A 72,089-nucleotide genomic window follows, 5' to 3' on the forward strand; every position below is an offset into this window, starting at 1 on the left:
CAACAGGTGTCAATGAGTTTATTCTCTACAAAAACTGACAAATATCTGAAGTTAAAAAAACAAAACCCACCAAAGATGCCAGCATGGCCTAGGGGGTCGGTCACTTTGCCTATTACCATAGGCACTGAGTATTTCTGCCTGATGCTATCAGAGCCATCCTTTCTAACAACTATATTGGACTCAAACCTTTTCCTTTTGCAGCAAAGGAATCATTTAGTTTCTGAAATCTGTTTCAGGCTTTTATTTCGGATGAATCAGGAAATGATACAGGCTTTATTCAAGAAATGAACTCATTATTCAAGGCCCAGAATCTTTTCACAGGGCAATGAAATAGTCAATGTGAACACAGTTGCAACAATGCTCAGTAGCTATGGCAAACCACACCACAGTTGACAAGTTTCTATTGGACTAGACAAATACACTACTAAAATTTTAATTGTACCAACATTTTTATATATGCAAAGAGCAAGAAATATACTTGTTATCTCAGCCATGCTTAAAAACAGTCACTTTTGTACCTGCCTGGGTACGGAATTTCATCTCTCCTGAAATTAAAATCGAAGCATTTGCAGCTCATTTCAGTGGGCCAAGCTGGCCCCCAAATCAATCTGTCAATTGCTTTGAGTCCAATTTCTTAAACAGCTCCACTGTGTGCATAAGCAAACACTCCCTGATGTACAAATACATATCAGACATTTGCCGGTTCACGAGTTTCATCTTCTTGTTTTTGTCTGCTTAATCAGCCCTCTTCCCAAAGGTGCAAAAATAAAGGATGGCAGAAAATTTAAAAGGAAGGTAGCATTTGTTCCTTCTCACTAAGAAGAAATGGCTTTGCAAGGCTGTTATTTGTTTTTCTTAAATGACAGCGTTTTCTAAGAGAAACTCCTAGGACATTTCCACAAGTCCTCTGAGGGAAAATTAAGGGAGTATGAATACCAAAAACCAATTACTCTATGGCCACTTGGGCAAATTCGAACGAAGGTGAAACCCCAATGGTCCTTCAATAATCCTTTCCAAGAGGGAAGTGTTGTGTCACACACTCAGAGGGGAACAGTGTGAAAGCAGTTGGTCAGATGGGCCCCTCAGACTCTACTCCAAAGGAAAATCCAACATCTCCAGTCTACTCTTCTCCCTCTCCCAGAGTTTGGAAGGGCTCTTCTATCCCAGTTCCCTTTTTGCCCCAGGTGCTGGTATAAAGTAAAACCTTCCATGGGGTGACATTGGAATAGCGAGCTTCCCTCCTCTCCTTCCATAAGTTGGGATGTAGATTTGCCCAACTAAAAAGTGATGAGTTCATGAAATAGGTGTCAGTGGCCCCTCTCCCCCAGAGGTAAGAACCAGCTCAGTGGGAATTGACATTTAACGGAATTCTAACAATTCAGAAACCGAACTCAGCCACATGACAGCATAAAAAAGTGGCAGATCTTTATTGAATATCCTTTCGAAACACGTATAATAGTATGGGGAAGCGATACAGCACCTCAAAACACACAATGACAAAATCTTTGACTACACGAAGAAGCAAACATCAGAGAAATGAGTATGTCACAGAATTCCTGCATGGCAGGAAGGTCACTAGCACTATGGTACCAATGGCTACATCAAAAGCTAAAACTGCCATAACTAAGTGCAAACCTCTACTACATACACAAAAGAGCAGGGGGCAAGAATACAGCCTGCTTGGAACAAACTCGCATAGGGACTCTAGAACACGAAGAGATCAGTTCTAGCCAGGAGGAAAACAATTTAAGGCAATGTTACTCAGATCCAAGGAAACAAAAGAAAACAAAAAAACATTGAATTGTTTTTCCGAAACATAAGTAGTCAGTGTTTGCATTTGAAAAAGAGTAAAAACAAAAAAAAGAGTTCTCAGTCTTCATTGCAAATAATTTCCATCATCATAAACTGAATTCGAAATTGTAAATTTTGTTCTATGCTCCTCCAAGGAAAAAACAAAAACTTTCAAATACATATGGCAGCTCAAGTATTTCATATTAAAAAGGAATAGAGAAATAAAGACAACTAGACACAAAGCATGCTAAGGAGTTCTCAAAGTGCAATGATTTTTAACTACTGAAAAGGCAACATTCTTCTCCCTTTCAGTCTGCAATCAGTTTTGGAAACGTGACTTGGAGATGAAGCCAAGTTCCAGTTTACCCAACAGCAGTTGGGTCCCATTTCCACTGGATGCTGGGAGTGGGCACAAGTGCGATAATAGAGCTATAAATTAATTTTCATTCTCAACTACAGTATTACACAAATGACACTTGGACATGGTCAACTTGAGGGTGCTACGTCTAACTGCTTACAGCGAGAAAAGCGGCTTAAATAATGCCTGAAAGAGAAAGGGCTCAACCACAAAGCTTGCTTTATGCATCACATACATGACCAAAACTTAAGCAGCAATTTAGCATCTAAAGGTATATATCTGAGGCAGAATATTTATATGTTTCAGGAGAGGCCTATTCTATTATTCTATTATGCCCACCCTCCCACAGAATGTGCTTGCTATGTAGATCTTTCACTACGGTTAAAGAGCTGGGTTCAATACCCTCCAAGGTCCTTACTGACCAGGAGGAATTTTTAAATATTGTTTCAAAGTCACTTTCCTCTATCCTTTACAAAGGGCATGGACTGTGCCCATCAGTCTGGCTTGTCCTGGCCCAGAGAAACATGTGACCTCTCCACCCCCCCCCCCCCCCCCCCCCCCGGTGAAACACAGTCAGAGCTGAAGCCAGCCAGCACAGTTCTGCAATCATGCTCTAGACCAGAAAAGGCAGGGCCCATGGAGTGTCGCTGAAATCCTATTATCTGAAATAGACTCTGCCCCCAAACTCTTCTGGGAAAAAAAGACACCACCCCCTCCCCCATCTCAAACTAAACCTATACTCCCCAAATCTGGTCTTTTGGTTAAGTGTCAAGTAATGAGAAGAATGAGTAACTGGGCCTCTTTTTGTACTGAGTTAAGGAAGGTAGCAGGACCCACACTATCACTATGCAGGGGAGCTGGAAACGATGCCACTCCACAAAGTGCAGGCAATAGGGGATTTTTTTAAAGTTGAAGAACTGCTTGTTCACAGTCTGTCCTGTACAGAATATATATATTCTTGCTATGCCATATAAACAGGATTTATACAGCTTAAACGGTCAGATACATGCATTGGACTTGGTAGGTGGTACACATTTCTTCACAATTGTGTATGCGGATTTTACAGTCAGGTTAGTGAGCAACAGACATGTTAAGCGGGCCCATGCCTCGCATTATCTAACATATTTAGTGGGGGCTCAGAATCATCCATTGGAAGAACCAGGCGGGTTCCCCGAATTACAAGTTCATGGTCCCCAAATGCAAGTTCTCGATCCAGGACATCTTCAGAGGTGTTTCCAATAAGCCTCCTGGGAGCACTGGCTGACATGGAGTCAGTGCTAACAGTAGAATCACCATACGTCAAACTAATGTCGCCATCGTTCAAGATAAGATCAGAATCATCATCTTTCAGCTGTTCCTGATTCTAAACCAAAAGATAAAACAAATGTTACTTTCAAGACAATTTTCTTATCAGAAGACCAAACTGCAAGAGTCACAGGTGAGCTAGGTCCATGAAAAATATTATTTACTTTCACATAAGCAACACCTAGAAATAAGTTATCCCTGATACACTTAATTGTGAAGACACGATAAAGAACAGCAGGCAGCCTCAGCACCAGACCATCGATCTCCCAGGTCAACAACTGAAGGTTCTAATGATAACTGTCTTTAACTGTAAACTGCTTTGCAATGAATAAGTACCTTACGGCAGAGAGAAAATGGTAAACAAACAAAAAAAATCATGGGGCTAAGAATCAGTTTGCCACCCCGTACCTTCCCCCTCACGGTTCCTGGTTCTGCCTTCTTGGGCCAAGCAGAACAAATGATTTTTCTATGTCCTAGTTGCCAGGTATCTTGCCATCCTGGCCACCATCCTCTGGATACAACATCCCTCTAAAATGTGGTAACCAGAACCAAACACAATCCTGTAGAGGCATACAATCCCTCAGGGGAGAAAGACACTTTGCAAACCCAGGTGTGAGTTATTACCATCAATATCTGACCACATCCATCTTGGCTGAGATGATACCCTCCGTTTCTTCAACAGTTGGGAATTTCTTGTCCCGAAACAGCTGAGATAAATATGCTATTCCATGGATTCTTTTTAGAGGGTAGGTCTGGGATTAGAAGGTTGGGTTTCAGATGTGAAAAATAAAACTACTTAAAAATCAGACTTCTTTCCTAAGTCTGGTCCATGCATCAGTTACCTAAGCTCTAATGCTTAGAACTGAATGCAAGGACACACAAACCCCAAACTGGAAGCTAAAGAAACAAAGAGGGGGTTCTAGAGGATGCCTTGACATGCTCATGGCTCCAACAAGAGGAAAGAGAAGTTGTGTCCAAGATCCACAAGAGTAAAAGCGCACACCACCACACATCATCTGTTACTCACAGGAGCTTCACAAACAGCAACTGAGATCCTCTGGCCACTTCGTGGATGAGGATGTAAAAAACACCTAGCCCAGGACACATACTGCAAATCTGGACACCAACCCAGGTGCCACTAGAAGACTTCAGGTGCTCCAAAGACAGTGTGTGGTACTGCTTTGTTCCTACAGCCCATTAGACTTTCAGTTGGAATCACACACAAAGGTTTCTGGCATGCTCAAATGGTCCATTGACTAAGCAAAAGGTGCTCACTTCCTTAAAGCCCATGCATGCTTTGGTGGTTTAAAGAGAAAAAAAAAAGGTCCAGGGACCAGATGAGATGAAGTTAGGTCAAGCAGAGCTATCAGATGAGAACTACTTACTTCATAAGCTTGAGGGCTGGTCAGACATCTTGCGAGGGGTCCACAGAAACTGGGGAGTGTGGAAGTAAGAGGTGGCCCGCTGTGGGTCAGGAGCGGTTTCAGATAGCTGTACTTGTTAAGGGAGAAAAAACTTCAAATGTCCTTATTAATCATGCCAAAATGCCCAGCTTATTTAATGGAAGAAATCAATAACCAGAAAGAGAGCCTGAATCATTTTCAAGTTACTCCTTAATTAACTAAGGAAGAGAAAAGGAAAGGTTCTGCTAATCAATTCATCATCTGGAGAAAGACAGTAGCTTTCATCATGTGACCTATGAATCTGATTAGCAAGTGGTGAAAGCAAGCTCTCAATCAAAACCTGAGTGGAAACCTTATAATTACTGCTCAAAAAGTTGTCAAAGGGGAACTAAGCTAATCCCAAAGACCTCTCTAAATTGTTATTGTTTAAAAATTACATACTTCCATCACTAGTTTAGCTTGAATATCATTTGTTCTCTTCAAAATGAGTATCAAATTCTCATGAGACAATGAGCAACCCAGAAGAGGAAATCACAGTACAAAGTAGGAAGAAACTGCATTCACTCAACTCTACCCCCTCTTCAAATCATTTTTCAAGGACTCAGCACTCAGAAATAACTAGATCGTTATACAAGTCTTTATCACTATTTAACCCCAAGAAACAGACTAATACCTATTAGTACTTGTATGAAATGCAACAGGTTGGGACAGCAGTCAACCTTTGAAATTCCCCTGTGAATACAGTACTGCTCCCCCCTCCCAAGGCAAGATACTGTTCAGAGCAAGAAAGTCAGGTTTTTCAAATAAAATATCAATTCCCTGGGGCAGGCAGAGTCAGTCTCATCTGCCTTGTATCCCTAGTGCCCACACAAGGCCTGGCACATGAAAGGTACTGAATAAATGCTTGTAGAATTGTCTGTTGTGAATGAGGATTTCATGACCGCTAGGTTTATAAACCTGAGGTAAAAACTGCCAAATTCTGGTTAAAAGTACCCATTTCTTCAAATATCCCCACATTCCAACAGATGTTCGTTCTCATCAGCTTGGCCATCCCCACCAGTGATGAAGATCACATGCCATCCACTGTGCCTATCCTGTGGGCCTCTTGTCCAGGTCTTCTCCTAAATTTGCCACAAGGAGGAAGGATAAGGGAGGTGCTACTAGATTTGTTTGGGGGCCATCCAATTTAAGGAGAGAAAAAAAAATAGAAGGTCAAACAAGCCGATCTGCAATTCTCACTAGTCTCACTGGAACGACTGAGGTGACTTAAGTCTTGGTGCCCAATAGAAGTATACAGAAAACCATGTTGTCCTTCTTTTAAACAGCATGTCTTTACACGAGGATGATTTCTGTCACTTCATACCACACATTAGCTAGAGTGTACACTTTGGTTAAAAAATAAGATTTACACAGAAGGTACTCATACATTTGTTCAATGAAGTAAAATGGATGAAAAACATTAAAGATCCAGAAGGGGCCTATGTCCCAAATGCTGGTAAAATTGCTGCTTCTGATTTAATTAACATTTAAGCAATTTTGCAAAGCCAGGGCTCGCTCCCTAATGGAAGCCTTAATGCACCACAACAACTTATGTGTTCTGGCTTCTTGTAGCGATTTGTTTTAGAAGCAAGAGTCCATTATGGTACGATGTACTGCAGGCCCTTGGCCAAATGGACAAGGGGAAAAGATGAGTGCTTGCTCTCTTTTCAAGGCTTTCCTTGTTTAATTCAGGGGTTCTTAACCTGGGGCCCCTCTGGAGGGAATTAAAGGGGATCCATGAACTTGGATGGGGAAAAAAATGACATCTTTATTTTTACTAACTTTGTTTCCTCTGTGGTCCTACGTGTGTTATCTTATGCATTTGCAAACCTGATTCTGAGAAGTTGTCCATAGGCTTCACCAGACTGCCCAGCGGGGTCCAAGGATCAAAAAGGGAGAACAACTTTGGTTCTAATGTAAGGATGCTAGATTTCAAGCCAGAGGAATTTAGCTCAAATCCCAGCCTTGGTTTGAATCCCAGTGTTGTTATGTGCTAACTGGGAGACCTTGGAAACTCACCTCACCTTTCTGGGCCTCAGTTTCCTCATCTGTAAGATGAAGGGGCTGGACTGGATGGCTTCTCATGCACAGAAGGGATGGGGGACATCATATGTGTTTATGTATTTCCTAGGTGTGTCTGAATGCTAGATGACACCAAGTTCTGATAAACAAGGCTTGAGAAACCCAATTATGAAAGTGAATTTTATGATCCTTCCCTCTGTTCAATTGTCAGCTTAATCTGCAGGAAATTAATTTTGATCAATATCAATAAAGGACTCACTCAAGAAACATATGGTTTAAGCAGCCCATGAAGAAGCAACACTATCAAAAGTGTGTCTAGGAAGGACTGTAGTCTGTGTTGAGGGGCACGGGTTAGAAAGCTAGGAAATAACTGAAATGGTCACTGTGGTGGCCATAACAGCTGGAAAATAAGGCTTATGTGGCCCACAGAGTTAGAGTTAGAAGGATCCTTAGAGATTATGGTATTCAGAGCACTGGCCCTAAAGTCAGGAGGACCTGAGTTCAAATCCGACCTCAGACCAAACACTTGACACTTACTAGCTGTGTGACCCTGGGCAAGTCACTTAACCCCAACTGCCTAAAAAAAAAAATTATGGCATTCAACTCCCTCATTTTACAGAAGAGAGAACAGAGGCCCAGGGAGGAAAAAGGACTGACCCAGCTTAACAAAGCTAATAATGGACAAGGGGCAAAATTCGACCCCTGGTCCTTGAACCCCAAATCCAGTGCTTTGTTACATTCCACTGCTATTTCAGAACTCTTCCTTTGAGAAAAGATCGGGAAAGGCACTTGCACTGACAAACCAAATTCTTTTTTTTTTTTGGCTAGGCAATGGGGTTAAGTGACTTGCCCAGGGTCACACAGCTAGTAAGTGTTATGTGTCTGAGGCTGGATTTGAACTCAGGTCCTCCTGAATCCAGGGCTGGTGCTCTATCCACTGCGCCGCCTAGCTGCCCTGACAAACCAAATTCTTAAAGCTTTTTTCATCATCCTCCATTTTTTAGTCCTGACCAATAAAAAGCCTCCCAAATGACATCCACAATGACAAAAGGGGATGAAAACTGCATACTGCCCAATTACAGATTATGTGTGTCTTTCTGCACACGCGTTGGACGGGCAGATGGGTCACTACACACAGGGAACTGAACAGTGCTTTCAATAATCCCAAACTGTTCAATGTCACAAAATCCCATCTCTTTTTTTACATCAGTAGTGAAACTACTTGTCTATAAATTACGATCTCCAAAGAATCAAAATCACAAACAATCCCAATAGCAATGGGGAAAGATGGCAACAAATACTAGTAGATTTGTAGTCAAACAACCTGGGAGTCCTAGCTCTGCCACTGACTATCTGCACGATGATGGGCAAGTCATTTTTCCTCAAGGAACCTCAGTTTTCTCATGGGTAAAGTGGGGAATGACAACATCTCTCAGCATTGTTGTCAGTTATCAGATGAAAACGCTTACAAGGAGAAGGGAAAATGGTCTTCCTCTTCTGTAAGAAGAACTAAAGGTAGGCCTTGCTCTCTCCTCAGAACGGGGGAGGAGCAAAGCCAAGAGTAGCCAAGTTGGAATTCTCATTGCCCACCCTCCACATCCTCCTCATTTTAAGGATACTTATGGTCAAAGTTGTACCAGATCCTGAAGAGCCAAGCGCTTTCAGCTTTTGTGTTCCTTCTTTCACTCTCTGGGAAGCCCTGTGACCAGAGGAGAAAGAATAGGCCAATGGAACAACTAGTTATTGACACCCATTCCCTCTCAAAGATTCAGGAAGAAAAAATCCCCTACTGTGTGCTATTTCGAAGGGTCATTTGGATGTGACTTGGCATTCCTCTTTGCTATTCGCACTGCCACCTGCTGGGTTGTAGCCCTGACCACCTCTCCACCCATGATAGAAGCTCTGATCTACCAATGGCCTAGCAAATGTGTCCAGCAGTGGGCCATGAGGATTGCCCAGAGAGCACACAGTCTCCTCAACAGCTGGCTATCTTAACAATTAGCAAGGTGAAGTTCATCAACTGATTTCTTTTCATGCTACCATCGAGGCAAACAAACCAAGGCTTGGTTTAGACCAGAAGAAATGTGTTTTGAAACTAAATACAACACAAACCATCCAAGCTCTTCTCATGCTGTATTAATATGAATAATTATATATAATAATATTTTGCACCTGTCATCCAGACATTCAAGTAGCCCTTAACAGAGAAGAAATATATGACTCTGTACTGGGCGATGGGGCTTGGTAGATAGGAAGCAAATGATCATGAGAAAGAAGTAAGTCTGTTAGAAAGCAGGGTTTTAACTGAATAAGACTCTACAGGTTTATTCCTATACCTCAAACAGCACTCAGAAACGTGCATGGCATCAGGACAAGGGTGGGATACAGGACCAAGAGATTCTAGTGCCCTTGAACAGACAGGCTGGAATATTTCTGGGGAATTCTGAAGGGCTGCTGCTGCTCACCCAGTTTGGAAGTGAGGGTAGCCAGACAGCCGAAGGAAGGCTTCCAGCAGAGTCCAGCCTTCATGCACAAACCCAAGTGGAAAAAGACTCCCCTTGCCAGAGCCCTGCTCTCCTCTCCAAGGGTGGTCTAGAGATAGGAGAGCCATCACCTTGGATACCATGACCCCAGCTATGCTCTGCTTTGGTTTATATCAGGCAGTAGGAAAGGCAAGGAACAGCTTTGTTTAAAAGCTAATTAAAGGAGCTGAGAAACCAAGCTTTGGTGTGATGGAGGTTTTACTCACTTTCATTACAGGTAACTTCACATCAGACAAAAACATCCATGCATACTTACCAGATGATCCTGGTCTGAATCAACTCCAACCCTAAGGGAGGAAACACAAACGTCAGATGAGAATCTGGGCTTTTAAACCTGTGGCAGCTCATTTTCTTAACATAGGCAATGTGACAGTGTACAACGGAGGGAATTCTAGGCTTGGGATGGGAAGGACTAGGCTAGAGCCCAGCTCTGCCCCCTGCTTGCCACCTGTGGCTCCTGGAAGTCACAACCTCTGTGGGCATGTTTCCTCATCTGTAAATTTTGGGTTTTGCATGGACCTAGGATCAACCTTCCCCAATTTCTCTTCTCCAGTTATTGGTGTACTTTGCCACCTTAAACTGTTTTCTATTTAGGCATCTGTCCACATGTTTTATCCCCCAGTAAAATGGTGATACCTCAAGGCCTGAGACAGGTTTTTATTTTTTCCTTTGTAACCCCATGGCACAATTTGGTGCTCAATAGAATTGATTTCATGAGTGTATGTGGAACTCTCAGGGTAGGAACCCCTTCCAATTAAGCAGATGGCAATTTTAATGAGCTTTATTATTTTGTTTTCTTTTTTGGTCTATGCCTCTGATTTGCCTGGCATAGGAAACTCCTGGTGTGGAAACACCCTCCGCTCATGAAGATCAGTAATTTAGTCTTGGAGAGTTGTGTGGGCTATTGGGAGGTTAAATGACTTTCCCAGGGTCACACAGTCAGGCTGTGTCAGAGGCAGGACATTCTTGAACCCAAGGCTTCCTGACTCCAAAGCCAAAATACCAAGAGTCATACATGCCTTACCAATTTCAAAGGGTTTTTGTGGGAGCAAAATAAAAAAATGTGAAGCTATCAATAAAAATAGCTTGGATTCCAAATTTGGCAATGATTGCCAATCTTACTAAGGGAAAGAGAGAGAGGAAAGAAAGGAGTAAGTATTTGTTAGGCACTCACCAGGCACTGTGCTAAGCACTTTACAAAGAGTATCTCATTATGCTCCTCAATCTCTTAAACTAATATCAAAATGACATTTCTTCCCTGGAAATTACATCAGAACAAGGAATGTTACTGTCTCCCCTTTAAAAGAGGGTACTTTACTGTAGATGGCAACCCATCTGAGGCAAGATTGGAATGAAGGGCTTCCTGACTCCAAGCCCAGCACTCCTATCCACTACACCACAGCTGCCTCTATTGTCACTTCAATAATTAAAAGGATTTGATGTCACCGGCAGTCATTTCCATTTCGGCAATCATTTGGTGTTCTGTGTGGTGGCTTGGGGAGGAAAAAGAAAAGACGACGGAAAAAAAACAACAAAGAAAAGTATTTAGGGAAAGGAGATTTCTTTCTAGCCTCATTTCCACCATTATTAAATGCTGCAACAGAAAAATGTCTAGCTCTCTGCCAAAAGCTAATGGACAAGCCAGCCATGGGGTATCGTGGTCATTTCTGACTGTCTAGGATGTGTTCAAAATGATGGCTAAAACCACAGAAAAATGACTGTTCCATGTGTTATTGTGGGACTAAAGCAAAGCCTGGAGGAAGAAACAGATCAGAGCTCTCCTTCAGATGGAGTGGATTCTAACGAAGGTGTGGCCAGAAGCTCACTGTTCGTGGTTTTAAAATGTCAAAAGTCTGCAAGTCCATAATCTGCATACTAATAGCAGATTCTAAGCAAATCCATGAATGTAAAGTGACATCTAGTGGTCGTGGAGAGTCATCACACAGGGTCCAATGTCTCCAAATCAATTCCATATTCGGTAAATACCTATCGCTGGCACAGTACTGGGTTCGGCACTTGGGAGAGGACAGGAGTGGTTTTAAATCTGCCCTCAATGATCTTATGTGGAGGATAAAACTCATACACATGAAATAGAAAGTACAAGATCACATAAATTCAATTGTATGCTATGGGACCCTGCAGGGGCAGGGTAGAGCCATATAAAGGCAGGCAAGAGTTGAAACTCAGTTTTTAGGGTTGTTTGCATTGACTTAACCCTTCTATCACCTTTAAAAAAAAAGACCTTGCTAAGGAATTAGCTTAAGATAATTTAGGAAACTATAATTACCCCTTTAGTGATAACAAAAGTAAGTATTAACATTTCACTCAATAGCTTTTCAAGGGAAAGAAAAGAGCTTAAGGTTGCTAATTTCTAAAAGCACCATCACCTGAAACAACATTCAGGGTACTTCCCATTTGCACAGATGTACAAATGACTGTCTCGGACACAGTAAAAAGCAGGTGTCACAGTGATTGATCTGGATTAAGAAAATAATTCACCAGGATTAGGTATGGCTAGATTGGACACTTGGTTTTTAGATCCTTTCCCAGAAAGGAAAAGAAAAAAATAAAGGAGCTAAATTGGACTTCTTTTTTTTTTAATGGACCATACTGTTTTCTCTAATCAATGTCGTAGATTTGGGGAGCTCAGTAGGTTCCTAGGGCATATGAAGTCTCAGTTAGTACACATAGTTAAAACCTATAAAGGCTTTAACAACCCAGGCTGCTGTTTCCATAGAAACAGATGTGGGACTGGGGAGAAGAGAGGGAGCTTTCAAAGTAAGTACATTTTCAAATATTAAAAACAAAAGTCTTCCAACTTTAACCTTGGAGTGGTTGGTCACAAACAATGCTGCTCTTTGGGTGAAGTCTAAAATTCTTCTACAAACTCACAGTCAAATAAAGAGTCTGAATTGTAATTTAATATTCCACCACAAAGGCATCTAGTTTTTCCTTACCGGATGTTCAGACATGACAACATGGCCGTGGTGCCCCCACCAAAGACCCACACAGTAAAAAACACAATCAGGAGCGTGGTGCTGAACATCATCTGCCTCGCATAGGTGGCAGTATCCCGAATGGCCAGGGCAAAGGCCATGGCACCACGAAGGCCTGAAAGGAAACAAGGGATTATTTTATGCCATTAACCCATAGACATTGGGAGCTACAAGAAATCCACAGAAGCAAAGGGATTTCGGGGAAATGGGAAGCGACAGAAAATAACTTTTTTTTTTATAAAGTCTAGTACACAGTACTGACCATCATTCATCTTCATCCTCCCCACCTCACCTCCCAAGTTCTCTTCTCCCACTGTCTTACCTAACAATGCCAAGTAAAACATTACAAGGGGTAGTTAGTGTCAAAGTATGGTGGAGTTTGGTTACAATAGGTCAATGATATTATTGCCAAACCACACTTGTTGAGACAAAGTTGCAAAGTTAAGTAGGGTAGAACTATATTCCCACTCCTCTATAAACCCAGTACAATAAAAGCTCTTTGTAAACAGGGACTGGTTCATTGTCTTTGTATCCAGAGCCCCTGGACCGGTGCTTTGCACAATAGGCATTTAATCCAACAAAACTAGGAACTGAGAGCTAAAATGAGGAAAAATAACAATGGTGGAGAAAGAGGCATAATTCACCACGAAATGATATCAATCTATCAACTTTTAATAAGCACCTACTGGGTACCAGGCACTGTGCTAAGCTCTGGAGATACAAAAAGAGGTAAAGGCAGTCCCTGCCCTCAAGAAGCTTACAATTTAACAGACTTTTCACTATAAACTTCTAACTTTAATACTCAAAATACATGAAGGTTCTACTCTTTCATCACCATAAGGAATTCTTCACACTGCTGCCTCCAACAACTGTAGATGGCAACCCATCTGAGGCAAGATTGGAATGCAGGGCTTCCTGACTCCAAGCCCAGCACTCCTATCCACTACACCACAGCTACCTCTATTGTCACTTCAATAATTAAAAGGATTTGATGTCACCGGCAGTCATTTCCATTTCGGCAATCATTTGGTGTTCTGTGTGGTGGCTTGGGGAGGAAAAAGAAAAGAGAATCACATACTTACCAGCAAACATCATCATGTGTTGAAAATTTGATCCGATCTTATTTCTTCTGCCCAAATTAAGTAAAAGGGACAAGGGATAAATATTGGCAGCTCTTCCCAAGAAAATGGCAAGCTAAACACATTAACACGTTAAGGATCAATTTCTTACACTTGTTTAAACTTCTTTGTTAAAATGATGCTAATGGTGATGGCAGAAAGTCTGAGGCACTGAACTCAAATTCTAAAGCAAGATAAATTATTAAAAGGGACAGTTTGTGAACACCTGGAAGCAGGTAATCACTAAACCCCAGCATGGTTACACTGAGAACAAATCACTCCAGCCTAACCTAATTTCCTTTTTTGACAGGATTATTAGACGAAGGAAAGGCTGTAGCTACAGCTGAATTTCAGCAAGGCACTGGATGAGATCTTTTACGATATCCTTGCAGAGAAGATGGATAGATGTGGCCTGGATGATAGTACAGTTAGGTGGGTTCAGAACTGGCTGACTGACCAGAACCAAGAAGTCTTTCTGATTAATGGAGCAAAGACAACTGGAGGGAAGTCTCAGTGTGAGGCTCTGTTCTGTTAAGCATTATCAATGATTTGGATTAAAGGCAAAGCGGGGAAGGATAGTTAATATACTGGGATCCCAAAAGATCGACAGGTGGAAATCATGGGCTGAATGAAGCTAAGAAGATTAATTTAAATAGTGCTTGTTGTTTTGTCCTTTTCAAAGAGGGCCAATGACACCATGGGTGATGCCTTGACTTGTGCGCAAATTGGATTTAAGTGAAGCAGAGCTGCACAAAGTCATCAGCCTCACTCTCTCTTCCTGAGTCACTGAAGTCCAGTGGCAAGACAAAACTCAAGACAACTGGTGATGGCCCAGCATGCAGTGGATGACCATGGTGTCTTCCATGTGTAACCAAGTTCTAAGCGCTCCACAGTGCCTGCTTCAGCCACATTCATGGCCATTAGAACAAATTGTTCTCATCTGCCCATTTTGCTGGAGAAGTCTTCATGTGCTTGGGGTAAACACCCCCCTCCCCCAACTTAACACTTGCATTAAAAGAAAAATCAATTGTACAAAAATAAGACAGAGGACATGTCTGGAAGGCAGTCCTCAGAAGTTCTATTGGACTGGAAGCTCAATATGAGCTAGCAATATGATACGAAGGCTAAGAGTTTATAATTTAATTAATAAGGATAATAATAGTTTACAATTATATGGTTTAAAAATGCTTTTCTCATCACCCTGTAAGGTGGCAGATAAGGAAAACGAGATTTAGAGAGTTGAAGAGTGTCTTAGCAAAGGCCACACAGCTAATACATATCAGTGCTGGGACTCCACCTTGGGTTGTCCGACTCCAAGGCTGGCCTAGCTTTCTAGAACACCACAATGTTTCTAAAAATACAGAGTTCAGAACAAGCCTGCTGCTCTGGTTGGACTACAGTTGGAATCATGTGTCCAGTTCCAGGTACCCCCACATTTGGAGTAGGACACTGATTGACAAGCTATGTATCCAAAGGAGGACAATCGGCATGAGGAGGGGATCAGATGAAAGAACTATGCATATTTGCCTGCAGAAGCTAGACTATGATGACAGCCTTCAAATAGATGAAGAAATAAAAAGAGGAAAAAAATTTTTTTTAAAAATTAGATGAAGAGCTCTGATCCTTCTTGCATTTGAGACTTGTTTTGCTTGACCCCAGAAAGCAGAACTAGGGCCAATGGATGTAAGTCACAGAAGGAGAATGTGAATCAACACAGGGAAAAACCTTACAGCTAGAACTTCTAGGGCTATATCCCAAAGAGATCAAACAAATGGGAAAAGGACCCACATGTACAAAAACATTCATAGCAGCTCTTTTTGTGGTGGCAAAGAATTGGAACTTGAGAGGATGCCCATCAATTGGGGAATGGCTGAGCAAGTTGTGGTATATGAATGTAATGGAATACTATTGTGCTACAAGAAATGATAAACAGGCTGACTTCAGAAAAACCTGGAAAGACTTGTATGGTCTGATGCTGAGTGAAGTGAGCAGAACCAAGAGAACTTTGTACACAATAACAGCCATGTTATGCGATGACTAATATTGTTAAACTGAACCCTTCTCAGCATTACGAGGATCTAAGACATCTCCAGAGGCCTCGGGATGGAAAATGCTGTTCACATCCAAAGAAAGAACTATGGAAGTCGAATCGCTATCACTTATTTTTACCTTCTGTTGAGTTTTGTTTCATCTTTCTGATGGTTCCTCCTATTGGTTTTAATTTTTACTTACAACTTCACTAATGTGAAAATATGTTTAATAGGAATGTAAATGTAAAGCCTATATCAGATTGTGTGCCATCTTGGGGAGGGTGGGGGGGAGGAAGGGGGAGAAAAATTTTCAACTGAAAAGCATATGGAAGTGACTGTTGATAAATCAAAATAAATTAATAAAATTAAAAAAATAAAAAAATAGAACATTAAAAAAAAAACCAATTACAGCTAGAAGAGGCTGCCTTGGGGGCTGGGACAGTAGCTTGCTTTCACTGAAGGCTGGATGCCCAGCTATTGAGGATACTGCACTAGAAGCTGGGCATGGGATGGCCTTTGAGGCCCCTTCTAGCGTTAAAAATTTTAACTCTACAAACTTTCTGGTTGTCAGTCACCTACCGAAAATCCACTAGAAGATGAATGAAAATCTGTTTTAAAAGAATTATACTAAAAAAAAGTCCAAGAGAATACCAAAATTGACTCATTTTATTTGATAATTTTGGCAGAATGAAAGTGTTTCCCTGCCCCATTTATTAGGCATTGACTTCTATTCCCTCTTAACTGTCCCTTCCTCAAGATTCAGAACAGGGAACTTTAATTACTTTGCCCTTTTAAGATCTGGAGTGGCCCTGATCCAAGTGTAGCCGCCTGTATGGCTGGTAAGAAAAGGCCTACCATCCGAACAGAAGAAGTTCAGCTAGAAGCGTATTTTCGTATCTTTTCTGAAGGCCCAAGGAACACAGAGCTCAAGTGAGAGGAAAAGATATTTGACAATTCCACCTTGTTTCCACAGATTAATTACAGAATTGTTTTTGTCACTCTGCTATGCAGGAAAAGAGCACAGAGAGAAGTCAAAGAGGCCAAGGGAAAAGCAAAGCTCGGGGCCTAGAGTGGCCAATGAGAAGGCCCAAGTAAACACTCTCTTAGGATGATCAAAGGACAACCTGCACCTCTGAACAGAGGGGATTATTTTCAGATTTTGTTTCCAGCTTGGTTACCTGCTTCTGCTTCATTCGGTTTTTCTCACGGACTGGAAACATATTTATTTAGTGGGCTTCTTGTCCAGTTTTTCCTCTTCCTTGGTAATTGATCACCTGTTTTATGGCTGAGTTTACAGACCAGCATTTCTGGAACAAGAGCAGTCCCTTCTTTACCTCCCTCACTACACATGGCTAGCAGGGTACACTTTTGAGTCTTGATGCTGTTGGTGAGGCCCTTCTTCATATGATCTCCCTGCTGCACACCCTGATACCTTCAGAGATCTTGCCATTGCCTGCAATGCCCCTATAGCCCTATCTCACCTAGTGCCCTATAAGGGAAGAAAAGAGGGAGAATGTGAAGGGAGAAAGCTGAGGAAAGAAGGAGGCTGGGAAGCAGTAAAGACATGTGCCAGGCACTGCGTTGGGTGGACCCCATCCTATTCCTATCTCCACAGGACGGCTGCAGTACCTCTTTGCTCGACCTATCTGGTTGCCACTATTCTCACTGGATCAACTACCCTCTTCCCAGACTCTCAGGGTGAGAGCAATGAAGAGTGAATGAAGAGTAGGGGGAGAATCTAGCTGCTCCTGATCACCATCCCTCCAGCTGCTATCCCTGATCCACATTTGTCAATGTGCATTTTTTTTTTGGTCACTTGTTGAAAGGTAGTGAATTTGTGGTTGAAGACGTGCTTTAGAAATCACTATTTCTTGGAACAAATTTGAGAACAAGGGTGAAAAATGGAAATTCCTGGTATTTTTGGTCTGAAGAAACGGTATATACATGTATTATCAATGCATTCTTGTGCCCTCCCTGATCCAAATCAGTGAAATTGCAAAATGCTTCCCCCAATCTTGTCAAACAAACAAGGATACAAAAGCACCCACCACGAAAGTAGGGTTAAAGACGTGGTTCTGGAAAGTGAAGAGTGTCAGCCCCATGTATGAGAAGATGAAATTTTCCGCCAAGAAATTGAGAAGCTCAAACAACTAAAAAAAAAAAGGTTTTAAAAATATTTCCTAGGAAAAATATAAAGTTACATTATCTTCAACCATGCTTGAATCACATAAGACAAGTGCTCATTCACATATCCTAAAAATTGACAGGAGACTGACAAGCATGTAGAACTGCCCGCTCTAAACCCCCAAAATTTCCAGGAGTCATCTCTGATGATCAAAAACCTAGCTTCCCCCTTTCCAACTTCCTGATTTCTGCCAACCAATGGCATCATTTTCCTAGTCATCTTTGGATCATCATTACAGAACTCGGCTGGGCACAGGACATGGAAGGAGAAGAGTTTTCCACTTCCTTGTTGGAAATGTTTCTTGGACCCTACCTCATAAATGTTGCTATCACCTGAGTGTAGACCAGGGTAGGGAACCTGTGGCCTTGAGGCCACATGGGGCCTTCTAAATCCTTAAGTGAAGCCTTTAGACTGAATCCAAATTTTATAGAACAAATGCTTTATGGTTGGCTTCTCACCATCCTGGGAGCCAGGCATTATAAGAGGTAGAATCCGCATTTTATGGATAAGGAATTTGAAGCTCCAAGAAATGAGGGGATTTGTCCAAGGTTTCCTACCTACTAAGTGTCAGACAGAGGTGGGATCTGAACCCAGGTTTCTCTCTTGCTTCCAAGGCTAGCACTCAAAAGGCTCTGCTATGATGCCTCAGGATCAAGGTTCAAGCTCATTATCATGTAATCATACTTGGCTAGGGGACACAGCCTATAATTGTGCCCAGTGGTATTATCACTTATGTACGCCTTGTCTCCAAGGAGATGATTATCTCCCTGAAGGGTGGGAAGGGAGGCAATCACAGCTTAAGCTACTTTATATTCTCCACAGTGGCTAATGTATATTTGTTGAGAGACTAAATTCAAGGCCTTCCATGGAGGGCTCCATCCTCTACCTTTTTCTGATAATGCTGGACTGACACTTTTTTTAATCACCACTCCCTGGCATGAGTCTTCTGTGGTCTTTCTTGCCCTGTCATTCACCACTCCCCAACTCCCACCCCCAATCTTACCATCCTTCAAGGTCCAGCTCAAGTTCTCCCCCTTCTACGAAGCATTCCTGACACATCCACACTACCACGAGCCCTGCCTTCTATAAAGGCCTATTACCACACATCATGTCATTATTGGACAATCAGGATCACACACCGTCTGTTTGATTGTATGAGTCTTTTCTCATTACCTGGGCTATTAGGGAAGGACTCCCCTCTCTCCCCCACTTCTGTCTCTCTCTCCATCTCTCCCCCATTTTTCTCTCTCTTTCTCTCTCTGTTTCTGCCTCCCTTTCTGTCTCTCCCTCCTTCCTCCATCCATCTCTTTGCTTCTCCCTGTGTCTCTCTCCCTCTCTCTCCCCCATTTCTCTCCCTCCTTCCCTTTATTTCTATCTCTTCCTCTCTGTTTCTGCCCCTCTTCTCTGTCTGTCCCCCATTTCTCTCCCTCCATCTCTCCCCCTCTCTCAGTCTCTCTCTTTCACATCTACCCACTGTGCCTAGCAAAATGCTGGCCTCACAGGTGAACTAAATTAATCTGTAAAAAGGAGGAACCCAGGTTTAAAAAACAAAACACTGATTAAAAGTACTTTGTCTCTGAGTTGAAAGGAAAACCACTGTCTCTTGGAGCTATGAACTCAATTCCTTAACAAGAAAAATGTCTTTGCTGCTGCTTCACTAATGGTCCTAATCACTTAAGCAGCCTGAGAACACTTACTCTCTCCACACGGCTGTAATCAAGTACAAATTTGTATCTGGCACATTTTTCATCCACTGTCCTCCCTCACTCATTAGCCTGCAAATTGGAGGGCCCAGGCTCTGCCTGAGCCCCACAGATACCCTGCCCGTGGGATCACTCAAGATGCCTCTGTGGAGGCTGTTCCATCACTACTGGAGCCCCTTCCTGTTCCCAAGGCCGAAGCACCCCTGGAGATGTCAGTGATGAGACAACAACGGAGAGGGGAGGCATGTTAGCCTTTCCTGGACCTCCCAGAAGCAGCCCCTTTCAACTTCTTCAAAGCTGCTACAGATGAAGAACTCCAAAGGAGCCGGGAGGCTCATGGTCCTGTCCACCCTGACCCCACCCTGACCCCACCCACCCCAGGAAGCGACAGTTAGGAGCCAGGCCAACAAGACTTAGGACCTGGAGTTGGTTTGGGCAGCCAGTCCAAAGAAGCAAGCAATTCTGAGCCAAGTTCCAAGGTCTCTCTTACCTGTTTGGTTCTATGCTGCGAATCCGGCGACAAGTTATTGTATGTGTAGTGTGCTTGTGTGATGCCACAAAACAAGACTGCTACTACACCTGCAGTGAGGACAAAGTCCAGCTTTAGCTAAGAAACCCGTATTAGCAAAGAGGAACTTCCTAACTTTTTTATGATTAGTTCCCTTAATTCTGCAACCCTCCCATATTTCATGTGAAAAGTGATTTTACTTTCTAAAGCAAAAATGGGAGGAGAGATGGGGGGGAAGGGGAGGAAAGGAGAAGGGGAGAGGGAGAGCAGTCAGCCCAGCCATTTCCTCTCAGTGTTTAAAATCACAAAGGTAACGTGACCTACCAGTGAAACCCCAGGCTTCGGCCAGAAGGAAAGTACTCCAGGACATCAAGAAGAACAGGCCTGTTTCCAGCAAGTGGAACTCTCGAAGTTTGGTGAACTTCGTCACGTAAGACTGTTAAGGTTGGTCTCAAAATGATGAAATGCACTTTAATTCCAGCACAAAAAACTGGCAAGTTCCTATACAATGCTCATATGCTTTCTCCACCCCCCCCAATGTTATTAAAACAAAGTCTAATTAATGTAATAAAAAAAGCACAAAAAAACCCCATACTGAACAAAGTCTAATTAATATAATAACAACAAAGAACAAAAAAAATGCTGGGTCTGGGTCTCAATCAAGGCTTCTTAACCTGGGAGTCAGTGAACCTAAAAAAAATCCTTTGATCACTATATTTCAATATTGGTTCCCTTGGTAATTTTTAAAAACAGGGTTCTGAGAAAAGGTCCAAAGGCTTCTCCAAAAGGTCCAGGATACCAAAGGTTAGGAAGCCCAGGGACAGTCACCACATGAAGAAGCCCTTAACCTCCTGGAGAAAGGGACCCATAGTCTCTCCTTCATAACGGAAGCTTATCCGTAGGCATACTATTTCTAGTCAATCAAAGTGCTTTTTAAGCTTCAAGTTTCTCCTTCAAATATGTGGAGAAAAGGACAGAATGAAGAGATGATAGCAGCAGATCACAATAAACTACTAGTGAGCTCGTGTGTCAAGATGGCCTCCAAGCTAAAACTTCGTATCTGTATTAGCCTTTTGGATTTTCCAAAGCATTTTCACAGCTCATTTTATCCTATAACCACCTGGTGAAGTAGTTGAAGCATTGCACACAAGGGGAAACTGAGGAACAGATTAAATGACTTGCCTCAAAAATGATTGCTTCAGGCTGGTTACCCATCCAGTGTGGTGCTCAAATGGTTCTGTTTACTTACCTTCCAAGAGACAAAGAGCACCACTTCCCCCACAAAAGCAAACTTAAAGTATATTTGGAGATCCTTGCCTTTATAAGGGAGAAATCTTAAGCAAAAGGCATGAATTATTAACAAAACTGAGATCCCAGCTACATGGACTTGAACAAGTCCCTTCCTTTCCCTGGGCCACAGTCCCATGTGTGAAGTGAGAGGTCTGGATCACTATTATCAGAGCACTGGGCCTGGAGTCAGGAAGACCTGAGTTCAAATCTGACCTCAGACACTTCCTAGTTGGGTGACCCTGGGCAAGTCATTTAACCTGTCTGCCTCAGTTTCCTTATCTGTAAAATGGGGATAATAACAGTACTTACCTCCCAGGGTTGTTGTGAGGATCAAATGAGATAATATTTGTAAAGTGCTTAGCACAGTGCCTGGCACATAGTAGGCACTTACTTAATAAATGCTTATTCCGTCCCTTTCTCTCTCTCCATCCCCTCAGTCTAACATTCTAGGAGAAGATGAAAGTATTCAGACTTCTCCTTACTCAAGCTACATACGTGGCCTACTGGCTACCACAGCCTTACATTTCCTGCTTTTCTCATTAACCAAAGTGCCAAAGAGTTACATCCTACTCTGGTGGGAAAGAACCAACAGGCATTTTAAGACTGAAAATGATTGTATATACATTCACATCAATTTGTTCTGTAACCTTAGAAAAGGGATCGGGGGTAGAAATGTACCAAATTCACCTTTTCTTTTTTCTTCTTTTTTTTTTTTCAAAATCACCTTTTGCTGTAAAAGTCACACCTACACAAGACAAAAACTACAAAACCTTTTCACTGGTGCATAATTGGTCAAAGTTGTTATGTAGTCTTTTGAAAGAAAAAAAAAGCAACTGGTAAGATTCAGCAGTCATAGGACAATGACATATGCTTGCATTTCAAACCCCCGAGAATAAGCGCTGGACACAGAAGCACCTTCCCAAAAGACCAATGATAGCCAAAAAAACCCTCAAGAAGACCAATGAAAGGATATCAAAGCCGTGACCACTCCTGTGGCAGCTCCCATGGCAAAGGAACCACTGAATATCCCCAAGAAGATTCCAATAGACTTAAACATGGCTGTCACATCAAACGTGTGGCTATTGTCTCCAGCTGGCTGGTATGCCACAATGGAACTGAGAAAGGGGGAGAGACCTCACTTATTTCTTAAGAAGTGAAGAAAGAGACTTTGCAACTCTGATGTGAAAATGAATGTTCAGGATGGGGGGCTGGCTGGCTATTTGGCTTCAAGTTATTGAAATAAAGGCAAAGACTCCCATGTGCATACAAAAAAACCTCAGCTTTTGGCTTAAATGTCAATTCCAGTTATAGATTAAAAAAACCACTGTCATATTATGTATGAAAACTGGATTAAGCCTTTAGCTCTCTCTCCTTCCAGCCTCTAGAATCAGTTATCTGAACACAGAGCAGGAAGAAAGTTCTATTTGAGCGCTCTTAGCATCTGAGTGCCTCACAACCCTACATACTAATGTGACCGAGATAATGAAAACTGGGTCCACTTATTCTGAGCAGAGGCATCAACACATCAACACTGCTCGATATGCAAACCTGGTTTGCCTGAAGTACTTTTCAGCCGTAAGAACCACCCCCAGAGCGACACAGGGGAATGAACATTTTGTAGAGAGGAGGACTCAGGGAGACTGCTCACTGAGCTCAAGCAGTTATAACAATCCACTTGTCAGCATCTCCAGCAAATCCATTTCTCCCCACCCCACTGGAATATTAACTACCCAAGTCACTCTGTAATAGGCAAGCCCCACATTTAACAGGAAGCCTTCCCTACCTCAACTTTCTAACCCAAATTGGGGCTGAACAGGACTTTGGCAGCACTCACCCTTGGAAATAGACACAGATTTGAAAAGCAAACTAGGTCCCCAGTGACAAGGCTCTCTATTCCTAAATCAGGTTTGGATCCAGTTAATTAGTTACTAGAGGTATAAAAAAAATTCCTGTCAGATCATGGTATTAAAGAAGGGACATCAGTGAAAGGTAGAAGAGGGGGTGGCCAGGGAGCCCTCCAAGCAGACAAAACACATGTTCCGTTTATCCTCCCTGTGGTTACTGCAATATGCTTCTGATTACAAGTGTAAAAACATGCTTAGTATATCGTATAGACAAGACTCTCTTTATATGCACCGGTTTAAGTCAATAAAATGTGCTTAAAAACCAAACAAAATATACGAAAATTGAGGCAAATAGCAGTCAACATTAAATTTCGTACTCGGACTTAAAACTAAAAATGTACACAAGGGGGTGAAACATAGTCTTTGATGGTGAGACATTATATTGCTCAAATAACTACATAATAACCTTTAAGGAACTAATGTATGAAGAGTTTTTTTTTTAATGGCATGGGCCACTCCACTACAAAGAGATACACTCAGGATAACAGCATAGATAATAGCTGACCAGAGATAAGAAAGGCCTGCTTCCTTTCCCGAGGGATATTCTCAGAGTAATGGCTCCAATAAAACACCTATAATTTGGCTTGAAAAGGGTGTTCTTCCTCAGCTTTCCCCTTGTCAAAGTATAGGTGATCAAAATGAATCATCCTGATCATCTATATACTCATTTCCAAGGAACCCAAAACAAAATGTCACTGGAAAATGAAGATTAACCATGGGTTAAAAGCAGAAGGAGGGCTTTCTTTCATTACAAAAACTGGCCTCCAGACTGAAGTTTTAGCTCAGGTTTTCACCATCAGGCAGCACCTTATCTGACAGAGCATAATCTGAGCCACCTGAAACTAAGTCTTTCTCAATGGCTTCCCTTACCTTTTCTTACTTGTAAAACCCAGCCCGGGGCCCTGCTCCCCTTCCTCCATTGCAGAGGATGCTGGTGATAGTGCTTGGCCCAAACTGTTTTTATTCCCAGCCATCCCAGACTCGGGATTTTGTAACTATCCAAAAAGCAAATGAAGGGTGCTGCTAAAGGCGTTAGCAAGCACTCTAGCTGGTGATGCCCTGGGGCCAATGAAACCCTGACACGGTCTGTTTCTTTCCTGCTTTGAGACAGGAATTCATTTAACCAACTGGGTTAAGACAATCATGCAGCCTCTCGAAAGGCAGTGGGGTGTGAGGCAAAGAGCACCAGCTTATGGAGGCTTGAGTTTCTATCCTTCAATGGTCAAGTGGCCACAGAATCTGCTCATCTATAAAATGGGGAGAACAGTAGCACTACCTCCAGGGAGAGGGGGAAGAGGAGGGGGTGGGGTAGATGAGGAAAGCACCTTCTCAACCTGAGTCTTAAAGAAATTTAAGCTATTATTATAGCTGGTGTTTTTCAAAGAGGGCATCTTCAGACACACCCAGCCAATGTCAAGTGAATTTTTTAAAAAAGTTATCCTTTGCAAATATTTGCATTTCTATGTCAAACCCCAAAGCTTTAGAAATAATCTTTGAAATCCAACTTTACAAAATATTATTTCTGACTTTAAATAGGAAAAAAAGCCGAGAGCACATCTGAGCCAGAACTGAAGTGTTTTTGCCACATAAAGCCCCCACCCCCCCACTCTCAAGCCCTGAGGCCAATGAGAAAGACAGACTGTTTGTCAGTGACAGACATTTTCCAGGGGCACGGACAAACAAGAAGTTAGCTCTCCCCTGTTCTCTTTGAGGTCAGCATCAGTGAGCTGAGATATACAAGTGGTCCAGAAAACAGAAATCTTAATAAGACTGCAAGCTCCATGAGGACAGTGGCTGGTTGCTTATCTAAACTCTGTATCTCCCTCAGCAACTAGTACAGTGCTTTCCACCCACAGCAAGTCCTTTAATAAACATTTGTCTGGAGGAATATGTTGTTTTTAGCAACTTAGAAAAAAACACAGCTAGAAGCCTTAGAATTCATTTTTCCTTCTTCCAATTAGTGCACAGTTTTGACTCTGCATCTAGATTCACCAAATGAATGAAATTGTTTAAATCTCTATAAAAAATTAGTCTTATGCTGTATTTCCTGAATTAACTATAGTCATTGAAATCTATTGGTCCAACTTACTGCCAAGTAAACCCAAATCTGAAATGACAAAACTTAACAGGAGGAAATGAAACCAGTATGGGAGAGCCAATGCCCAAAGAATGATTTCCCATTTGGCAGCAAAGCAAAAAAGGGTATTTAGGATGGTTAAATTAGTTCTTCTATTATATCCAGAAGATGAGACTTGAGGAAGAAAGGGAATGAAAGGAAAAAATATATGGGGCTTCTGTTCCCTCCATTCTCTCACCCCCACATATGGAAAGAACAGGTCCAGAGTACCTTGTGGAACTTAATTGGGGGACACAGAAACTCAGTGTACTGGAGGACCCCAGAATTCCTAAGCTATGGGCTATGGGAGGAAGAAGGAGACCAATCAGCACAGCCACTGTAATCTAGAAATTATAGCAATAGGAGGTAAGTTAGGTGATGCCTATGTGTTTGTATTTTATTCAAAGTAATTCTGCAGCTTACGAACATTTTGATTCAGATTATATTTGGTTTAGACAGGTGACTTTTGCCTCCTATGCCCTAATACTTCACATAAAGAACCCAAGTTTTAAGAAACAAAAACCCCACACACTTACGAAGACAGCACTATAGCAACAGCATCATTAAGGACACTCTCCCCAAAGAGAAGCGCGTAGAGTTCAACGTCAACTTGAAGTTCGTGGAATATGGCGAGAACAGTCACTGACAAAGACAAGAATTTTTTAAGTTTTAAGAATGTTCATTATTGATACTCTTGCCACAACTGCTTTTCTTTTTCATAACGAGGACTTGGTTTTTGTTCTCAGAAATTCACTCCTTACTTCACGAAAAATTCTGAGACAATTTATAGCATAAATTTAGATGCATGCCAACATTTCCTTTTATATTATTACATCAAAAACACCATTCCCTTGATTGCACACAACAATTCCTTTTTCCATCTCCAAAGCAGCTTAAAATAAAAGGCTTGTGTTTTATGAATACTCAGGAGGACTGAGTATGACCATACAAAGAACATGAGTTTCAAACATATCTCTTCTTCAGTTTCTTTTCCATCTAGATCTTATTCAAAGCTTTGTCTTACACCAAGTAATCATCTCCTTTTCTACGTTGTAGAATATTGTTTGTATAGAGACAGAAACAGAGAAAGATAGATAAATACAGAGAGAGATAGGACAAGGCAGGTTTTTGGTTGGCATCAAAATCTTCCACCAAGGATAATGGCCAGGAAAACAGGTGGGCTGTTTACTATAACAAGAAGTCAACTCTACTGATTCATCGCTGCTTTGGGGCAAGAGGGAGGGAGGCAGGAAAGAAGTAACTCATCCACATTGAAAAAACTAGTTATATGGAAACCCTAGAGAAATAAGAGGAGACTGAAGTCATATGTATTATAACCTCCGCTGCTGAGTCACGCACGGCCCACTTGCTGCATAAACTAAGGCTACCATGAAAGATTAATGTCGTCCAAAAATGCTAGTGCCTCTTCCAAAGGCAACTAAAACTGAGAAGCAGGCATTTTGAAAAGACGCAATTTCCCTTGGAAAACACTTCAACTGGAACGTACAGATATCATAACAGCAAAGCAAAAGGATACAAGAGTAACTTCCAGAATATTAAACAGTAACCTATGGCTCTCCTCTCTCAAGGTGAGCTGCTGCAACATGACAAGGCTAGCCCCATGGGCCAAGGAAACGAGTGAGGAGAATGTCTATCTAGTTCAAGGGAGATTCAAGAAAAATGGGTTTTGTGTGAACCATCCAGCTAGCTACCTTTTTACAAGCAAAGTGAAAAAACTGGAGGTTGAAACAAGGCCAAACTGATCACCCTGAATAAGTAATCTGACTGCCTTAAGATTGTGAATAGTATGGGCAATTCTCTTTCATTAAGGGAGGCCTCGAAATCTGATAGCTTGCTGGCTCCTGGAAAGAACAACCAATCAAATGGCTGGCTGCAGAAAGCCATAAGGTTTGAGCCTCCTGGGCTAAGATAACTTTGTACTGACACCTGTACATATGAACATTAAGAAGAAAGCCCTGGAGATCTTTGAGAAAATCACTGGAGCTCCATCTTTAAATGCTAAATGATACCAACTGCTGGCCTCAAAACATATCCTGCCTGATTTTAATCCAAGGTCAGCTTGTACCAGAAAAAGGACACATTTTCTTCCTTCCCCATAAAGCCCATAGAGTTTCTCGGAGGTAACCTTAGGATTTACCACATACTGAGGCTTTAAGATAGTGAGAGAGCTCATTCACAAGGTCAAAAGGCAAAGGGGAAAAGCTTCTTCCAATGGAAACCAAAAGGTACAAGTTTCTGACTGGAGGAGTCAAAGCTTCAGCCTCTGTGCTTCCTGACTCCTTTATCCCTTGATGGAATGTAGCCGTCCGCCATACTGCCGCTGGAGGAGGAGAACTACAATCCCGTTTGCTCTAATTAAACTGACCCTGCAATAGGGTGGACTGCAAAGGCACAAGGGAAGCACTCCTCTCTGTATTAAACACCTCTCAGTAAGCATGAATCCAATCTTGGAGAAGCATTTTCTACCAGGCAAACAAAAGCCTCCCAACACAATTAAACTGTCCTCAGTAGAGTTAAAACTGTACCTGGTACAAATGACTTGCAACTGTCACCTCACATCCTTTGTTATTTAGAAACTCTAAAGCCAGAAGTTGCAATTGCAAAGATTTTAGGTGACTACTCTCCTAGGAATGTGGAAGAACTGTTTAGATGTCACCAATTTAATGAACATATTTAACCCAGTTCCTACTTTCAGGCAAAAAGACACGTACCACCATGAACGGTACTAGATAAAAAAAAGATCCTTTGAGTCCTAAATAGCATCCAATTTAATGGTCAATAAGGTACAAGTAAATCAATGTGTGTGCTTAAGCCACAGAGAATCCTAGACCATGGTTTTACTGCTTGGATTGAGAAAACCTACAAGAAAAAATGAAACGCATAAGCCACACTGCAAAAAAGGAAAGCAGGCACAGAATGCTGCTCCTAGAAGGCATACCTGGATCGGTTGCAGATACGATGGCACCAAACAACAAGCAGTCAGTGAAGTAGAAGTCACCACCCAGCTGTCCTGTTACTTTCATCAGGGTTACACAGCCATACATAATTGACCTGTTCGGTAAAAATATTTACAACTCAGACACACACAAACTGCTGCTCATTTAGAGAATTGAGAGGGGAAACCTAGCTGAATATCTTCTAGGTGATCTGGACTCTGAAAACATGTTGTCGCTAGGACATGGAAGCAATGATATTCTTTTGAGGTCTTTTGAGAAGCACGAGCGAATGCATAATTTAAAACATTGCATTGCAAACATTTCTAGACATATTCAGAGATACAATGATATACAAGACATATATGCACATACACACACAAACATATGTACATGTATGCATATATTACATATAGACAGATCTTGAAATCCAGGTTTCAAGGTTAAATATCTCAGGCTACAAATACTTACCCTATCACAAAACAAGAAATGGCTGTCCCAAGAAAAGCATATGCTAGGATTGACCCAAGGTTTCGGAAAAAATGTCTCTAAAAAAAACAAGGTCTCTGGTTACTCAATTTGCCCAACATTTGTAGGATATATACCAAATGGCTGACAACAAAAACTCGGGATTCAGGTGTTAATATACCACACATTATGGCTGTTATAAAAGGGATATGTCTAAAAAAGCAACGAAAAGAAAAAGATGAGAAGGGGCTGTAGAAAAGCTAGTCATTAGAAAGATTCCCAAGCACACATGCACAGGAAAGTCAACTGAATTCAAAACGCACTTCTTAGTAAGCACCTACTATGTACCATGCAAGTACAGAAGCACCTACCCGTTTCAGACTGTATCCCGCATAAAATATAATTGGAGGAAGTAATATATTGAAAAATACTTCAGGATCAAAAGTTACCTGTTTAAAAAGGGGGAAAAAAAGGTTTTGAGTTCTTCAAAATGAAAATATTTTGTAAGATCTCACACTAAGCACTCTGTAAATTATTAGAGCGATAAATTAAAAGCTTCTACTATTAAATGGTAAGAATGTCACTGTATTGCCACTTCCTCATTGAAACAAATAAAATTCTACAGAAAGAAACTAAGGAGCACAACATTGGCTGGTCTCCAACAGAGAAAACTTGAGAAGACATTAAGTTCAAAGGAACACTGTGACAAGCACTCAGTGGATTCTACTTTTATGGATACTTGGTTATTTTGCTGAGCAAAGGGCAGGAGATGGGAGAAGTCAAGGGAAACAGGGTGGGTAGGGATGGGGCAGGGGGAGGAGAAGAGAACTCCAGCAAATGTGACATAGAAAAGCTAGGTGCAAGGGGCAAGAGGCCAAGGTTGGAATGGGAAATGGAGGCAGAGGCAAGCAACTTCTGGAGTGTATGTGTGCTTGTGTATATGTGCACAGTGGCGAAGGGAAGAGGGGAGTGGCAGGAGAGTCTCAAGTCAGTCCCCAACAGAATCCATACACTCAATACTCTATCATGGGAACTGATGTGGCAGTACACGTGGTGAAATAAGTGCTGGAAAGATGGAATGCACATCCTTTCATCTCAGTAGAACTTAGCCTACGTTTCCAGACGTGATTGCTTTGCCAGTCAGTTGTATTTAACTGTTTTCCTTTGTTCCAAGGGAAGGTTCAATGTTGGAGGGAAGAAATATATCAGGAAATGACTGGTTTAAAAAAAGAGAGAGAACTGGATTTGAATCCCAGTTTTTGGCACTTACTGGCTATGTGATCTTGGGCGAGGCACTCCTTTAACATCTCTGAGCCTCAGTTTCCTCATCTGAAAAATGGGGCTAATATTCGTATACTACCTACCTCATAGGGTTGTTGGGAGGAGTGTTCTTTCACAAAATGTCAAGTGCTACAGCATGAGGAGTTATTATTTTTAAGCACCTTGAAGCATTGTAACAATTGAATCCAAAAAAGATTAAGTCAGAAAAGCAGGTTAGAAATATTTAGAACACTGGTCAGAACAGAAAACTTAATGAGTTAGACCTTAATCAGAAAATGAAATTTCCCAAGCCTTATAGTTAATCGACATTTTCCTGTGTATATTAAAAGAGTGCACTGAGTCTTTTCTAATGTGTTAAAGACATGGGTCATTTTTGCCTTCTGTATCACACTGCTGCTAGAATTTTTTTAAAAATCCAAAATATACTGACTAGAAGCTTACCTTCCTAAGCATTTCATTATCTTGAACGTTATTGAGTTCATGTGAACTGATCTCTCCTTTCAGTGTATATTCATAAAATTTTCCACTAACATTCACTAATAAGGTAGCCGGACTTGTCTGCATTTGACAGCTTAATGTCACATTATTAACATCACTCGGAACATGAACGCCATATCGAAGAACCAAGCCCACCAAAAGCCCTGGAATTTAAAAAGAGAGAATGCTGTAAGCTCCTTGTGGGCGTCAACCGGTTCCTTAAATCTCCTAAAAACTTCATTGGTTTTCAACACACACATACATACACACACACACACAAAATCAATAATGTTAGCCAAGCCTGAGCTTCTTAGAGTCAGTACTCAGACTGAAATACAAACATGTTTGAAATTACTGCTCAATTCCTAAGTCGGAGAACCTGACATCCTCATAAGAAGGGGATGGACAGATGGGTAATTTTCCCCAGTGTAATATCACAGATCACTAACCCCAATATTTCTAGAGCAGCATATAAGTAACAGAACAGGAAAATTACCTAATGAGAAAATATCTTACAAATCATCTTTTCATAGAATCCACTGCATGACTTCCCCATTTCATAGTGCAATCACATTAAAAATTAGTTTTCCGCCTCCACCCATGATTCATTTGACAGGTTCCCCCTTCCTATACTTGTACGTTTGTGGGATTTTTTTTTTCAGCCAAAATGTAGAAATTGACATTTATCCCTCTTAAATTTCATCCTGTTGGTTTCAGTTCATTGTTCCAGTCTGCAGAAGGAGAAATCAAGATTCAGATGCCCATGATGAGACATCTTACCACTCTGACATCAATCACGGCCAAAGCAGATTACATTTTCTAGTCTTTAAACACACACACACACACACACACACACACACACACACACACACACACACACACAAAACCCCTTGATCTGCCCATTTCTTTTAAGGCTGCTGAATTAGACCTCACCATCTCACAAGACATAGAGAACAGTCAGAAAAAGAGGCCCAATTCCTTATCTTTGTTGCCCTCTGAACAATCTTTAATGAATCATACTAAGTGACCCTTAGGTTGCCTGAAGCTTAAGGCAAAGGGGAATGTTCCTCCCCTGCCTTCAATCCTTTATATTACTATTCATAAGCAAACTGACATTCCTTATCATAGTGGAAGATCAACTTAAGGCTTAACTTAGCTTAACAATTTTTGGCTGTGATGATGCTGAATTCTTTAAGAAAGCTCGCTAGTAGCTGAACAAAATACTCAAATGCTTAGATTTCTAGGGTGTAATATGGACAATCAGTTGATATAAACTCTGTTTTTCAGAAAAAATACCCTTACTTTTTCAAGAGAAAAGCAAAGAGTTAAAGGGTCCCCCCCTTAAATAGTATTTCTAGAATTCAAACAGAAAAACTGACTTAAAGCTAGGGAGAAAAAAATCAGTGGGTTCAATCTTAAAATGTTGGAGGGTGGGCATGAAGAGAATAAAAGTGTCAGTAGTTAAGATGGTATGAGAGGTGAAAGAAAAAACTGGAAAAGATACTCAATTGGATTAAAAGAAAAACCCAAACCAAGCATACTGTGTGCTGTAACCTCTCATCCAGGCTCACACTAACCCTGTGACTGAGAAGTAGACAAATATCACTAATCTGAATTTTACATATTGAGAAACCTTGAGAGGTTAGAGAGTAATCAACTGTCAAGGGAGAATAGTCAGTAGAGAGCCCTACATTTGGAATGGACTCCTAAGGAGTCCCCAGCCCAGACTGGAAAATGACCCCTATCTTTTAAGGCCCAGACTAGGTGGCACCTCAGGGAGCCTTTCCTGAACCTGCCAGCAGGAGCTTCCCCTTCAGTTCTCCCAGGGCACTCTGGTCCTCTCCAATGCACTTCAGTACAAACTAGGAGGCTCTTTTTTTTACCTGCCTTCCATCCCCCTAAACTTTAAAAGGGTAAAAACCCAGCCCTATTCCTTCCTTCTCTCCTCCAGCTTTGTGTAACGCTTGTTGATGAAAATTGAATTAGGCAACACAAGAGGAAAAACGCCCCCTCCCAAAGCAGGGAGAGGAACAGAAGTCCTTTCCTTGCTTCTTACTGATTTTATGTCCTCAGCAAATGCAATAATTAATCCTTTCAACGGAAATTCTCTAGTTCTGTGAGCTTAACCATTTATCCATTTAGCAAAGGTTAACAGTGACCCATCTGGTTTTTTTTTTCTTTCTAATGCAACATTTTAAAACAATCAGAGAACGATTTTATGCTTGCAACATAAAACCGAGCCTTTAAAGCATTCCTTCCAGCCTAACCCAGGAAAATTCAGTCCTCCTAGGAAGAATTTTGCATTTGGCATATATAGCCTTATGTCACTGATATTTTGTGTGTGTGTCTTCATTCTGTCCTGTTAACTAGACTGCCTTACAGTTTTTGGTTATTTCCTGTGTTTAGCACACTGTAGGTACCCAACAAATGTTAATGATGATACAGAAGATTGAACATTATAGCATGATGTATAAATCCAGATATCTACATCATTTACTTGGATAAAAAGATTAAAAGTGAAAAGACATAAAATATGCAACATCTAATTTTATCCAAAAGCTAGGGAACATGGTAAACAGAGACTTAAAAAAAATCTTAGACTGCCCAATTTCTAATGCTTTATACATGACATTCACAGATCAGATCCCGCAGTGGGATCCTGTCCTCAAGAGTCTTTATAAAGGAAGAGATGCAAAAGTTAGCGAAGTTTCCAATCTAAGAAAATCATTACCTTACAAGTGAAAATGAGTTGGTGTGTGTGCATTTTTCTGAAACTCACAGAGAACTACCTTTTCTTATCCTCCTTGAGATACACACTCAGAGGTAAACATTTCATGAATGGAGTGGCTCTTCGGGAGCCAAAGTGTTCAACTGACTTCGAGTCTGAGGCAAAGGGGCAAACATTAGCGGGCTCCCTGCCACAAGCCACAAGTGAGGGGAAAAAAACAATCTCACCTGTATACTGTGCAGAAGGGATTATTTGTCGACAAGGATCTCTTCAGACATAAACAAAGACATGTATACGCAGTGATCACTCAGTGGAGTCATCTTTGATTAAGACAGTCAACAATACCTCTCTAGAGGCCCCAGTTTAGGAATGAGATGGATCTGTTTCTCCCAAGGGGGCCATTTGCCATTACTGCCCTCCTTACCCGTTAACCAAAAAGAAAACAGAAACGAAAAAAAGCCAGACTAGAAAGCCACTGAAACCACTCGTAAAGGGTTAATAATCTCATGACTGCAGATGTGTAGTGTTTATAATTAGTTTTAGATTAACCGTCTTGATCACTATGTAGTAACAACCATCCTGGGAAAACTTTTAACTCTTTCGTTAGCTGATCTGAACCCGAACCTCGGGCGTGGGATTCTAACAAATTCATACTAGAATGCAGCCAACAGGTTGTTAAGTACACACAGTCAATTGTTAGGGATCTACAGATCGGTTCCCCAAGGTCCCGCGGCTTTAAGTTTGACCACGCTAGGAGAGATAAAGATGTGCCCTTCGTCCGCCGCGAGGGCAGAGAGCCGAGTGGGTGCGAGAAGACAAGTAGAGGTCGAATCAGTTTTCCGGAGAACACCAAAAACTGACAAGGGGACTCCTCCAGCCCAGATCTCCACACAGGCAGGGAACCCCGACTCAATTTCAAAGAGGCTGCGATAGAGGCGCGTCTTCCCACCCCACCCTCCCCCATTACCCGGTTAGGCAGCCCTCCTCCCCGGGGTCCCCAAGAAGCCGCGATCCCGGGCCGGTCCCGGGCCGAGGGATGAGTCCCCTTTCCCAAAGGGAAGCGAGGCAGGAAAGGGAGAGCAAAGGGCAGGATGGGGAGCAAAGGGGTGGCACTTGCCGTAGATCATGGCCAGGCCAGTCTCGTGCAGGAAACGGGCCCGTCGGTGCTTGAAGAGCCATATGGTGAGGATGGTGAGGGTGAGGAGCAAGATGAAGATGAGCAGGTTGGCGCTGTCTTGCCGGTGGCTCGCCTCCGCCTGCTTCTCGGACACGATCTCCTCCTCCATGGCCCCTACGGCTCCGGCTCCGCCACCGTCCTGGGCACCCGCCCAGCCACAAGCGCCAACAGCCAACAAGAGCCAGAGAAGCCGCCCGCGCGCGGGGCTGCGGGAGCCCGAGCTGCCGCTGCCGCTGCCGCTGCCGCGCACGGGAACCCTCCGCCAGGCGCTCAGTGCCATGGTTTCCCCCAGCCCCAATGCCACCGCATCCGCCCCCCGAACCAGATGCCGTTTGTTGTCCCCGGCCACTCCCGAGGGCTCATGGGAAGAGGGGAGGAGACTCGGTAGAATCGGCCCAGCACAGGCTGGCCGAGCGACCGCCCACTCCTCGCGGCCAGAGCTCTTAAAGGGACCGCCACCGCATCGGCCCCCTACAGCCTTGAGTGGGAGGAAGGTCATGGAATCCAGCCCCCTGCCTCTGGGAAGGGCAGCATCTCGCCTATAGGCTCCATGCCCTATACTCCATGGATTAAGCACCCATTGTTTGGGTACCAGCCAGGCAAGAGCCACAGTGATATCATTTCCCTTACAGACCCCATGTACATGGAAAAGAGGCAGTGTGGACCAATAGACAGCAATTCTGGTTCTGGCCCAGCCTCCAACATTCCATTTGACCTTGGGCAAGTCCCTTCCCATCTATGGGTCTCAATTCCCTTCTCTGCAAAATGAGGACAAACAGGAAGATCATAGTGTCAGAGCTTAGAGGTCATCTAGTCCAACTGCCTCATTTTACAAAGGGGGAAACTGAGGCCTAGAGAAGGAAAATTACTTGCTCAAGGTCCTACATTTAGTAAATGAAAAAGTACTGTTATAACACATGCCCACTAACTCCACAACCCTATGATCCCTTCTAGCTATTATATTCAATCAATATTAAAAAGTTTCACTCCCCTGCTCCCCCCACCCCTGTGGAAATCCACAAATATACTTCCCTTCATTCAAAGAATTATATTGGAAAGCTCAAGATCTATTTCATGAACCCTCTAACAAGGAGAGCTATCTTGGAGTAATAACAATAGCTAACACAGGCTCTTAGGATCCGCTAGAAGGTGCCATAGAGACCATTGAGTCCAATGTCCTCATTTTATAGATGAAGCAACTGAAGTACACAGGGAGATTAAATGACCTGCCCAGTGTCACAGAGCTAATGAATATCTGAACCTAGTTATTCCAGATTCCATGTCCACTGCCGTATTCATCATCCCACACTGCCCCCTCAACATTATATAGTGCTTTAAATATATTATCTCATTTGATTGGAAGATAGTAGATTGACCCTAATGGGAGGTCTTTGGGAAGAAATGAGATAAGCAATTATCAGTGGATTCTTGTTTAGGCCCAGGTTGGACTAGATGGTCTCTCTGTCTCTCTGTCTCTGTCTCTCTCTCTCTCTCTCTCTCTCTCTCTCTCTCTCTCTCTCTCTCTCTCTTTTTGCCTTTTTGGTGAGGCAATCGGGGTTAAGTGACTTGCCCAGGGTCACACAGCTAGTAAGTGTCATGTGTCTGAGGTGGGATTTGAACTCAGGTCCTCCTGACTCCAAGGCCAGAGTTTATCCACTTTTCCACCTAGCTGCTCTAGATGGTCTCTCAAGATCCCTTTCAAACTCTGAGATTCTCTGATTTGCTCAAGGTCCCACTGATAGTAAGTGGCAGAACCAGGATTCAGAAAAGGTATTCAAGTTCTACATTCAGATCCTCTTTCCACTATATATAGAGTTCTCTACTAAAGGAGAAGAGACAGCTAGGTGGGCGCTGCACCTAGATAGATAGAAGGCAAGGCCTGGAGTCAGGAGGACTCATCTTTGTGAATTCAAATCCAGCTTCAGACATTTAGTAGCTGTGTGACCCTGGACAAGTCACTTAACCTCCTTTGCCTTGGTTTCCTCATCTGTAAAATGAGCTGAAGAAGGAAATGGCACACCACTCCAGTATCTCTGCCAAGAAAACCCCAAATGGGGTCACAAAGGGTTAAACATAACTGAAATGATTACAACAATAATGAACATAGTTGGAAAACCTTCTAGACAATCAAAGTAAGCTGAAATGCCAGTTTGATGCGGGGGGTGGGGTGGTGGGGGGAGTGTAGAAACCAACTAAAAAGTTACAACTGAGATAGTAAGTAACCTAGAAGAACTACAAAACAATTCAAGACAGAGAGTACCAAAACAGACCAAAAAGAAGGAGTTTCCTTTGAAATGTAGTCCAAGGTCTCTAGAAGAGAAGTAAGCTGGGAATGCAGTCAATTAGACAACTCGAAGTTCAAATGAGAACTAAGTCAGAGAGGAAAGAGCTTTCAGCTGTAAGCATAGGCAGCTGGATGGAACAATAGGCCTAGAGTCAGGAAGACTTCAAAGTCCAAATCCAGCCTCAGACACTCCCTAGCTATGAGACCTTAGGCAAGTCACATAAACACTGCCTGCTTCAGTTTCCCCAAGTGTAAAACAGAATCAAATGGGCTAATATGTGTAAAGAGCTTTGCAAATCTTAAAGCCCTATACAACTTATCAAGGGCTTTCACTGGGCTAAGTCCTGGGGATGCAAAGAGAAAAGTAAGCTAGTCCTTGCTCTCAGGAGCTCACAGTCGAATGGCAGGAAACAACTCAGATTCAGCAGCAAGGCAGATGAAAAAGTCCCGTGGTCCTTAGGGTGCAACAGCAATGCAGATGGTAATACTTCTCTAATGTCATTTCTACTAATAAAATATCAGTTTCTGATACTGAACCATTTGACAGGGCCAAGGACTTTGGAGGTAAGAATATTCCCTTCTGGGCCTTCAATATCTTTGTTATGTAGTCATTGCAGGGACAGTGGCCAGGCTGCATTTCACCAGGATTGCTTCCAAGGATGGTAGCTGAGGGCACTGAGCTGGAAGCATTGCTACTCCAAAGGCTCTTGGGTTCTGGGTCTTAGGATGTCTCTATCAGGGTATGAGGGGAGATGGCGGTCAAGGTGGGAGTGGATTTCACCTTCCTGGCACTTGCTGCCTCCTATCTCTTCCTCAGGGAGCCAGGCCGCTTTAGCTAGATTGACCTCCCTACCCTGTGTGGGGCAGTTCCTTGGCAGTTAGAGTGGATGACTGGTCCCTTCTCCACAGGGTTGCCTCCCAGGATAATTGTTGAGGGTTGGGCTGGAAGCAAGAATGGGGGGGGGGTGCTGCTACTCCCAGTACTCTTAAGCCTTCTGTTGGTGACATTTAGCAGCTGTTTCTGTTGGTGAAGAGGAAGGTGGGCCCCCTCTCTACAACAATTTCTCCCTTCAATAGTGGCTGTGGGGGCTGGGTTGGAAGCAGGTCTGGTGATTTGGAAGAGCATTGCCATTTCCAAGGCTCTTAGACCCAGGATCCTAGGCTGTCTCCATTAGGTGGTCAAAGTGATAGTAGGTAGTTTGACTTGCCTGGCATATGCCGTTTCCTTCTTCTCCTTCAGGGTGCCCGGCCATTGTTATTATTTTTTAGAATTATTATTATGTAGCCAGGAGTAGGAACAGACCCTACGTGAGTTCATGGCTAGGGGATAGAGAAAACTCACCTGGGGGAAGGAACAGTAAGAACAAGGGTATAGGCCAGAGGACTCCCAAAATCAGAAGTAAGGATTGAGGAAATGAATTCCTGAAGAAATTTAGCAAAATAAATGCACTGGCTTCAGAGTGAGAACTGGGAAAACTTGAGAAATTAAGTCTGAGAGCAAGATTAAAAGTAGGGAGTCAGAAATACAATTCCCAGGGCAGCTAGGTAGAACAGTGGATACAGCACCAGCCCTGAAGTCAGGAGGACCTGAGTTCAAATCCTGCCTCAGACACATAACACTTATTAGCTGTGTGACCCTGGGCAGGTCACTTAACCCCAATTGCCTCACTTAAAAAACAAACAAACAGAAATACAATTCCCGAAGACTGATGATGAAACATGTTTCCCACCTCCTGATGGAAAGGTGACAGACTCAGGGTGAAGAATGAGAGTTTTTTGGACATGGCCAATTTCAGAATTTGTTTTGCTTGACTATCCATGTTTATAACAGGGGTTTTGGTATTTCTTGCATTCTCAGTTGAGATTGGGGAGAGGTGGGAGGGAGAGAATGCAGACCTGAAAAGACAATGAAACGGAATTTTTAAAAAAGTTGGGGGACAGAGAGAAGGAAGTATTTAATAAGATATTTCTTGGTTCCAGTGAGCATGTAGGAAAGGAAATGTAAGGCCTCTGGCACGTGATAGCTCTTCGAATACTTGAAGTCGGCTCTCATTTTGTATTGCTATTATTATAATAAAGGACTAGACAAGGGCACACCAAGGGAGGTAAGTCTCCCCAGAATGAGAGGACAGTGTAGACCCTGTCAGGAGGCTGTACTTCTATTCTGGGTAGGGCCTTACTCAAACTAGTGCTCTGGCAATCTAGATTTGATATTGGAACAAAATGAAACACTCGAGTGTTGTTTCAGCAGTCAACAAAAGATTTACTTAGCCCTAGTGGAAGACACCACGTGGATTCAGCTGAGCTAAGTTTCTTTGCCTGGATTGCCCATTATTTTTCCCCAGCCAAGCATCAGAGCACACTTGAAGCAACTTTGGCTGCTTTTGCTCAGGTGACCAGAAAGTGACGTCACCATGCTGGGCCTTTAGTCCCCTGAGCCAATCAATCAAGTGTCAAGGATGAGTTCAATATTTTTTAAGGAAAAATGAGTCTAACTTCCATAGAAGCAGGGTTAGATATTTCTTCCACTACAACTTTCTATAATCTATTCACTTTAACGAAACAGATTGTAATCCATTCATATCTGTCCATCCCATGAGATTCTTGTCATGTCCTCTTGTAAGTTTGCATAGATCCATCATGCTGAGGGCCTTCTTTCAGTTCTCCTGACATCACAAAGGTACCAGTAGAACTCTCGGGCTATCAGTTATTTCTCCCTCTTGCCACACGGCCAGCCCATCTTCCTTTAAAACCATACATTTCTTTGAAGATATCCTTTACACTACTTTTCCTGCCTAATTTTTTGTAATGTCTTTTTTGCTATTGCTCTTTGGATGGTCCTTAACTTCAGTTCTATAAAGACTAGATTGTTCCATGACTCCAAGCCACATGACACCACCAGAAGAATGTTGGCATTTTTTAAAAAAAGAGGTCTTTATTTCATAGAGAAAGTTGAGATCTGCAAAAGGATTTTTCCCAGTTTTGAAGGTATCTGAAGTGGGAGAAGATACCAAAGGTGTAAAAAAAACCCTCATATATTACTACTACCAAAAAAAAAAAAAGGCAACCAAGAGTACATCTTGGAACCTACAGGCCTGCTTTCCCATCTATATAGAATTATTATGAGAATGATCTATATACACATTAAAGGCAGCCTTAATGAGGGAGTTAGAAGGGAACAAGCAAGCTTCTGCAAAGGGTTTTCCACAGTAGATCACATCTTTTCCATAATATGATTGACTAAAAGATAGAGGGAATACAAGATCTCATCTAGCTTATTGCTTGGTGCGAATCAAAAGATATTTAATTTGGCAAAACAAAACACTGCTTTTGAGGCTCTCCTTCAGCAAGGTGTTTCCCATGCACATGCTAAAATTCCATACGATTCCCTTAAAACAGTAACAACAGAGCATACCTTTTTCAACAACCCTCTGACCATTAACATCGAGCGAGGTATACAGAAAGGAGACCATGTTCATGAAAGGCATTCACCACTGAAGGGAGATCTACTGAAGTCCAAGGTGAGGAGGGATTGATTCACTGTGGATGATGAAATCCTCCAGATGCCACTGTTCGTGAGTAATTATTATGTTGATTACATCAAGACTTTAGACATGGAAGAGCCTCCTGTGTGAGATCCAGATTCACTCAAAAGAGTTTAGCCAAACTAGCCACATAGGAAGAAACAAATGAATGAAGAATGCATGTTGTCCAGACTATGATAAGCAATTGTATGACTATCCCATTGAGTTCACATACCAGTATAAATGTGTGTTATAATATATAAATATATATGTATGTAATAAGCACACACACACATTTTAGACATACATTGCAAATGGAAAATGAGTTGGAAAAAAGAGAAGAAAATTAGTTGGACCCAGAATTGAATAGAAGAAGGAAAGCAGAAATTGGATTGCTTTTAGGAAATTGCAAAGACTTAGATAAATGTTAATTTGCTAAAGTTAACCCCTCCCCCCTACACCTTAATTAAGCCATGGCAACTGGTGCTTCAGCGCACCAGAATTTAGAGGGCAGTGACTGCACTTGCAATCCCTCAAAAGTATAGAAACAACTGAGCTTAGCATCTACTTAGCAAGAATAATCAGTTAAAATGGGAAGCTACCAGATGGTATACAGGCAGCTGCAACCAACTGCCGATTGTCCATTTCAAATTGGATGTCCTGTAGCCGTCTCAAACTCAACATGCCCAAATGAGGGCTCGTTATTTTTTTCCCCCAAACCTTCCCCTCTTCAAAACTTCCCTGTTACTGTTCTGGGCACCACCACCCGCCCAGTCACTCGGGCTTGATACCTCAGCGTCATCCTTGCTTGCTCTCAGTCAATCTGCCATAAAACCTTGTCGATGCTTTCTCGCCATCATTCACATATTTCAGGCCCACATCACCCCTAGACTATCGCAATCGTCTGCTAAGTAGTCTCCCTGCTGCAAGTCTTTCCCTGTTCCAATCTATCTTCCATTCAGCCGCCAGGGTGATTTTCCTAGAATGCAGGTCTAACCTTATCACCGCCCCCCCCCCCGACTTAATCAATTACAATGACTCTCGATTCCCTCTTGGATCAAATATAAACATCTCTGCTTGGCATTTAAAGCTCTTCTCAACAGGACTTCTTCCTACCCTTCCACTTTCTTACACTTGACTCCCTGAAAGCACACTTTCCCTCCTTAACTTTGCCTCTAAGAATCCCTGGCTTCCTTCAAGACTTAGATCAATCAACATCTTCTATAGGAGACCTTTCCTGGCTCCTCCGCCTGCTCCTGTCCTCCCTGATAAAGTTACCTTTTGTCTCCTCAGTATATTTTGTATGTACCTATTTCTGTGCATTTGTTCCTCCATTAGAACACAAACTCCTTGAAGGCAGGGACTGCTTTTTGCTTTTGCTTTCTCTCCAGCACTTAGCACAATGTCTTCCACATAGTGTGGGCAGCTATGTGGCACAGTGGATAGACTACCAGGCTCAGAGTCAGAAAGACTGCAGTTCAAATCTATCCTCAGATACTTACTAGCTGTGTGACCCCGGGCAAGTCACTTCACTCTGCCTCAGTTTCCTCAACTGTAAAATAAGCTGGAGAGGGAAGTGGCAAACCATTCTGGTATCTTTGGGGGTCATGGGGTCATGGAGAGGCAGACATAGCTGAAATCACTAAACAACAATAGCTACCTCACAGTAAATGCTTAATTAAAGTTTGATGACTGTACCTCAGGTAAGTTTGTTGTAGGCTCAATTCCATCCCAATCCACGTGGCATCATTTAAAGACACATTTCATGCCATTTACCCTGGACACACTTCGTGCTATTTGCCCCAGGCACAAAAATTGTTAGTTATAGCTCTGTAACCACCCCATCCCTATATTTCTGTATAGGGCTTTGTAGCAGAGAACTTTAAAAACATCTAAGAAGACTAGTATGCTACTTTGGGGAAACTAAAAAAGTGTTTAACCTCTTCTGCAGGCCAGACTGGGGTATAGGATATTTAGTCTAGGTAGATGAGGTGGTCCCCCTCTGTAGACAAGAAGTCAGGGAATTACGAGAAGATAGTGGCATGTTAGGACTTAGAAGAATCTGGATACTTAACTGTTTGTTAGGAGTGAGCCTGAGTCAGGCCCATACCTTGGTGGTTTCGGGTCAGTGGTAGTACAAAATAAGATCCAAATAGGGAATCTGATGGTCAAAAAAAGGGAGGTTTATTTAGCCTTGACAGAGGAATAATACTCAGCATGAATATAGTAGCACTTGACTTGGTGGGACCAGGTCCCTCTTATCTCCTTAAGGAAATCTGTTCTGTGGTCAGCAGGAGAGGCTAGAGTGACTCATGTTGCCTCAGGGTGACCACCACCTATGTGGGGCAGGGACTCTACAGTCTCCACCTGGAGTCTTTTTATACCCTTATTTGATTCAGGAAGCCAAGTCAATAAGGCCAGAGGCTATTACAAAGCTGTACCAAGGGAGGCACAGCTTGAACCTTGGCTCTGTGAGCCAATCAAGGCCCTGTTGCATTTCATTGCCTTTTAGGGGAGAAAAAAATTATCTAAACCCATGTTGCAGGGGGGTGGGGAATCCCTAGTAGAAATTGGTCCTATTATACTGGCTAACACCTTAATAAAGCTCTAAAAATGAGCCAGAATGAATAATGATAAAGAAAACCAAAGAGAATCAGCTACAAAGTCCTTTATCAAGTCAAGGATTGTAAAAAGATTGCCAGAATCTTGCAGAAATTTGGAGCAGAGACAGACTAGGGTAGGTCTAAGATAAACTGTGAGCAGCCCACTCCCACAGCAGGAAGTAGGTCCAGTCCAGGCTTAACCTAGGGTAAACCACGGACCCAGTCCATGGCAGGAGACAGGGCCAGAGGAGTACCCAGCATAGGGGAATCTAGGAGGCCCATTCATGACAGGAGAAAGAGATTTATCAGGATTCAGCAACCTAGGCCCCAAAAGGAAACAAAGCAAGACAATTTCTGCAGAAGGCCATCTAACTCAGGATCAAAAAGAGCCTACCCATTCCACGAAAGGGTAAGAAAGAGTACTTTGACTCCCCAACACAAGACCCTAACCAAGGTTGGAGTCCAAGTAGAGCCAAAGAAAAAATAATGTCCTGGCCACAAGGAGTATAAAAGTACCTGGAGGAAATGGAACAGAGATACAAATGGCATAGCTAGGGACGAAAAAATGGCAAGGAGAGTCAATACCTTAGAAAAGACAGGGGTAAACCTCACCTAAGAATTGAACTCTCTGAAGGTTAGAATGGGTCAAATAACAAATGACTTATGAGACAATAAAAAATATTAATATCAAATCAAAAGACTGAAAAAATGAGAAAATATAAGGTATGTATTATCAAAAACAACCAACCTAGAAAACAGACCATGGAGAGAAAATCTAAGAATCATCAGACTATAATGCGATATCCAACTTCGATAGGCTTAGCTCTTCTCAGCAATGCAATGACCTAAGACAATTCCGAAAGATTCACAATGGAAAATGCTATCCAAATCCAGAGGAATGGAGTCTGAATGCAGATCAAAGCATACTATTTTCTTTGTTGTTGTTGTTGTTGTTGTTTCTTTCTCATGGTTTCCCCCTTTTGTTCTGAGTCTTCTTTTACAACACGACTAAATGTGAAATATGTTTAATATGATTGTATATGTAGAGCCTATATCAGATTGCATGCCATTTTGAGGAGTGTCTTGAGGGGAGGGAGGGGGGACATTTAGAACTCAAAATCTTATAAAAGTGAATATTGCAAACTAAAAATAAATTAATTTTTAAAAATAAAACAACAACAAAATCATCAGACTACCTAAAAATGAATGTACCCCTGAAAAAAAGAAAGCTCAGATACAACATTTCAGTATACCATGCCCTGATCTCTTACAACTAGAGGGCAAAGTGAAAAATAGAAAGAATCTACTGAACTTCTCCTGAAAGAAACCCCAAACTGAAAAGTCCTAGGAACATCATACCCACATCCAGAGCTTCCCAATCAAAGGAAAAATATTTCAAGCAGTCAAAAAGAAATAGTGCAAGTACTGAGGAGCCACAGTCAAAATCACAGAAGATTTGGATACTACCAATAAATAGGAGAAGAGATCTTGGAATACAATATTTCAAGAAGCAAAAGATAACAGCTTATAAACAAGAATAATCTACTCAGAAAAACTGAGTATAGTCTTGGAGGGGGGTAAATTGATCTTTAATGAAATAAAGGACTCTCAGACATTCCTAAAGAAAAGGCCAGAACCTAGGAGACACTTTGAAATGGAAATTTGGGAAATAAGAGAAACTTAGAGAAAGGGCTACAATTTGATCAGTTAGAAGGTACTGGCTGATGACAAATTGTTTACCTGCTGATGGGGAGAAAAGAATGAAGTGTCCTCTCAGAACTCTAATGTCTTAAAGGGGTCATAGAGAAAGTTAAATGGGATAGGCAGAGTGCTTAGGGGCAGTTTTGTTCTGTTTTGATGGTATTAGGAAAGTATATGGGAGGTATAAGGGACTATATTGGTGAAGAAAGGAAGAAGTAGAGGTAAATCACTACCTCATAATAGGAATACATCAAATAAAGGGTATGCAAAATGGAGGAAAGGAGGACTGGCACATCACATGGACCTCACTTTCATAGAAACTGGACAAAGGAATGTAGAATGTACAAACACACTCATGCAAAGATCATGTTATAGAAATACATTAAACTCAACAAAGAAATAGAAACAGGGAGAGTGGGATTTGGGGAGAGTGAGAGAGTGATTATCAGTGAAATAAACCCCTACATCAGAGAGGGAAGCATGAATGGAGAATTAAAAGGACAGGAAGAAAAAGTAAAAACTTATCATCAGGATATGGTAAGAAGAGAAGAAGAATAGAAACAGATCATGTCACTTATAGAGCACAGGTGTTAGGCAATCGCTTCTTTCCACCTTAATCTTTGCAAAGAAGATGAAGATAAAGAGAGGAAAAAGTACAAGAAGATAGAATAAAGGTAAATATACAATTAAATGTGAATGCAAATGAAATTAATTCACCCATAAAACAGAAGACAGCAGAATGAATTAAAAAGCAGAATCTAACAATATGTTGTTTACAAGAAACATACATGAAATATTGAGATTTACATAGGATTAAAATAACTGTAGAATCTGTTATGCTTCAAGTGAACTAAAAAAAGTAAAATCTAGTCTTCAAGTGAACTAAAAAAGCAAGGGTAATACGTGTGATTTTAGATAAGGCTAGACTTAAAATAGTAATAGTAAAAATACACTTGATAAAAGGAGATAAGATTTAGCACTGGTTGAAAAATAGGTCATTCACTGGAACAGATTAGGTATACAACATACAGAAGCAGCCGAACACTGTAGCATAGTGTTTGATAAGCCCAAGGAACCCAGCTATTAGGGTAAGGTCTTGCTATTCAACAAAAACTGCACAGTGAACCGGAAAGCAGTCTGGCAGAAATTAGATATGGACCTTGATATACAGCTTACAATCTATAGCCAGATAAGCTCCAAACAGATATATGACTTAGTCATAAAGAATGACATCATGAATGAATCAGAAGAACAAGGAAGAAATTACCTTTTAAATCCATAGATAGAGGAAGAGTTCATAATCAAACAAGGAATAGAAAGAGCATCAAAGGAAAAATGGACAAATTTGATTGTATATAGTTTAAAAGTTTTTGCACAATAAAACCAATGCAGTTAAAACTATAAGGGAAACAAGTAGCTGAGGAAAAATAAAAACTTTTATAGGAACTATGTCTGATAAAGGTCTCACATCCAAGAAACTTAAGGAACTGATTCAAATTTACAAGAACAAGAGCCATTCCCCACATAGATAAATGGTCAAAGGATGTAAACAGGCAGTTTTCAAAGGAAGAAATTTAAGCTATCAATACACATGAAAAAATGTTCCAAATAGTTAGACAAATGCAAGTTCCCACATGACATCCATCAGATTGGCAAAGATGACAATGAATGTACTATTTGTGGAGCAAGTGAACCTTTTATGCTACGCCCCCCCCCCTCTCCCCGCCCCAGCCAGGAAGCTGCATCAGGGAAACTGGGGCCACTCAGGTCATATAGAAGGAAGAAGGCAAGGAAATCAGGGATGCTGAGTCAAGAAAACCTTCATTCTATCACAGCCACTAAACTATGCATAACCTTTGCCCCAGCAATTCCATTATTAGACCTATACTTCAAAGCGATAAAAGAAAGAGGGCAATAACTCACATGTTCAAAAATATTTATAGTAGCTCTGTTTATGGTGGCAAAAAAATGGAAATTAAGGGAATATCCATCTATTGAAGAATGGTATATGAAAATAATAATGGTATATGAAAATAATGGAATACTATTGTGCCAAAGGAGGCTCAGTGGATAGAGTGGCTCAGTGGATAGAGTACTGGGCCTGGAATCAGGAAGACCCGCGCTCAAATCTGGCATCAGGCACTTACTAGCTGTGTGACTCTGGGCAAGTTACTTAAGCTCCGTTTGCCTTAATCTACTAGAGAAGGAAATGGCAAACTACTCCAGTATCTTTGCCAAGAAAACCCCATAGGGGGCAGATAGGTAGAGCAGTGGTAGAGCACCAGCCCTGAAGTCAGGAGGACCTGAGTTCAAATCCCACCTCAGACCAAACACTTCACACTTACTAGCTGTGTGACCCTGGGCAAGTCATTTAACCCCAATTGCCTAAAAACAAAAACAACAAAAAAAGAAAACCCCATAATGGGGTCACAAAGAGTCAGATACAACTGAACATCAACAACATTGTGCCATAAGAAATGACAAAATAGATGAATTCTGAGAAACCTGGGAAGAATGATATGAACTAATGCAGAGTAAAGTGAGCAGAATCAGAACAATTTATACAGTGACAACATTATGGAGAAAAACTACTTTGAAACCCTTAAAAACTGATCAATGCAATAATCAAACATAGTTCCAGAAGACTGACAGGAAAGCATGCTACCTACCTTTTGAAAGAGAAATGATGACTTAGGATGCAGAATATGATGTACATTTTCAGACACAGTCAAAGTGGGAATTTGTTTTGCTTGACTATTTGTTACAAAGGCTTTATTTTTCCTTCCCCTCCCCCCAATGTGGGGTTGGGTTGGGAGTATGAAGATATAGAGGAACAGGGTAGAAAAAAAGAAAAGAAGGAAAAGAGGGTCATTGGAACATCAGAGAAAACAGAAGGAAGGACAGACAAGAAGGACAGTTCTGAATATTGCAGGTTGAATTTATTATAAAGAAAAGCAAATTGTACATTTAAGAGATCTGAGATTTCATGTACAATCCTCCTTTTCTGTTCTCCCATGTATATGGAAATGCCCATCTTATTTGGTGTTTGTTAAGTTCAGAATAAAAGTAAATATTTTTTAAGAAGTCAAGAAATTCTACAAGTTTACTGAGAGTTCCAAAGTCTTGCTACTGCTTGTTATCTGGGTAAACAGTTTATGCTGGCAGCACTTGCCCTGAAAATCCTCTGGGCACAGGTCTCACACTTCATGTATGTCTTTCCTGTTATTCAAGGCCAGTAGAATCTATTTTACAACAGATGCAGGGTTGTCATCTTGGTTCAGGTGTCCAAAATCATCACAGAGGGCTTTCATAGCTATGAGTCCATATGTTTTGCACAGCATTTCATTACCTTCTTATGCATTCAGTAGGATTTCTCATGATGGAGTTCCAACTCCTATCATTCTTGAAACAGTGGTTTGCCTTCAGGGAAACTAAGCTTGATTTCCTTAGTATCATTCTGTTCCCTCTTAGCCAATATTACTGCTCATTCATTCATCCATTCAACAAGCATTTATTATTCAACATAGAACTGCATCCTGCAGCTGGGCTTACCTCTCTACTCATCCATGTTCGACCGTGGTAAGGAGAGTTGGCTCAGAGCTTTGTAAATGACTTCCACTAATGGTACACTGTCTGGAGGAAATCCCAGAATCTCAGCTGTGCTTCCCTGTGTCAGGGACCCTGCTGCCTTCATATCACAGATGGCCCATATATCCTCTCTAGGGGTCACCATAGTCTCTGATGCCTACAGGATAGGGCATCTGCAACTAACTAGGCTGCTGGCAGGATGAATGAGACCTTAGGGGAAAAGCCGAGAGGCACATGGAAGGAGCAAGTCATAACACTTAGTCACAGATCTGATACAGGAGAGGGAAGAGAGAGGCGACTATGGCCACATCCAAAGAGGAGCTTGATGCTCTAGGTTTTAGTTTTCACATCTTCAAAATGAAAGACTGGACTAGATAACCTCCAAGGTCCTTTTCATCTTAACATTCATGATCCTCATGCTGTCACCAGCCCTAGCTGGTTCTCATCTCCTGCAGTCTCATTGCACTGCAGTCATTCATCCAAGTCATCCGAGCACGAATTTCTTCAATAAACATTTGTCAGGCACCTACTACGTGCAAGACAGTGTAATGTGTTCACTTGAGAAACAAGGACAAAAGTAAAACAGTTTCTGCCCTTCAATGAGCCACACAAGGAAGTCCAATGGAAAATATATTTTTATTTATTTTATTAAGGCAATTGGGGTTAAGTGACTTGCCCAGGGTCACACAGCTAGTAAGTGTCAAGTGTTTGGTCTGAGGTCACATTTGAACTCAGGTCCTCCTGACTTCAGGGTCAGTGCTCTATCCACTGTGCCACCTAGCTGCCCCAGAAAATATATTTTAAAAATCCAAATGGCATCATCCAGTGGGGGATCAGGAAAGGCCTTGAGGACACCTGAGAAACTTTTCAAAGGAAGGCAAATAGTTTAAGAGCTAGAGAGAGGTGAGAAAAGGACATCCCAGGCATAGGGGCAACCTGTATAAACATACAGAGGTGGGAAGAGCAGGCAGCTGGGTTCATTTTTAGCTAAAGCTAGATGCACAGAAACATTGCATTTGCTTATGAGGCTTACCCTGACAATATTGTATGTTGTGAGATCATTGAGAGGTTTTACAAAAATTACAAATTTTAATCAATTGTCAAATCTAGCTTCTAAAACTCCTAAATGACTTCAGTTCATAATTCACAGGTTCCCAGATTTCGGTGTTGGAAGAAACCTCAGAGGCCATCTGTCAAAGGGCTGCACTTGAGGACCTAGAGGGCCACATGTGGCCTCGAGGCCACAGGTTCTCCACCCCATATCTAGTCTGACGCTTTCCTGACTAAGAATGCCATCCCCTGCAAATATCCCAGACAAGTTGGCATCAAGCCTTTGCCTGAAGACATTTGGTGAGGAGAGAGTTACTACTGCCTGAAGCAGCCCAAGTCAGCTTTGTGAATTCCCTAATTATCAGGGAGATTTTTTTCTGACACCAGCCTAAGTTTGCAATTTCTCTTTGCAATTTCTACCCATTCTTCCTAGTTCTGTTCTCTGGGGCCAACAAAGAGAACTGTGGAATGAATGAATGAAAAAGCACTTATTAAGCTCTTACTATGTGCCAAACTTTATGCTAAGCTTTATACTCTAACCACTGCGTCACTTAGCTGCCCCTTATTCCTTTTTTTTTTTTTAAGACTGGGTCTCCCTATTCCAGTCTGGAAGTGCAGGGACTTCTCATGGCTCTGTCCCATTCTTTGACTTGCTCCATTTCTGACCTTTTCCTTAAGCACCCTGGTGGCCTTGGCTCCTGGTGGTTCATCCTAGTAATACTGAATTTAGCACAGACACCTGATGGGCTTAGATATCTCTGTCTCAGAACTCTCGAGCACAGCAGATGTACCAGCCTCAGTTTTCCTAGTAGCAGAGATTACAGGCACACACCACTGAGCTCAGCCGGAGTTTACATTCCAATGATAGAAGCAAAACCCATAGCTAATAGTGGCTAGGGAGAAGTACTCTGGCCCAGAAGGTAAGGGAATGGTAACTGGGGCTAGTAAAAGGAACATTAACCCACTCTCTCTAGGAGCAATTGCAGAGTTGACTTACCCCCTGGTTCATGGTTCCAGAAGTGGCGGGATAGGGGAAGCTGGTGAGGAGGGAATAAAGTGAAACATAGCTGAGGCTTTCCAGAAATCCTGCTCTGGGAGAGGCAGTTACCAACCAAGTTGGAAATGGGAATGGGGTTGGGGTAGAATGACCTAGGAGGCACGGTCTCGAGTGGGAGTTCTGAGAGGTTTGGTGAGGAAGCTGTAGAAGAGGGATTAGGTTTATTCTGCTTGACCTCAGAGGTTTAAGAAAAAAATAATAGCTAACATAGCACTTACTATGTTCTGGCCTCACAATTATTATCTCATTTGATCCTGACAACAACCCTGAGAAGTAGATGCTTTTATTATCTTCATTTTATGGAAACTGAGGCAGGCAGAGGTGAAGTAACTTGTCCAGGGCTGTGTGACCCTGTATTTGAGCTGTATTTGAACTCAGATCTTCCTGACTCCAGGTCCAGCCACTCTTTCCACTATGCCACCTAACTGCCCCTGGGCAGAAAAGCTTCCTAACAGTTACTACTATAGCTCTTTCTGTGGTGGCAAAGAATTGGAAATTGAGGGGATGCTCATCAATTGGGGAATGGCTGTTGTATGTGAATGTAATGGAATACTATTGTGCTATAAGAAATGATGAGCAGGAGGACTGCAGAAAAACCTGGAAAGACTTACACGAACTGATGCTGAGTGAAGTGAGCAGAACCAGGAGAACGTTGCATACAGTAATAGCCACCTTGTGCAATGACTGACTTTGATAGACTTAGCTTTTCTCAGCAATACAAGGATCTAAGATATATCCAAAAGTCTCATGATGGAAAATGCTATCCACATCCAGAGAAATAACTATGGAGTCTGAATGCAGATTGAAGCATACTATTTTCTCTCTTTTTTTCTTTCTCGTGGTTTTTCCCTTTTGTTCCAATTCTTTCTTCACAACATGACTAATGTGGAAATATGTTTAATACGATTGTACACGTATAGCCTATATGAGATTGCATGCTGTCTTGGGGAGGAGAGAGGGGAGGGAGGGGGAAATTTAGCACTCACAATCTTATAAAAATGAAAGTTGAAAACTAAAAATAAATAAAATAAATTAATTTAAAAATAGTTACTGCTATATAAGTGAAAAAAGTTTTCCTTATTAGGTAATGAGTTCCCCCTCACTGGAGGTCACTTTCCATATGGCAGCATTTTTAATATTTTCAGACAATTCTGTTCTCCCCTAATTTTCTCTTCTTTAGACTAAATATCTTCAGTTTCTTCATTTGATCTTCATACTGCAGGAATCCCCCATTCACCCACCCCCACCCCGCCAGCTACTCTCCCATTTTATCAGTGTCCTTCCTGAAAGGTGGCCTCCAGAAAGGAACCCATTATTCCAGATGTTCTCTGATCTGGGCAGATTTCCATAAAATTGGCCCTTCCCTAGTTCTGAATACTGTGTCTTTGACTGCAGCTTAAAATCAAATTATATTAGCTTTTTTTGGTTAACCTCTCCTTCTTTGAAATTCATAACCTTACCAAATTTTCCACCCAGTCTAGATTTCAGGAGCTGTGGTATATTTGCTCCCCTACCACCTTCCAAGCCATTCATTGTATTCAATTCATCCCAGTGTTCTCTCCAGTCAAGATCTTGACTCTGTCACCAAGCATGTAAGCTATCCCTCTCAGGTTGGCATCATCTACAAACTGAATTACATGGCATCTATGCTGTTATTCAAGTTACTGATAAAACTATCAAACAGTACAGATTCCTGGGACTTCTGTCCAAGAGGAAATGAAATTATTCAATGGCTATTCTTTGAGTCCATATATTCAAACGGTTCCTAGTTTACCAAATTGTACTATCATCTAGCCAGGGGTGGGGAACCTGTGGCTTTGAGGCCACACGTGGCCTGATAGCCCATGGCATTCTGGTACTCCATCTTTTCTTTAGGAATGGCAAGAGAGATTTTGTCAAATGATTTGCTTTAAAAAAAAAAAAAGACTGGGGCAGGTGGCGCAGTGAATAGAGCACTGGCCCTGGAGTTAGGAGGACCTGAGTTCAAATGTGACCTCAGACACTTGATACTTACAAGCTGTGTGACCCTGGGCAAGTCACTTAGCCTCATTGCCTAGCAAAAACAAACAAACAAACAAACAAACAAACAAACTATACATGTAGCATTTCCTTGATCAGTCTAGTGACCCACTCATAAAAAGAGATAAACTCAATCTAGCATGACCTGCTTTTGGTGAAGCTGTGCTGGCTCTCGCTGATGAAGATTTTCTTTTCTAGTAAAAGTAGTAAAAGCTTATGTTTACATAGCGCTTTGTTTTCAAAGCATTTGGCTTTGAAGAAGCCATTTTTCAAGAAAAAACTCATTTGATCTTCAGTAACCATCCCTCTAATACATTGTAGACCTCTGACAGGAATAGAGGTCAAGCTTACCATTCTGTTATTTGCAGACAACATTCTGTCCCCTTTTTTGGAAAATCTGGAAAACATTCACTCTTCATACTCCAATCCCCAAATCACACCTTTTTAGAACTGGAAAGGGACCCAAATGGTCACCTAGTCTAACCGTATCTTAAGAATTCCCTCTACAACATCACCAATAAGTGGTCATTCAGCCTCTGCTTGAAGACCTATATTGACAGGGAGCTCACTACCTACCAAGAGGCCACACGTCCTTCTTTGCAACTTCTACCCATTGTTCCTGGTTCTGCCCCCTGGGGTAAAGCAGAATAAATCTAATCTCCCATGCGACAACCCAGTAAATATTTGCAGACAGCTACCATGTTTCCTAATTCCCTCTCCCCCCTACACCTCCTTCCAGATCTTCCCTGTTATAGGCTAAACATTATTCTGTTTTTTATTTTTCCCCCAAAATATTTTTTATTCTTGCATAACATTTGTGTTTCCAATTGTGAATAAAAAAATTAGAAAGTAGTTACAAAACAGCAATGGAATAGACAAGGAGCAGGGTGCCTCACACACAGCAAGGCCAAATCACTCCCCATCTTCCCCTTCTTCCTCCTTAGATGAAGTGGATAAACATTACTCTTTCAGCCGGTACTCATATGGCATGAATTCAGGCCCTCTCTTAGACAACCCTGCGATGCCTCTCATGTTCTCAATGATTTTTCAAAGATCATTGATGGCCTCATCAATCACATGGGCCTGATGAAATAGTTTATATGCGTTATCGAGGACAGCAAGGTGCTCTCTTTCTATTTCCTTCCATAATTATCATTGGTATCACCTCTCAGCCATTTTTCTTCTATCTTTTCCTGTTCAAAGATGATTCTTTTTTTCTCAGACAGGTGAAAGGTTTATTCTCCATTCTCAACACAGCAGCAAGAAAGGGGACTGGAGGGAGGTAGGCATCGACCAGGTGGGATTAGAGCATCAGAAGCAAAGGACAACTGGAGCTGGAAGAGTCTGGGGGGGAATTCAGTCCTGGGTTTCGTCAAGTAGCCATTCTGGAGCAGCACTGGGGAGGACTGGAAGGCTCTTTGGGTGATGAAAGCAAGCAGGGAGATCTAGAATGAAGGCAGAGGTAATTCTAGAGGAATGCCATTCTCAGCCAGCCTGGGCAGAGAAGGGCAGCAATCAAAAGTAGGCGTCAAAGCTGACTGTGAAAAAGTTCACTTTGTACAGTTTGACCTTGTGGGCACAGTGGATTCTTCACCACCAACCCCACGTACAGCCCGCTGTACATATGGTATAGGACAACCTGAATGGCTCCTACACCCAAGTCTGTGTTCATTACGACCCTGACCCCAGCGGGCTTCTCATAGTAATGGAGCCTGTAGCGGGCTCGTCAGGAAGGCCAGGAATCCAGTTTTCATGTCCACAGGTGACATCCTGCTGACAAAAGATCAGATGCAGAAGAGCATTCCATGCATCACCTTGAACTCCTTCTCCTGCTTCTTGTGGTGCCATTCACTGTAGAGCAGGCAAACCCCACCTTGGTCAATCCAGTACAGGTTGTGGACAGTCATCTGAGAACCATGGTGGGGGCAGGGGGAAGAGGGGAGGGTCCTCTGTCCCCAAGATTATTCTTTGAAGCAGAGAAAACAGAAGCAAAATAGAAGCTGAATGGCTTTTTGTCACTTCTCATTATCCCACCTACCCCAAGCAGCATTCCTAACCCAAATCAAACTAGGTCCTGATCACCTGGATGAGCATGAAGGGAAGGCGAGCCTTCATTTTGGACACTGAATGCTTCTTCCTATGGAAATTATGGGCATGTCCCTTGGTGCCTCCTAGAAGATATGCCTTAGCATCTGCGCTTGCCCCCCAAGATGAACCGGATGGCTCAGACTCCTGGAACACGGAGTAGTCTGAGTCAGGGGACCACTAGGTCGGAGTGCTGCATATATTGTCAGATGTTGCCACTGCATTCTTGTAAGGGAGGGTTAAATCTGGGGGAAGGGAATGGGTTGTCCCCTTCCCCACTCCAGAAATGACTTTGATATGATGAGGAAGCAGCAATAGGGGCAGCTAGGTGGCACAGTGGATAGAGCACCAGCCCTGGAGTCAGGAGGACCTGAGTTCAAATCTGGATTCAGACACTTGACACTTACTAGCTGTGGCTGGGCACGTATGGGCAAGTCACTTAACCCCGACCGCCTAAAAAAAAAAAAGAAGCAGAAATAAGACTCTGTTAAGTAAAAGAAAGTGAATGAGTCACTGGGATGTTGTATGTTGCCTGAATTGCAACCCCAAGTGTAATTCCCATCTGAGGAGAGTCCAAATCACAGAGCAGCGCTCTGAGTTTGGGGGAATGAATGTGTTGCTGGGAAAAGTGATACCAAAGAGAAAAACAAGTCTGTGCATTTGGCTTCATTGCCTCTGGGCTACTGTGAAAACTTTTATGTGTTTTTGCATTTTCTACAGAATGGAACAAAGGTTGTCCTGTACCTAATATATACATTTGCACCTTTGGTACTTGTGGACCCTTTCCCTTTTTTCTCACTTTAAAAAAAATAAATATAATTTATTAATTTTAAACATTCTTTTAAAAAAAATTTTGAGTTCCAAATTCTCTCCCTCCCTCCCACCCTTCTCCCCTACCCACTGAGATGGCAAGTAATATGGTATCAATTATAAATGTGAAATCATGCAAAACATATTTCCATATTAGCCATATTTCAAAAAAAAGCAAGAAAAATAAAGAAAATGAGAAAGTTATACTTCAAGTTACACTCAGAATTCATCAGTACTCTGGAGGTGAATAGCATTTTTTCATCATGAGCCCTTTGGAATTGTCTTAGATCACTGTCTTGATCAGAATAGTCAGGTCTTTTAAAATTGATTTTTTTTTAACAGTGATAAACAGTTTTTATTCAGGCAATGAAACATGAAAAAATATATTAGTACTTATTATAATAATTCCATTTGTGTAAGTATAACTCTTAAAAATATTTATCTGACATACAAAAAGAGAAATTATTGTACATATAAAATTTATGTAGATGATCATTACCCATAGAATGCAATCCTGGTAGGAGTCAAGCTGCTTTCGCTCCTCCCTATGGGAAGGTAATCAATCACTCACTGTATGGCAGTCACAGGGGCACAATGGAAGCAGGTGGTCACTTATTGGCACATTTGTTACTATATCTATTGGCAATGTACTCATGCTGACAGCGACACTGAGGAACATACTGGCACCTTTGAGAATTAAAAGGGACATCTGGATTGTACCACAAGGAAGAGAAGACTCCAGGTTAGACTGAGTTAAGACTTGGGGGTTGGCTAAAATTGATTATTAATACAACATTGCTGTTACTGTGCACAATGATCTTCTGGTTCTTCTCACTTCACTTTGTATCAGTTCATATGGGTCTTGCCATGTTTTTCTGAAACCACCCCTTCATCATTTCTTATAGCACAATAGTACTTCGTCACAATTATATGGCACAACTTGTTCAGCCATTCCCAACTGATGAGCATCCCTTCAATTTCCAATTCTTTGTTGCCACAAAAAGAACTGCTATAAATATTTTTGTACATGTGGATCCTTTTCCTTTTCCTTTGATCTCTTTGGGATACAGACCTAGTAGTGGTATTGCTGGGTCAAAGAGTATGCACAGCTTTGTAGCCCTTTAGGTATAGTTTCAAATTGTTCTCCAGAATAGTTGGACCAGTTCACAACTCCACCAAAAGTCCTTTAGTGTATCTGTTTTTCCCTCATCCCCTCCAGCATTTGTCATTTCTATTAGGTATAAGGGGTTATCTCAGAGTTGTTTTAATTTGCATTTCTCTAAGCAATAGTGATTTAGAGAATTTTTTCATATAACCATAGATAACTTGGATTTTTTTCTTCTGAAAACTGCCTGTTCATATCCTTTGACTGTTTATCAATTGGGGAATGGCTCTTATTTTTATAAATTTGACTCAGTTCTATACTCAGTATATATTTCAAAAATGAGGCCTTAATCAGAGATCCTGATTCCATGCAGCTGCGTGTGCTAGTGCTCCTCTCTGCCCTGAAACTGTAACCTAGGACTGTTTCTGGGCAGCAGAGTTGCCAATCAGCTCCAGCTATACAGTAACAGCAAAGAGTCCCCTGTAATCTCTTTCTGAGTAGTTGTCTGACCCCTTCACTGTCTCTGAGCTGAAGAAAATAATGCCTTAAAAAGCAGAATTGGCCAAATGGAAAAAAAGTTATAAAATCTCACTATTGCCTCTGCTGCATGTGTGGGCTCCAGACAGAGCTCCACCAGACCTCCACCCTGGTATTACAGATTTCTCTTGCCTACGTCTTAAGTTTTCTCAGGCCTGAAAAATATCTTACCCTGAATTTTTGTCAGGGTAACTCCAAAATTGGATTTGAGGTATTATTTTAAAGTTGTTCAGAGGGGAATGTTGGGAGGGTTCAGCTGGGTAGCTGCCCCTAATCTGCCATCTTGGCCTTGCCACTTGTGGACTCTTTCACATACATCTGTAAACCAATGCTGCTAAGTAGCTTGTATCACCCATCACTTTCTTTTTAAAAACTTTTATTTTATTTTATTATTTTTGAATAATAAGCACTTATTTTCTCTCCCTCTTCCCATTTGGAAAAAAGAAAAGAAAAACAAAACCTTTGTAACAAATATGCCTGGTTAGGCAAAACAAATTCCCACATTGGCCATGTCAAAAATTGATGTCACTGTATCTCAACCACCTTCTTTTCCATGAGCCTTTGAAAAGGGGCATGTGCCCCAAAAGTATGTGGCGGTACATGTTTAAACTGGCAGACTCCTATTGGACAATATGTGTCCTCATCTTCTGATAATACATCTGCTGATCTGCCCAACAAATGATCTCAGGTGTTCTGAACTTGTGACATGGTGTTATCGATTCACCTTCATTCTTTTATTCAGGATTCAGGCATTCACACACTCATTTAATCTTGGTGTGTGATCTTTTTCTATACTATCACTGACTTCCTGGCTGTTCCATGAACAAGACATTCCATTTCTCAGCTCCGGGCATTTTCTCTGTCTGTCCCCCATGCTTGAAATGCTTTCCCTCCTTTGCTCTGACTACTGTCTTCTCTGGCTTCCAACTAAAATTCTACCTTCTACAGGAAGCCTTCCCTAACCCCTCTTAATTCCAATGCTTTCCCTCTGTTAATTATTTGTCATATACATACATACATATGCATGCATGCATGCATGCATACATACACATATGCAGAGCACATATATGTATATACATACATGCACACATACATACATGTATGTGTATATAGGTATATATACATACATGCATATATGCATGCATGCATATATGCATGCATGCATACATATACATATATGTATGGGTATATATGTATGTGTGTGTGTATATATACACACATATATATGTCTTGATTAGTTTACATGTTTTCTCCCATAGTAGATTGTAAAGTCCTTGAGGGGAGGGACTATCTTTTGCCCCTTTTTTATCCCCAGTTAGTTAGTACCTGGCACATAGTAAGTACTTAATTAGTGTTTGCTGACTAATTGATTGATTAATATCACCACGGGTAAGGCATACAGACCACAGCACTCTATGATGATACCACTGACTAACAGCTTTTTCCTCATCTTTGCTTCTTAGAATCACTTTATCAAATGCTCAGTTCACGTGTCATATCCTACAGGAGACTTTTCCTGATCCTCTTAGTTTATAGGGCTCTCTCTCTCTTCTCAAATGATCACATATCAGTCTATATGTTGTATCATGCCTCCCCCTCTCTCCCCCAGTATAGTATAAGCTCCTTGAGAGCACAGACTGTGTTTGCTTTTGTTTTTGCATCTTTGGCACCTAGCACCATGCCTGGTACATGCTTGTTCTTTAATAAATGCTTTCCCAATTGGATTGAAAGTAATTTGCCCCAAATTATCTAGATAGTAATAGCAGAGCTGAGATGTATAGTTCTTTCCACTTGGCACAAATAACTTGGGAGACTTGGGCACTTTCACATTATGTAAGCCACATCAAACTTCTCTGCTTGGCCAAACCTCTCAAGTTCTGAAGAAGCCGGAATGTTAATTTATCAGTGCGCCTCAGCTTTGGCTTCCTTTCCACTTCTGTCAGTCAACAAGCATTTATTAAGCACCTCCTATGTACCAGGTACTGTACTAAATGCTGAGGATACAAAGAAAGGCAAAAGAGAGTCCCTGTTTCAAGTCCACTGAGGGAGACAATGTGCAAACAATTATGTACAAACAAGACACAGACAGGATAAAGTGGAGATAATCAACGGAGAGAAAGTACTAGAGGGGTCCGGAAAGGCTTCCTGTAGAAGGGGGGATTTTAGCAGGAATTTGAAGGAAGTCAGGGAAACCAAGAGGCAGACAGAAGGAGGGTGATGATTCCAGGTCTGGCGGATTGCCAGTGAAAATGCACTGAGTTGGGAGATACAGTGTCTTGTTTATGGAACAGCTGGGAGGCCAGTGTCAGGAGATCAAAGAGTCTGTGTTGGGGAGGAAGGTATACGAAGACTGGAAGGTAAGAGACGGGGTTATGAAGGATTTTGAATACCAAATAGAGGGTTGTATATTTGATTCTGGAGGTGATTTGGGAGCCACAGTGGCTGACTGAGTAGGGGGAGGTGATATGGATAGACCTGTGCTTTAGAGAGATCACTTTGACAGCTGAGTGGAGGATGGGCTGGAGTGGAAAGAGACTTCAGTCAGGCAGCCCTGCCAGTAGGCTATTACAATAGCCCAGGTGTAAGGTGATGAGGGCCTGCACCAGGGTGGTGGCAGTATCAGAGGAGAGAGGAGAGCATCTGTAAAAGATGTTATGGAGGTAAAATAGACAGGTCTTGGTGACAGATTGTATAGAGGAGGGTGTGAGAGTGAGGAGGCAAGGATGACACCTAGTTATGGGCCTGGGTGACTGGGAGGATAGTGGTAGCCTCAACAAGAATAGGGATGTTAAGAACAGAGGAAGGTTTTTTGGGAAAAGATAATGAGTTCAACTAGGCTTTTTTTTTTTAAAGAAGTCCTATTAATACATTCCCAAACTAGGAAGAATAATGACATAACCTTCTCACTGCACCCAGTAGGAAAGAACTTCCTTTTCTATTCCTGGGAAGCAGCAAGACCTGAACATCTTTGGTTAAAAAAAAAAAGTTGAAAAATGTTTTTTCTAGTTCTGACAATGGTCAAAATGAAGGTGGCATTTCAGTGTAATACAAAGTGCTATTGTGATTTGTAAGGTAAAATTATACTCATGGTCCTTAGAGCTGGAAGGGACCTTGCGGATCATTTCATTCCACTCTTCTGTTTTTAGACAGGAAGAAACCAAGCCCTAGAACAGTGAAGTGGCTTTTTCAAGGACACAGAGGTTATAAGTGGCACTTACGTAGGTCCAATCCCATTACTGTTAATGCTATTATGGAACTGCCGATAACAATGGCCACAATACTTGCATGCAGTTGGGATAGTACTTCATTGATCTGGTTGAAATGAAATTCACTATTGTGAATTTTTCTATACAACAAATGGATTTTCTCCAGTCCTTGTCGAAATATAACTGCTGTATTCTCTCACTAAAGATCGCAAACACTTGAGTGAAACTTCGATAATGGAAGAGACAGACTCCTCATCCATCCCCATAGCTTCATCCCTTCTGTTTATATATAACTATGTATTGATTAGGATGTGAAGAGGGTCCTTAGAATATCTATCCAGTACCCTTCTGAGAATTATGCTCACTGGCCCTAACCAATAACCAGGGAAGGGAGGAGAAGGGGGGGGGGAATCTAGAGACCCAGATGTAATTACTCCTTAAGGAGCAGAGAAAGAAAAAATATATGCCACCCAAGTCTCTTCCTACCCCCTCCAAGTCATCAGGAGCTGCAAAGGTATAATGAACTGTTACTTGTATAATGACCAAAGGTCTCCAGTAGGATTTTCCACATAACTTGCAAGTTCAAAGACAATTTAAGAAGCTGTTGGCATTTTGTGCTCATTGATGTGGCTGGCCAGTGAGTATTGGATATCTTCTTGAAGTCCTGATAACCAATCAAGATTTATGTTTGCTAGGGCTGGACTCCCAGTGGGACTGGCACTTGAAAGGGCTGCCTACCCTTTGGAACTTTGGGAAGTACTGAGCTTAAAGGGTTTAAATTTGCATTTTCTAATTGATTGACAGAAATCTGGTCAGATTTGAAATGGCAAGTTAACAGCCAGACTTCTTTCAGTTCAATTCAATTCAACAAACTCCCCGATCTAGAAATCTAATCCTAATCTTCTAAGCTATGGCTGTAAAGCATGGAATACCACAGCCTCCAAAAATTAAACCCGTGGGTCACCCAAAGGGCAATGGAGACACGCACATGAGAATTAGTTACTTTCTTTTCCTTTTGGGGGATCTCTAGATTTGCAATATTTTTTTTTTGACACTGTCTGGTGTTTCCTTTGATTTATTCAAATCTCTCTAGCTTTAGTTCTCAAAATGGGGGCTATGTATCCGGTCCTGGCTTTGCTTCCAGGTGCACTTTGCTTCTGGGTCAGGTGGTCAGCCCTGTATGGGCTCACCTTGGGTTCCTGTGCTGACCTCCACCACCTGGGGTGAGGCTTTACTGGATCTCGGAGGCTCAGAGCACTGGATCTTTAAGGCCCTCTCTGGCATTCAGTACCAAGTGTTAGGGATCTCAGAACCTTGGGTCTTGGCTGTCTGAGGATTGCAGCACTACACTGGGTTGATCACTATCAATTCCAGGCATTTCCAAGGTCCCCACTCTGGAGCTTTCTGACAACCCTAGGCCCCTCCACTCTTTCTGTCTTGGGACATTGAGCTCTTCAGGCAACATGTGCCTCTGGCCAGTCTCTGGTCATGCTACTCAGAATTAACTGGCTTTGTTTTGGCTAGTGGCCCCCTCTCCTAACTGCCCCAGGGATTCTGGCTGACATCTTGTGCAGTCCTGACCTGAAAGAAGTTACATACTGTACCTTCTCATTGGATTTTTTTCATCATTGTTCAGCCTGATGAAGACTTCAGTGTTTTGCCACAATAAGTACATGGGAACCTACCTCTTGTTCAGGCAGCCATATCAGCAAGAAATACTTTTGCTCAATTTTCTATAATCGTAACTACAGATGTATTCAACTTTCTGATAACCATACAACAGCGTTATGCTCTTGTGTTTCCAAAACTTTTTAAAATGAAATCTAGTATTTTGTTGACCTTTTGGGACAAAGTAACAAATTCCATAGGGAGCAAAGTCTCCTTTGCTGGATCCCCCTCCAGAGCACCCTCTAACTATAGGTGTTTCCCAAGGTCCTGCCCTGGGCCCTCTTCTCTTCTCCCTCTATACTACTTCACTTGGTGAGTTCATTAGCTCCTATGAATTTAATTACTGTCTCTATGCTGATGACTGCCAAATCTACCTTTCCTGTCCCAACCTTTCTGTTGACTTCTAGTCTCCCATCTCCAACTGCCTTTGAGACATCTGAACTGGATGTCCAGTAGACATCTTAAACTCAGTATGTCCAAAACAGAACTCATCATTTATCCCCCCTCCTCCCACTTACCCTATTATCGTACAGAACAACACCAAACCCACAGACTCACAACCTAGGCATGATTCTGGACTTCTCACTCGCTCTCATCACCCATTTCCAAGCTGTTGCCAAGGTCTATCTATTTCAATTCACAACAACTCTTAAATACACCTCCCACTCTCCTCTGACACTCCCCAGTGCTCTAGTACAGACTCTCATCACCTCACACCTGGACTACTGCAATAACATGGTGATGGGTGAATCTGCCTCAAGTCTCTCCCCACTCCAATCCATTCTTCATTCAGCCACCTAAGTAATTTTCCTAAAGAGCAGATCCCTTTGTAACCTAGTCCCCTCCTACCTTTCCAGTCTTCTTATACTTTACCCCCTTCCATGTATTCTTCTATCCAGTGACTCGGGCCTCCTTTCTGTTCCATGAACAAGACACTCTATTTCTCATCTCTATCTCCTCCTTCCCTGGTTTCCTTTAAGTCCCAATTAAAATCTCATTTTCTATAGGAAGCTTTTTCCAACCCTTCTTTATTCAAGTACCTTCCCTCTGTTAATTGTTTCCTATTTATCCTATATATAGCTTGTTTGTATATATTTGCTTGTTTGTTGTCCCTCGTATTAAAATGTGAGCTCCTTGAGGGAAGAGAATGTCTTTTGCCTTTTTTTGTATCCCCAACACTTGGCCTGACACACAGTAGGAGCTTAATAAATGTTTATTGACTATCACAGATCTAGAGTAAGAAGGAGACTCAAAGGCCACTAGTTCAATTTTACAGATGAAGAAACTGAGGCATCAGGAGATTAAGTGACTTGCCCAAAGTTACATAGGTAGCATTAGAGGCAGAATTTGAACCCAGATCCTCTGATGCCACAGTCTTTCTCTTTCCATTGTTAGTTAATATCTTCAGGGAAATATAACTCCAAGCTTCCTTTTCTTTGTTGTAATTGTGATCTATAGCCTAGCACCTCAAGCTTAGAGCTTATATAGATTGCAGAAACAATCCTCTCCTTGGCTCATGCTATTCCTACTCAGAGCTGACCATGAGAAATCTCAGAATATAGCTTGAATTTAACTCACAGCTATATCAGCAGAAATGTAGGTAAAGGAGTAACCAGCTCGCACATACGCTTTCAAGATAACAATGCATATCAGATGCAGGACAGCCAGTATCCCAATCCACAGAAAATTCAGAAAACCAATATAAAAAGGATTCACAGTAGCCAATTAACAAAAGACATGGTTCTCTTCCCTCTCCAGTGAGTTCTACCTTTCTCTAAGGTCTTAAAATGCTCCAAACTCATAGCTCTACCATGTCATTTGGACTTCTCTAAGAAGGGGAAATAAACTTGAGGTTGCCATGTAGGATTCTGCCACTCCCTCCAACATTCTGATGAATCCTACCTACATACCCAGGAACCCACACAAACATCCAACCTTATGTGACCTGGACCCCCTTCTGGAAGGAAATGAACTTGGGGTTACTAAAGAGGCAGCTTTCTTTCCAGTTGGACCTGCAGTATTAAAATAATTCATGATAACAGCAGAGAGCAAAGACCAAGTTTTTTCCCCCTTGTACTGTGACTTAGACTCCTCTAACTCGGGAGTTATATGCATGGTTCCTTGGAATGTGAAAGGATGGGAGTGCTGTGGGAGGAAGGAAAAAATAGCTAAGTCAGGAAAACTGGAAAGAGGCATTCTTTCTTTTTATTATCCCAAAGTGTCTCTGATATTGGTTTGTGACCTTGAATTCTTTTTATGTTTCAACTTTTTCCTTTAGGGTTTTAAACTAACATTTATAGAACAATTCATTCAGGGCTTATTTAATGCTGAAACAGAGGTTTCCAATATCAGGGCTTTCAGAGTTTGTGGATGGGTCAGCAGGCAGATATAGGTGGAGTGGAAGAAGCTCTCACTACAAATTTGCAGACATAAGTAAATACAAGATAATCTGAAGAGGGAGAATACTAACAACTGGTGGGATTAGGAAAGGTTTCACTAGGGAAGTGGCAATTGAGTCTCAGTTCTAAAATGAAGATTTTGAGACACAGAGCAGAAGAGAGAACAAGAGCTCAAAGGTGGGGAAGAGCAATAGGCCTGTTTGGTTAGAACACGGTGTATGGGCAGTAACACCTATATTGTAACTATTATCAACTGTGAAAGATTTAGCTACTTTTTATCAAGACAATGAGCTAAGATAATTCCAAACCACCGGTAATGAAAAACTGCTATCTCCAGAGAGAAGACTGATGAATTCTGAGTGCAGATTGAAGTAGACTTTTTTCATTTTCTTTATTTTTCATGCGTGTGTGTGTGTGTGTGTGTGTGTGTGTTTTCTTTTGCAACATGGCTAATATGGAAATTCACATGTATAATCAATATCATATTTTTTGCCTTCTCAAGGGGTGGGAAGGGTGGGAGGGAGAGAATTTGGAACTCAAAACTTAATTGGGAAATATTTAACAAAATAAATAAAAATTTAAAAAGAACATGGAGTGTGTGAAGGGGACTGCATGAAGCAGCCTCATCAGACTAGGCCCCTTCCCTCAGAAGGAGGAGGGAAGATATATAGACAAAAACTACCAGAAGGATTGATGAATCCTTGGGAACAACCAATGATCAATAGAGAAATTATATCAATTTCTCTTTGAACACTATACTTAGCTTACATGTGATCACTGTATTCAAAGGCACTTGGTGTCTGTTTATCCTAGACTGGTGCGTTTGTAAAGGGTAGCACCTTTGTTTACTCCTGAGTATAAAATAACATAAGTTCCAATACTCAGGAACTACTCAGGTCAGTCTTCAGTCCTGGCAAGCTAACTCCTAGGTGGACCTCATAGGTGTTGTGGCATGTTCTCACTCAGAACAAAAAAGGCCTAAGTGGCTATGTCACAAACTGACCCAAATTCTTGCTGTACTTTTGTTTTGATATCAATAAATTATATTTACTGGAGGTTCCTGTGAATGTGAGCTGGGCTTCTCCTCCCTAAATCTCAAATCAAATTGAAATATTATGATAAAGCCTGGAAAAGAAATTTGGAGCTAGACTATAGAGCAATAGAAGTATTGGACTTGTTTTATCCTAGAGATTATAGAGAAACAACAAAGCTTTTTGAGCAGAGCAGTGTGTATTAGGTGTATTATTTTGGTGCTGTGTGAAGGACTGAAGAGGGAAGAGGTTGGTAGTGTCTTCAACAGAAACAAGGGAGTTTGGAGGAGTGGTGGGGTTTTTGGGGCAGGGTAAAGGTGACCAGTTTTAATTTAAACATGCTGAATTTGAGATACTGACAGGAATTCCTGGCGGGGAGAAAGATTAAAGCTAGATTATGGAGATTTGGAAGACGTGATAATTGAATCCAAGAGCATTAATGAGATCATCAAAGGACAGAGAAAAATGGATTGGATTGGAGAAAGAATAGAAGGTAAGAAGATGTGTTAAGAGTATATAGTAAAACTTCCAGGTCACAAGAACATGATAAAAAACTAAATAGTTTCTTTGATTCTGATGACTTCTCAAACTGCTCCAAAACAGGAATTATGCACAAGAAACAAAATAATTTTGGCTATCTCCATGATCTAGGACACAAAAAACCCAAACAAGGTAAAAACCCGATGAACTAACAGCAGAGAAAGCTAATCCCTAACTCCCAACAAGCTCACTCAGCTGTCCCTCCCTCACCTCATACCACTTGGGCAGGGCTGCACAAACCAACTCAAGGACTTGCAACAGAACTCTGTGCTGCAAAAGAGCTCAGAAAACTGAGGAACAGAGGGAACTGAGTCAGAACATATGTGTGTGTGTGTGTGTATGGCTGTGTAGCACTCCACTAAGCTTGAGGGAAAGAGCCTAGCTTCTATCCAGGGCTAGGGCTGTCCCCCTAGAAGTCATCTGGGGAAGAAACTGAGGCCAATGAAACCTGAATTTCCCAGTATGGGAGGATGCTGAAATGGCTTTGCTAAGAGCCCAGGGAAATGGCCATCAAAGGGAAAGGGTCACAGAGTGACCAACACGGGAAAACAAAAGGGAAAAAAAGACAAATTATCAAAGACATTAGGAGAAATAAAACTCAGTTAAAGATCTGTGAACAACTAGATGAACCAACAGGGAAGATATCAATAACAGAAGGGAATATGGCCCCCAGATCAACTAAAAGAATCTAGACATCTATGAAGAAATATTGTAAGACAAAGGAAAATGAATCAGCACCTGATGAAGTAGAGGACCTAAGGATTCCTAAAAGAATATGGAACCACAGCAGGATGCTCCTGAATAAAAAAGAAATAAGTATTGTGAAAGTGGATTTATGGCCTGCACAGCAGAAATAACAGAATAGAAAAAACTTGAATCCATGCTGTTAAGTCTCAGCAAAGAAACAAAAATGAGAATAACTGAATGGGAATGCAATAACATTAAAAGAAAGAGTGCTCTCCATGCAAACAAAACATTCATATTGATGACAGGATGTGTGGAGACAACTTAAGATTTAATTAGAGGGCTCTGAGAAGAACACAAGCCAAAAAAACCTGAGCAGCATAATGCAAGAAATAACATAAGAAAACTGCCCAGAACTTCTGCACCAGAAAACAAATTGCCAATTGAAAGAATCCACAAATTGCTTCCCCAAAAAAGATCCCTATGCTGCAAACCTAAAGACACACAGTGGTTAAATATAAAAATTCCAATGACAAACAACAAATTCGAATGACAAGATTCTTCTGCACCCACCAGAAACACAGGAGGTAATAGAATAATGTGTCCCAAGACCAAGGGGCTCAAGATACAACCCAAGGTGATGTACCATGCAAACCAGAACAGAACCATTAATGAAAAAAGATGGACATTCAATAAAAAAAAAAGTGGTGTTCAAAGCATTTCTAGAAAGAAAAACAAACTTGAACAAATGATTCACTTTTCAAATACACAAACAACAGAAATAAAAGAAAGGCAAACAAAAACAGAAACCAAATAACAAGAGAGACCACTAAGAGATTTCTTTCTAAAAGTACACAAGGAGACAAGGTAAAAACAGAAGTGATAGTGAAGAAACATGCTTGAACCATCATAGACTAAACATCACAACACTCTGCCTATAGGCGATGCAATGTTTTTGTGGGACTAAATTACAGAAGGGGAGGGTGCCTGAAATGGAAGGGGACAGAAAGATGCTGGAGGGGAATGTGTTACGTACCCTAATCAAGACAAAGATCAACAGTGAAAGAGAAATAACTCCTGTAGTCTCTCAGGAAGAAGAGAGGGTACAGGAGAATGGGTGAGGCGACAAAGGGAGGGACTGAAATGGGGAAAGAAAGGGGGAAGGGAAATCTTGTTTCATTGTGGGGAGTGGGCACCATTGATAAAGGTTCAGATAGGGTAAGAGAAATATTCTAAAAGGGAGGTCAAGACTTCACAATAAATATAATCTGCAGGGATTTGGTACTTAGAAAGACCACTCATTCTGCTCCAGGAGAAGAGAAATAAGAACTCTTGGGAAAAAATGATACTTAGAAGAGTGGAAAGATATGGACCTAGATGATTACATGACAAATGGGAAAAAAATGACCATCAGGAAGGCAAAGGTGAACTGCACAATCAGGAACATAGGAAAATTCATACCATGGGACAATACCCCTCTACCACCTGCAGGAATAGGTATTTCTAAGAGTGATGCACAACAGAAAAAGGGAGCTGGGGGCAAGATCTATAAGGCAATAACAGAAACTATTTAGAAGAGGGCACTCAAAATAGGTATCTTAGAAGCTTTAATTCCATGAGAAATACAAAGACTAAAGAAGATTAAATAAGTATAAGAATAAAAGTCTAACAAAAGTCTAGGATAGACTGAAATGGAAGATAAAAAGAGAATGACAGAAATAAGTCCTTTTTAGAAGGTATGATTAGTTTAAAAAAAACAACAATAAACCAAACAAGGTAAAGGGGATAAGAGAAGGGGGATTTTAGCTGACTACTTAAATGAGAGGAAAAAAGACAGGACGAATTAAGTAACTAGATAAAAGGAAGAAAAGGGAACAACATAAGCAACGGGGGGTGGGGGTGAAAGGAAGGGGAAAAGACACATGGTAGCCAAGGGCAATACTCAATTATAATACAAACTTATACCATATTATAGAGAAGGATGACAGATCATTATGTACAGTATCCATTCACTGCACCACTGTCCGCCTCCCCACAAGAGTGACAGGAGATTTCAGTATCATTCTCTCGGTTTTAGATTAATCTAACAGAAAGAGAAACAAAAGGGACAACATAGAATTGAACAAATTGTTGGAGAAACTAGAGTTTAAGACTTATGGTATTATCTAAACAGAACTTCTAAAGAACATATGTCTCAGTATCATATGGAAACTTTTACCAAAACCGACCACATGTTAGGGCATAGAGACATTGCAAACACACGCAGAAAGGAAGAAATAGCAAACACATCCTTTACAGACCACAATGCAATAAAAACAGTAATCAGTTTGAGGAGCATAAACAAAAGGCACAGACCCAATAAAACCTTAGTTTAAAAAAAAGAGATTGCAGTAATAGCCCAGAGTATGTCAGCCTATACTAGGTTGATGGGAGGAAGGATATGGGAAAGAGATTGTGGAAGCAAAATCAACAGGCCTTGGTAACAGATTAGATGAGAGGTAAATGAAACATACCTTGGTAGCCCCAAGGTCTGAAACCTGGGAAATTGAAATGAGTAGTGGTCCCGAATAGAAAAAGTGAAATCAGAAAAGGAGTAAGTTTAGGGGGTGATTGATAAATCTTATAAGGAAAGATCTTCCATATCGCTTGTATGACTCTAAACATTGGGCTATAACCCAGAGTGTGGTTATCTATGTTGACCTGAGAATTTAGCCAGTTCTCAGAAAAAGATGTGCTCTGGGAACCTGGCCAGTTCATCAGAACATATCAAGTTAATTAATATTCTAAGATGTTTTGCCCGCTCCAGGAAATTGGCCAGTTCCTGGACCAAGTGAAAACATCTGCTAGATTGATGGACACCTTTGGCATGGGGCTTTCTTTGTTAGAGGCCCTATTTAAATCCTAATTGGGAAAGCTATCTTTGGATTCTCACCTATGGAGAGGATGCTCTGCCTGGGACTTTCCCAATCAGGACCCTGAAAGCTCTACCCTGGGGAATCCCCAGCTTGGACTCAGGTGCTGGTGCTTCCCCGAACTGGTGAAGTTTTCTTATATTATTGCTATCCTTTGTACTCTCTCTCTCTCTCCTTTTTAAAGGCAATTGGGGTTAAGTGACTTGTCCAACCTAGGGTCACACAACTAGTAAGTGTCAAGTGTTTAGTCTGAGTTCACATTTGAACTCAGGTCCTCCTGACTCAGGGCCCGTGCTCTATCCACTGCACCACCTAGCTGCCCCTATCACTTGTACTCTTAGCCTGACTATAGTTGTATTGCTAATTGTATGTTGCTGTAAATCTAGCTTTTCTATACCTATATTATAATCTTAATTAAAGCTACCTTCACTTCTCTCTCTAGGAGTGTGTCTTATCGTAGGAGTGAATCCAAACCACATTTTTCTTCCTTAATCATACAGGGGGAAGGATAATAAGCCCACTTTTGGACAGGATGAGTTTGAGACAATTCCAGTGGAAGTGTCCTATAGGTTGTTGTAGATACACGGATCTGGTGCTTTTGTAATGGGGTCTGGGCTATCATTTGAAGATGCCACTGATGGGGGTGGGGCCCAAGACAAGATCTTCACCCTTTGCCCCAAAGGGAATCTGACTCACAGGCCCCAGACCCTCATCTCCCTTTGAATGCCTTAGCCTTACCTTTTAATCTTATTCAGATGTGCCCTAAAAGAATCTGGCTCCCTTTTGTCTATAGGCCCAGAAAGGCCTTCTCTGGTCTCCTCTTATCTCCTTTTGAAAGTCCTAGCCCCACCTTGATTTTGTGCAGATGCCTTTCAAACTTCTGCCTTCCTGTTCCCTCCATTAGCTTTTCCCATTGTCTATTCAATCTTTCAGACCTCCCCAATTACAATTCTTACTTAGACCCTTTTCCCAACCCCCTTCTCTGGCCACCCAAAGTTACTTTAGTATTTAAGATCCACCTTGGCCCTCATTCAGATGCTGAGAATCTCAGGCCCACAAGGCTGAGAACCTCTCATGCCTGCTTGTCTTGACGGGTGTCACCTGGTCACTGTGATTTATCACTAATAAACTTTTCCTCTGGCTGAAGATTTGAGTTGAATTCATTCAGCAGGGCCCCAAAAGTCCTAGACCTCTTCAGCCACAAGCCATTTACACTGAGAAGAGAGGTTTGCCTATGTATGTCCCCCTCTTAGGAAATAACAGATCCTTCGGAAAACATTGTGAAGATTAACATCGACTTGATGCTGTACTTTGAGGAAGAATTTCGTATCATCTACAAATTTAGAAATTTCACCTTGTGGTTTCTAAAAGGTTAAATAATGCCTGTTCTCATTTGCCATTATTAACCAGCGGTAGTTACCTAGAGAGACCTATGTTTTTGCTTCCTCTCTTTAAGGTGGTCCCTCAGTCACTACATTTTGTTTGAACATTGTTTAGTCTGGCTCTTTGCAAACGATTTTTTGGTGATGTGCTGCAAAACTCTAGGCAAATCTCTTACCTTCTCTGAGTCTCAGCTTTCTCCTGTCAAATGAGAGTCAGGGAGAGGGGCAAATGAGGAGGCTGGGCTAAGAGCTCAGTTTTCTCTTTGGTCAAATAAAGGGGAGGAGTTTGAACTAAGCCAAGGATTTGAAACCTATATGTGTCCTGGACCCCTTTGATAGCATGGTGAAGCCTCCTTTTAAAACACTGAAAGAAATGCTAAATTTCCGATAGATGCTGGTGAAAATAAACATGTCATTGTTTTCTCATCCAACCTCACAGATCCCTAGAAGGTCCCCAACTTAAGTATCCTTGCTCAGAGACTCGCCCCTATCTACACGTGGCTTCTCGAATGACCTTGCGCAGACCAGCACTCTTGGCCACGTGGATTCAGAAGGTAGCAAGCCTGGCTCTCCAAGGTTGGCTGGCCAACTTTCGCGCCCCCCGCGGCCGGCCCCGTCTCCTGGACGCGAGACCCCGCCCCCTCCTCTAGAAGTAAATGCCTTTGGCTTGGGTAGCGGGGCTCACTTCTTCCTCCCCTTTCCAGTGGCTACGCCCCCTTCTGCCCCGCTCCCCACATTCCTATCTCCGGCTACACCAGGTACGCGGTCTTAGCTTCTCTTTTTCTCCCGTCGCCGGGGTTGTGACGTCATCTACCCGCGCCGCTCGGCGCTTCCGCTTCCGCCTCCCTAGCTCTCGCTGTAGCGCATGCCCGGCGGGGCTCATGGCTGCTCCTATCTAGGAGCTGGGGGGGAGGGGGTAGTTCGGCTTCTTTGCTGTGGCCTACGCCGCCTTTTCCGCTGCGGGGCTGAGTGCGGGGCATGAGTGCGGGGCAGCCGGGCCAGGAGGCGGGAAAAATTCGTGGACAGCCTGGGGGAAAGGCAGCGGGGCCGGCCCAGGGAGGGAAGGGGCGGGGGCGGGGCGGCCCTTATGGGCCAGCCTTCCTGAGTGGGGCTCACGTGTGGAAGCGAACCAATGGACTGACCGATGCACGAGTAATAGGGCGTTCTGGAAGGGGGCTTGACCGCGGCAGTGGACTGGTGGGGAGGGCTGGAGGAAACTGATGGAATCCTGAGGCAAGAGATAGAGAGAGACACCGAGACTGAGAGAAAGAAAGTAATAATAAGATAATAAATAAATAAGCCCGAGAGTTGTAAAGGGGAGGTTGAGCCACCGCGAAGCTGAACGAGAAAAGGAGACAAGACCTCCAGATAGCTAGCTGATCCTGCGGATGGACGACCTAGGGCTGGGAGAAGAGACAGTAGCCACGAGGGAGAGACAGGGAGAATTTTCGAGGAGAAACCTGACAGCAAATGACTGTTGAATTGCATTAACATTTGGGGTCCAGAAG

General features: G+C 42.0%; 1 protein-coding gene and 1 pseudogene across 2 annotated transcripts; both read right to left on the minus strand.

Moving 5' to 3' along the window:
* Positions 1–1,400: 1,400 nt before the first annotated feature.
* On the minus strand, positions 1,401–34,750 carry SLC9A6 (solute carrier family 9 member A6). Its single transcript, XM_020969831.2, has 16 exons — positions 34,337–34,750; positions 30,456–30,655; positions 29,105–29,182; positions 28,737–28,813; positions 28,271–28,383; positions 25,848–25,953; positions 22,265–22,406; positions 20,326–20,431; positions 19,984–20,072; positions 17,642–17,755; positions 13,540–13,651; positions 12,419–12,572; positions 9,718–9,748; positions 8,538–8,617; positions 4,840–4,945; positions 1,401–3,512 (listed from the first exon to the last, which is right to left on the minus strand). The coding sequence occupies exons 1-16, from the start codon at positions 34,674–34,676 to the stop codon at positions 3,240–3,242; spliced, it is 2,121 nt and encodes a 706-aa protein (XP_020825490.1). The 5' UTR covers positions 34,677–34,750; the 3' UTR covers positions 1,401–3,239.
* An 18,260-nt stretch (positions 34,751–53,010) lies between these two features.
* LOC110196565 (trafficking protein particle complex subunit 1 pseudogene) lies at positions 53,011–55,088 on the minus strand (annotated as a pseudogene). Its single transcript, XR_013483536.1, has 2 exons — positions 54,715–55,088; positions 53,011–54,188 (listed from the first exon to the last, which is right to left on the minus strand). The product of XR_013483536.1 is annotated as a trafficking protein particle complex subunit 1 pseudogene (transcript).
* Between the last annotated feature and the right edge of the window lie 17,001 nt (positions 55,089–72,089).

Source organism: Phascolarctos cinereus, unplaced genomic scaffold (genome assembly GCF_003287225.1).
Source record: "Phascolarctos cinereus isolate Bilbo 61053 unplaced genomic scaffold, phaCin_HiC Scaffold_8;HRSCAF=390, whole genome shotgun sequence".
Lineage (NCBI taxonomy): Eukaryota > Metazoa > Chordata > Mammalia > Diprotodontia > Phascolarctidae > Phascolarctos > Phascolarctos cinereus.

Bases quoted from the DNA above. Each gene is read 5' to 3' on its own strand.
- SLC9A6 (XM_020969831.2), bottom strand. From the start codon at position 34,676: ATGGCACTGAGCGCCTGGCGGAGGGTTCCCGTGCGCGGCAGCGGCAGC. The intron at 22,407-25,847 runs GTAAGTGTGTGG...CCCCTTTCTCAG, and splicing joins GTTGCTATAGTGCTGTCTTC to TTCCATTGTGGCATACCAGC. The intron at 13,652-17,641 runs GTATCCTTGTTT...TAATGTGTTTAG, and splicing joins CTTTCGTGGTGGGTGCTTTT to CTTGCCATTTTCTTGGGAAG.